General features: G+C 40.7%; 1 long non-coding RNA gene across 1 annotated transcript; it reads right to left on the reverse strand.

Moving 5' to 3' along the window:
• Positions 1-35,941: 35,941 nt before the first annotated feature.
• On the reverse strand, positions 35,942-51,573 carry LOC122218937. Its single transcript, XR_006202183.1, has 3 exons — positions 51,386-51,573; positions 40,564-40,741; positions 35,942-36,229 (listed from the first exon to the last, which is right to left on the reverse strand). It is a non-coding gene; the product is annotated as an uncharacterized LOC122218937 (long non-coding RNA).
• Between the last annotated feature and the right edge of the window lie 20,516 nt (positions 51,574-72,089).

A 72,089-nucleotide genomic window follows, 5' to 3' on the forward strand; every position in this document is an offset into this window, starting at 1 on the left:
ACCATGTAAATGTCAGTGACAATGAATTTTGAAACAACAAAAAATAGAGCTTTTATGATCCAGCAACTGTGTTCATTGGTATTTACCCAAATGAGTTGAAAACATGTCCAAACAAAAACCTACACATGGATATTTATAGTTGCTTTATTCACAATCTCCAAAACTTGGAAGCAACCAAGATGTCCTTTAGCAGATGAATGGATACATAAACTGTGGTATATCCAAACAATGGAATATTACTCAGCATTAAAAAGAAATGAGCTCCTGAGACATGGAAAGACATAGAGGAATCTTAAATGCATGTTAAGAAGCAAAAGAAGCCATACGCTGTATTATTCCAACTACATGACATTCTGGAAAAGGCAAAACTATGGATATAGTTCAGTAGTTTCCAGGAGTTATAGGGAGGGAGGAATGAATATGTGTCACACAGAGGGTTTTTAGGATGGTAAAATTCTTCTGCATGGAACTATAATGGCAGATACATGTCATTATACAAGTGTCAAAATCCATAGAATGTACAACCAGTGAACCTTAATGTAAACTGTGGAATTTGAGTGACAATAATATGTCAATGTAGGTTCACCAGTTGTAAAGAAAATTGGATTATTTGGGTGCAGGATATTGATAGTGGGGGAGGTTACACAGGCATGGTGGGAGGTAAATAGCAACTGTCTGTACTTTCTGCTCAATTTTGTTGTAAATCTAAAACTACTCAAAAATAAAGACTACTTAAAAGGGGTGGGGAGGCCCAGAACTTCCTGAAACAAATGTTAATATCTTCAGTGCAATCCAGAGATCATCAACATAAATGCTACCCTACGGTCCACCTGCGCATATTTTTATTTCTAAATTCATGAACCCCAATATTTTGTCAATAATAAGCTATATGATTATATAGTAAAAAGAAATTATAAACTGTTCTTAATTTAGAGAAAATGAAAAAAGCTTGTCACCCTTCTTCCTTTGAAACTCGATGAACATATCCCATATGTTTCAAACCTGAGACACTAAATACTACTAACAATCTGGATGGGATCCATATCACAGTTCCTTCCCCTTAGGGAATACAGGGGAGACAGATGCCCAAAGTTGGGATGTGCCAATGTAGGCCAGCTACTTGGAATGTATTACATCATTGTAATCTCTATAACAACTTTTAAACCCGTAGTGTTTTCCCCATTTTTTTAATAATTTGCACGAGTCAGGGTCAGGACTTAGTCTTAAAAAAAATTTTTTTTTGGACTACCTAATTCTCCAGGTACCCAAATCCCCCAATTGGAGAAAGGAGCACCAGTTTCCCCAGTGTATTTGCTTAGAATTATGAGAAAATTTAGCAACTGGGCCAGAGGCCTTGAAAAGGAGAAAACACTAGAACAATGGAGAAATGGTCCTATGAACCAGTAGGAACTACTATAGAGCAGACAGAACTGGACTTGAAGAAGAATCCTTAGGAAGGAGGGCATCATTACAGATCCAAGCTAGGGTAAGAAATACAGCCATTTTTCTTACCCTGGAAGGGAAGGTAGGAGGAGGATAAGAAAGGGATGTGGCTACAGATAATAAAATATATATATATGAAGGTAAAGATGGACCAGAAGTAGAGGCACCCACCAACAGCAGACCAGTGGCAGAGAGTGGGAGGCGGTGGTGATGGGAGCCATAAGTTGGAGGCTGGAAGGGATTTGACATACAACACTTTATTGACTTCAAGTGTTCAAGATAGTCATTCAGTGTTTGTTATATATTATGAAGCGATCACCACAATAGCTCTAGTTACCATCTGTCACCGTACAAAGTTATTACAATATTATTGACTATACTCTCTGTGTTGTACATTACATCCCCATGACTTACTTATTTTAGAAGTGGAAGTTTCTGGGGCGCCTGGGTGGCTCAGTCAGTCAAGGGTCTGACTCTTGATCCCAGCTCAGGTCTTGATCTCTTTGTGAAACTGAGTCCCACGTCAGGGGTAGGGGCTGCACTGACAGCATGGAACCTGCTTGGGATTCTGTCTGTCTGTCTGTCTGTCTGTCTCTCTCTCTCTCTGCCCCTCCCCTGCTCATGCTCTCACTCTCTCAGACTAAATAAACTGTTTGCTAAACAAAGAACTAGTTATACTTCTTTGGTCATCCCTCCACCCCCACTTCCTCTGAAAACCACCAACCTGTTCCATTTTCTGAGTCTGTTTCTGTGTTGTTTTGTTTGTTCGTTTTTTTTTTTTTTTTTTTTTTTTTTAGATTCCACATATACGCATTTATGCAGTATTTATCTTTTTCTGTCTGACTAACGTCACTTAACATAATACCCTCTAGTTTCACCTATGTTGTCATAAATGGCAAGATTTCATTCTTTTTCATGGTGGATTAGTATTCATTATTAATGGGAAAAATCATTTTCTATTTTTTACTTATTAATTTTTTAATGTTTATTTATTTTTGAGAGAGAGAGAGGCAGGGCATAAGCAGAGGAGAGGCAGAGAGAGAGGGAGACACAGAATCTGAAGCAGGCTCCAGGCTCTGAGCTGTCAGCACAGAGCTTGACATGGGGTTTGAACCTATGAACCGTGAGATCATGACATTAGCTGAAGTCGAACCCTTAACCGACTGAGCCACCCAGGCACCCCTTCAATTTTTTATTTTTAACCTCTGAATCCTAGCTCCAGCCAACTTGAGATTGACCTCACATTCATGGGAAATAGCATCATTAAAGCAGCAACTCTACTAAGCTTGCCTCTCAGTCTTTGAATCTGAGCTATTGGGATGGTCCTGTCATCAGAAACCAAGTCACTTGCTCAATGCCAAGGTCAGGATCTTTCCTTTATGCCACGTAAATGCCATAGAGTAGGAAGATTAAATAATAATTATTTCCAGTAATGGCTGGTGAGCTCAGACCCAATGAGTATCTGCCTTCTTTTGGCTCCCCTTCTCCCCTTCGTTCAGCTGATTATACATGTTTCCAGCATCCATGTCTGTCCTCTATTCTAGTGACGAGTGTGTCCCCAAGGCTGCAGTGTTGCTTAAGCCTAGCTGCCCATTTCGACTCATCCGAGCAGCTTTTAGAAACAAAAAGCCTCAGCTCCATCCTAGAAAAATGGAACCAATACCTCTGGGGCAAGGAGAACCCGGTAGGCTTCAAACAGTCTCCAGGGGATTCTCACATGCAGCCAGGCTTCGGAAATACTGAGATAGAGTATCTTTCTCTCTGAACCACTCATGAAATAAAACAAAAGATTGGATGTTATTTATCAAATTCTCAAGCAGCTTTCTGATTCTTACATGTGAGATAGGACCTTTGCTGTGAGATAATTTGTAGTCAATAAAACTACCTACAAAATGTTTTGAAGATTGGGACTTCCTGTTCTTAGCACAAAGAACAGCATATGCCAGTATCAGAGTACCAACAGGAATTTGGATTTAAACAGATCTGGCATTTTTCCTTTATATCTTTGTGTGTGTGTGTGTGTGTGTGTGTGTGTGCGTGTCAATTCATTATTATTTTCTCCAAGAGAAACAGCAAGACAGGAGGATCTTCTTCGGGTAAATCACTTGAATGTAAACATAATAGCTCTATTCTACCCAATCCAGATACACAACGAGAGTCTGCTGAACAGAGAAATAAAATATATCAAATTCCCAAGAATGGCTTTGGAATATGGAACCTTTAAAATAAGTCCATGTTATAGAAGATCACCGTTATATCTGAGGTGTGACTTAACAACAACAGAGGCCACGGGATCCTGAAAAGTGCTCCAGTGGTCGACTTTAACACAACAACAAACAAACAAACAGACAAAAATCTGCAAAGGATTTCTTGCTGCCAGAAACGTGAGATCTTGTTAAAAATTAAAAATTCTTAGTTTTTGGAAGGGAGATATTTCCCAGGATTCTCTGTCTTAGAATTATAGTATCTGTTAATTGAACAAGCGTAAAAGGAACATTAAATGTCGGTATTTGATGGCACAAGCCAGGATGTTTCCTTAGATATTGCCTATGTCTCTCTCCACTAGGCACCTGACCTTCAGTATTTTCCATCTGCACGCAGCTTGTAGACAGCCTTTGGTGTTGACTTTCCTCTGTCTAGTGTTTGCAAGAAATTTCCACCATTCTTAGGTCACTTGGTGGAGTTTTGCACAATCTGTATTTTCAATTTTTATTCACATAGACAATGTACCCACGATAGGAAAAAATCCTGAAATCTCACCTCCTTTAATGATTTAAAACATTAAGTTCTGCAGTTGATTCAACATGTTCCCAAGACTCCAGCGGTCATTCTCCACCAGGAGCTCTTTTATACCCTTGCCCCTGTCCTTCTTCTCTAAAAACTATATCCCCTTATTTGTTGAAAAAGGCAGGGCAACCAGACATGTCTATATCAAAGAAAGACTTTCAGACTTATGAATTACAGGCTCCATTATGGTTGGTTTCACAAAGACCCTGTGCCAGATCTAAAAATATTTGCAGAAACTTGGTCCTTGTGAAATGGTAGACAGAGGAATAGCAAACTCCAAGAGATATAAATATATTGGTGGATGACTGCATGCTAGAAAATGAAATCAAACTATTATAATAAGAATAAATGAATAAAATGAAAGAATAAATGCAAGAAATGTATTATATATGTACAGCAGACATTAAAAAACGTTTAATAAAGGATGAAGAAATCACAAACCCGCCATATGGATTTGGTAAACAAACAGACCTGGGTTCGAGTCTAGGTTCTATATTTCCTTGTTGCACAATATATCAGCAATTTGCAAAATATCTCCAAATCTTAGGCTCTCATATGTAGCATGGCCATAGTATTACCTACTTCACAGTTTGCTGGGAGGGCCTAGATGCACAAGGGAGGGTTAGATGTACCTAACGTGACATCTGCAATATATGAGAGAAGGGATATAATAAATGTTAATTGCCACCCCTTTCCTCTCAGTCCTTAGAAATATAAATGAAAAAGTCATATCACCACCCAGGACTTCAGAGTAGCTGAATTCTGAGGCTAGATCTTAATAGTTCATTTTATTATTCTCTTAGACCCTGAAAAAGTACAGGGAGAAGCCATTTCTTTGAGTCTGAAAAGTAAAGTAAGACCCCAGTAAGGAAAGCCTGGGTGTGTAATCTGGTGTTGCTGGATTGCTTTTATCTGGGATCATGATAACCTATTAAAGGTGTGCTTCAGCAGCCTTGAGAGTGGATAGCAGCAAAGTGCAATTCACTGTGCAAAAGCAGTATGAGACAATGCACCTTTCAAAAATGTTCTGAAATCCTGATCACGGCGGTGTCACGGAGATTAATGGTAAATTATAAAATAAGTACATGATAGCAGTGCATTTTTAAATGAAAGTGGGGGAGTGTGAAAACATAATAGGCATCTTCTTTCTGAATTTCTTATTGCTATGTCTTTAGTGAAAGAAGAGACATAATCAAAAGTAGATTAGGAGCACAGCCCAGAAGTTGCTCAGGATAATGTGCCTTTAAAGGGTGAAGGTCATGTCACCTTCTCCCTTTTCGCTTCTATTACACTCATGAAGACAAAGATAAGCATGTTTCTATTTAATAGAGTAGCCACAAAATCAATACAGAGAAATTGTTAATACATAGTGTAAATGCCACTTGAAGCAAATACCCTCCAGGAAAAGAGACTTTCAGAACAAGAATGTTCCGGGCTTCAGAAACAATGTTGTCTAACCGTATCATTTTACAGCTAAGGAGAAGGAAGCCCAGAGAAGTAAAGCAGACATGGTGGCTACTTTCAAAGCCTGGACTTGAACTTAGGACCTATGACAACATAGCGGTTCTCTTGACATCATGCATCCCATTGGATCTAAGAGTGTAAGCTGGAAACATTTAACTATAGCTACAATTTCCACTCTATAACAGGATCCATAAAAAGTCACAAAAAATAAATAAAAGGCAAATTTTACCAATGAAAATGCCTTTTTTCTAATTTAAACTTTTATAATCTATAATTCTGCTCATTGCAGAGAATAGAGAAAGAGACAGATCGGTTTTGCACTTGAGGTTTAAGTGGAAGTGTTTTGATGTAAACAAATTATTTTATTTTCTGATTAGGTTTCTAACATCTGGCAACCATATCCATTTCTCTAAAAGAATGGCCCCTGACTTCTACAACCTGGGGAGCAGGAACTATAATGCATCACAGTCTCCCTTCCTTCTTGCCCAACTCCCATTAAAATCTGTCTTCTTAAAACAAGAGCCCTGGCAAAGTCTTACCCAAACCTGAAAAAAAAAAAAAAAAAAAAAAACACCACAAAAAAACTTTATACTAACTTGTAGGGAAAAACAAGGCCAAATAACATAAACAGCAGAGATGAGAGCTCTTGTGCTTTTTCTGGCCGCTCAGTCAAGATCTTGATGCCTGGTGATGAATAGATTGCATGTGTGCAGCAAGAGATAAAAATGATCTCTGTTGGCCCTTTCCCAGCCACAGATGTCATGGCCTTGACCTTAAATATCTTATTCCAGCCCCAGTTTGCTGAAATGCTCCAAGACAAAACACCCTGTATCACTCTGCCTTGGTGTGGCGAGAGGCTCCCAGGGCCTGGGAACGTGCTCATATTCGGTGATGCCTTCCTGCGTCACTAAATTAATCAGATGGATCCAGCTTGAAAAGACAATAAAGGCTGGACAAAAGCCGAGAGGGCAAACAGATGGGTAATAATCTCCTCTTTTATCATTCGTGCCTATGGAGAATTATTCAGCAGAATTGAATTCTCTGATGAACAGAGCCCAGGACAGCTTGATGCAGTTAAAATTATGGGACTCTTCCTTTGTGTTTGTTTCAATGCTCTGGGAGAAATGGTAAGATGATATTCTTATTCGTGAGAGTAGAGAATGTTTGCAGAATAAAAAGGGATCCACTGGTGTTTGGTGGTGATCAACAGTGTGATCCCAGTGAGTGGGAGCTCCGTTCAGCCAGGCTCCCTTTATCATGGATCAAGATATATACAAGACATCTGTCAACACCCTCTATAAGTTCCCAGGGCCTCCGATCTGCAATGGACAGGACTCGAGAAACAGATGGGACATCTGCTATTCTAAATTGACACTGGAAATCAGAATCACCTAGAGAACTGGTGGATAATAACAACCACCCCCACCCCATTTCATAAGTTTTGAAATAAATCAGTAAACTATGATTGGGAAAGCCTCAACAATGGACTTTAAGAAAAGGAAGTGCCCCCATATTCCAGGATGTGGAGGCTAGAAAGTAGGGAGGCATTTGCTGAAATGGGAAATGCATTGGTGACTTCCACACTTTATGTGCCATCCCACACCTTTAATCCCAGCCACATGGCTCCCAGAGGGATGCCAGTGGACAGCTGGGGTGAGGCATAATCTTGTGGGCAGCTTGCCAATACAAGGATTCCCTAGTCAACTGCCTATGCCCTCTTGCTGGAGTGGGTCTTATAATCATACTTTCCCCTGGAAACATAGCAGGAGTAGTCTCCTGAGCTTAGGCTTAGAACTTGACCCAATATAGAAAGTCTTTCAGGTGAAATGAGTAACATATTTACCTGTGCTTTGGGTCTGCTGTTCAAGGGGGGCTTAAAAATAAGAATAATGGGGGAAATACACTATTTTATCATTTGCCTGAAAAAAGATATATATTTCACATCAAACATGTTTTGTTACAGAAAAAGAAAAACAATAATAACAGCTACTACTTACTGAGCTATTAAGTGTGTGTGTGTGTGTGTGTGTGTGTGTGTGTGTGTGTGTGTATCCACACATATATAACAGTATGTATGTGTATATACACAGTTAGAAGTTAAGTGACTTCGTTGAGATCATACAAGTAGTAAACTTTGGGCCCCAGGACTGTCTGATTCCAAATCTCAAACTCTTTATATAAAACCAAACTACCTTATCTCTAGCACTTGGTTGCAATTGATTCTACACTGTCTTATCCCCTTAACTCCCTTTTCACACTTGCTTAGCTACACTGTAAGCTCATTGAGAGCAGAAGCCCCCTTCTGTATTTCTTTGTCTCCCACAAAGTCAAATGGGAGTCTAGAGAGCATTCTTTATTCCACAACCAGACTTCCCTGTGATGAATATCTGCTGTACACATCTGGTGATTATTTCACCATTATAAGAGACCTCAAATCCCCATTTCACCTGAAAAACAAAGTGGAAATAGTTGTGATCAGATTCTTAAGGGCCTCGTATGCCATATGTGGCAGAGACAGACAGTCCACATGAGTCCCCACCTTTCCTAGCCTTCCCTCCACCCCCCAGCCCCCGCCCATCAACTGCACTTGGAACACTGGTCTAGACTTGAGGGATGCACTGTGAACATAAATGACATGTGCCATCTGGGCCATGGCAATTGAGAATCCATTTCAATGAGAATCTTCTTCATTCTTTTCTCCCATCATGGTGACACAAGATGGCAACATCAAGGATAAACATATCCTAAATCTCTGAGTCATCAAATGGATGAGAACTACTTTTTTCATCATACTTTTCTAGAGAAAGAAATATACTTGGGTATTTCTAAGCCACTGAGGTTTAGAAGTTTACATGTTACTGCTGCAAACCCCATCCTTGACTTCGTAATACACCAAACCATAGGATTTGGACTTTATATTAATGGCATTGGAACAATAAAAGCTTTAAACAGAGAACAACAGTTGGAAACATCTTACCTACCAAATTAGCTCCTTTGAAATCATTTCCTCATGGTTTCTCTCCTATCAGTATTTTCCAAGGTCATTTACTTTCATGCATTCATTCAACAGCTGATTGTTAATCATCTCATTTATCTACCAGTATGTGCTGGTGTGGGACATTCCGAGATGATGGCTTCGTCATTCATTAAATATAAAAATGAAGCATATTATGTGCCAGGCACTGTTCTGGTGCTTGTCAAACCTTTACTTACCTAACCCTCGCAGCAGTGCTAGAAAGCACCGTTATTATCCTCATTTTACATATTAAAGAAACTGGAACACAGAGAGATGAAGTAACTTGCCCAAGGTCACAGAGCGGGTAGTATGAAAAATGAGCCTTGAATCCAGGCAGTCCGGCTCCAGAACCTGGGCTTGCAACCAGAACCAGGTTGTATTGATGACAGTGTTGCAGTTTAATTAAAGCAGAAAATGGAGTCCCAACAGACCAGGACGGCCAACTTGGTACTTCGTGGACCTTACCGAAGCTAGTACTTCCTTTCTTCTAATTTATCACAAATACCACCTGGGGTTTAAGACCAGGAAGTTCTCAGGAAAACGCTAAGAGAACTAACAGGGAAGTGGCTCCATCTCACATTCCCTAAATATTTTCTTTACGTTCTTTTGAAGCCAACTGCTCATATCACATCTTTCTTTACTTAGCCATGCTCAAGCTTTATTCAGTTTGCTATACCTGTAGCACTTAACTCATGACATAAATATGCGGGGTAAATGTCTGACAGATGATATAAATGAAAGAATAAGTAAACTAATTAATATAACCTAAACCATAGCTATAGCTAACATTTTAGCATCTTTAAGTATTTCTGGTGAAATGGTGGGTAGAAAATCCAGCAGGTAATAAATTTTTTCTGCCTCGTTATAAATTTTGATTCTAGAACACTGGGGCAAGGGTCAAGACTTCATCTTATTGTTTCCACCTGTGGAGTGATCTCTTGCTGTTCTAGTTCTGAGAAAATAATAGTAAAATAAGGACATTTACTGAGCACTGACTATGAGCTAAGCAGTGGCTATGGGCTAAACGTTTGTATCATGTCCACCTCACCCCAAATTCATATGTAAAAGTCCTGATCCCCAAAGTGATGGGAGTTCGGAACTTTGGAAGGTAATTAGGTCACTAGAGTGAAGACCTTTCTAACAAGATTAGTGCCCTTATCCCTTAAAGAAGGAACACAAGAGAGATGATCTCTCTCTCCAATATGTGAGGACACAGCGAGAAGGCATTCACCTGCAAAGCAGGAAGAGGGCCCTCAGCAGGAACCAAATCAGGCAGCACCTTGATCTTGGACTTCCCAGCCTTCAGAACTGTGAGAAATCAATGTTTGTTGGTTAAGCCACCCAGTCTCTGATATTTGTTAGAGCAATCTGAACTAAGACCACAGTCTTACAAGGCCTTTACCTGTAATAACTTATTTGATCCTCATCATGGCTTAATGAGTCACATGCAGTCAATTCTCATTATTCGTGGTAGTTGTATTCTAGAACACTGAAGGGCCACCCCTAGGAGAAATAAAGGATGAGGTTCCTAGAAGACTCTGGTTCCAGTGTTTTCATCAACTGATCAATACATAACCTTGTTTTCTGTGTGTTTCTGTTAAAAGACATTTTATTTAATATGTAATTTTGATTCATTTATACTGAACTTATGGCCAGCACATAGACCAACTCATGCCTGAAAGAAGTTTATCTAATGCATATATTTTCTCTGTAAGGCACCTCACAGCCTTCTTGCACCAGAAAACACTAGATAGCATCTCACACTATGTTTAGGGGCAATTTTAAACAGTGCAATCATCAACGAGAGCACAAAATGTTAAACACATGTCACTAAATAGACTGTGAGCAGGATATTTTGTTTATAGTAGGAGAGCTGAAACAAGAAGGCAGAGCATTGCCCTGTTCAGTCTCAGCTGGGAACATGCCTGCTAGGCAACCCAAATGTTTTACCTTTCTTTCCATGTCAGCAATTAACCACAAGAGTGCCAGGAGTACGGATTCTGGAGTCGTAAATAAATGGTAGAATAGGCACATTCACAAATATGTAATCTTTGAACAATGAGTGTATGGACTGAGCATCTGTTTCCCCCACATTCATACGTCGAAGCTCTATCCCCCACAGCATGGCTGTGTTTGCGGATGGGGCCTCTAAGGAAGTAAATGAAGGTTAAATGAGGTCATAGGGGTAGGACCTTGATCTGATGGGATTAGTGCCCTTTTGAGTAGAGACACCGGAGACTGTGCCATGAGGAAAAGCCAAGGGGACAGGGTGAGAAGGCAGCCATCCACAAGCCAGGAGGAGGGCTCTTACCAGAAACTGAATCAACTAGAGCCTTGATCTTGGACTTCCGCCCTCTGGAACCATGAGAAAATAAGTTAAATTTCTGCTATGTAAGCCACACGGTCTATATTTTGTTACGGCCACCAGACTAGACTAAAACAACGAGGGCCAACTGTTAAAACTCTGCTATAAGGCCGAAGAACCTCAGGCACGAAGATGCTATAACATGAATGTTCTATCTATGACTTAACGGACCAGGTTTCAAACCCAACCAGTCTGACTCTAGGTTATTTGCTTTAAGCGCTGGAACATGATACTGGATTACCTCCTCTGATGAGAACGCATGATCAGGCTGCCCTTGCCTGTCTACTCAACGGGGCTGTGGCATCAGCAGGCTGAGCTCTGAAACCTGGCTCTTCCCTTCCTGACCACGTTGCATCTGGCAGACTCCCTAATGGCTCAAAACTTGGAAAAGAGAAGAAAAGAGACATGACATCTTCTTTCCGAGCTTCTCACTTGGGGTCATGGACCATTCTGATTAATCTAAGGAAAGTTACAGATAAATTTCTCCAGAAAAAGTCACATGCGAAATGACACAGATACATTTGCATGAATTTGGGAGGAGCCTTTCGCCTATTGACAGTCATCCCACTGACACAGGAGGGACAGAACCGCTCCAACCCCTCTCTGTATGAAGGTGACCACAGCAAACGGATAATCTAGATCGGAAGGACGCGCATGAACACGAGGTTGCATTTCCAGTCATTACAGAACTTCTTGTTATATTACACCCAGCTTATCTTCATGTCTAAATCCCACACCTCATCTTCAGCCCCACATCCTTGCTGTTTGCAAGCCCTTCTCACTAAGAATCCGGGGCAAAGCACAGCGTGTACTTGTAAGGAAAGAAATGCGCGGCCTCTCGTCAGAGGGGCTTTGGTTTCGGAACCTTGGGAAGTGGGTGATGTTACCGCAGAGCCAGGCAGAGTTTCCAATGGCAACTGAAAGCAGAATTGCAGGAAAGCAGCTCAACAGCTGACACCCAAATGCTTTTCCATATGTAAAGCCGTCTTAAACCCACAAGAGACACTGAGAATAAACTTTGTGCTTTCTTTTCTTTCTGCTCAATACCAAATGGGTCAGGGAGAAGCGCTGGACGCTTTGAAAAATGCACTTATAATATTGAAGCCAAGCTGTGCGAGTACCCATTGGAGACAACTGTTCTCTCATGGCCTGCCTTGAATGAACAATCGCAGCTCTGTGTGATATTACTTCTTAACCAGATTCTAGCATTGAACGGTTGGCTCGCCATGGTTACTTGCATTTTAAAGCAGTGTCTCTTTTTCCTTCCCCTTGGCTAAGATGCCTGCATACTTGGCAGGGGCTCCTTCTCATTTGAACTTTTGCCCTCTTTTAATGTCCACCAAATTTTAGCCTAAAAGAACCTTTCAGAGGCACCTTTTGTTGCTCTGAGTTTCTTTCTCGTGTGAGAACCAGCTTAGGGAGCTGGTTACTGGAAAACACTCAAGGGCCTGTCTTCCCGCTCTGTGAAGCCAGCAGTGACAGGCTGTTTTGTGTGTGTACTTTCCTTAAAAAAAAAAAAAAAAAGAAAAGAAAAATTAAGGAAGCACAAGATGCAAGCTGTTTGCTGAAAACAAAATGTTTGCTTTCAAAAGCAAGTGAACACACATGTATTTGCATACGTCCGTGCGGCTTCCCTCTTGTCCACTCCAGGCCCACTCCCCTCTCCTTCAGCTTATCACCCCGTTGAAACTTACTTCGGTTTGAAAGCCAGATCAATGAAGGGCTTTATTCCCTCCTGATTTCCCTTACCGGTTACAAGTCGGTGAGGTCTTTCAGGGTGCAAACGTCCACGGGACCTGTTTCCCTGTCAAAATAATAACCGCTATGCCAACCCCTACTCTCATTTTACAATTAGACAACCCGCTTCCCATGCAAACAGAGCCTACCACCTATTTCAGAGCCAAATGCTTCAGCCTGCCGACCACCTCGCTCGGGCCCACAGGCACCCAGTTCTGTTCCCCGCTCCCCCACTCGCCCTGCCATCCCTAACCCGAGCTATGCCCGTTCCTTTCCCTGGATCACACATACCCCTTCCCTGGACGTTCCTTTTTCTCAGCCTCACAACGCACACGTCTGTTCAGAACCACCAGCCCCACCCACAACCCGGGTGTCCAACTGCTGCTGGAATGTACCTTGCAGCCAGGTAACCTGGTTCTACAATGTCCCCCCTGCCCTTTGCTGAATCTTCCAGCCCTTTCTTTTCACACTGCCCCTCTCGGGTCTCTTTTTGCTCAGGGATCTACTGGACTCCGACGATAGTTTCCTGGTTGAAGCTACTACTTTTGCTCACGCCCACTCTTTCCCACACGCTGGTAAACATCCTGATGCCACCACCCAGTCTTGCCGGGGAAGTGAACGCGCTCCTGCCCAAGGCCAACCCCTCCATCTGTGTGGACTCTTGACAGAGTCCTTCCAGATGCAGAGACTGTGTTCTGTGTTCCCCTCACGGTCACAGCTATGTACTCTGGGCCAGCTCCCGCCCTTCCGTCTTCAGATACGCTTACCTTAGTAAAAACAACAATGAAAACTTCTAAACAAGCTTTCCTGTTCCACAAGACCTTCTTACCCTATACAATTTCTTTCCGTCCTTGTGACTCCACACCTGAACGGCCTGCGTCCACCACTGTCACTTCTGTATCTCTGCTCCCTTGCTCTCTTAGCCCTTGTCTCTTGCTTTCCACTTATAAAGGTCATGAATAAACACAAGGATGTTTCCCTCACCTTCAGCCTCCCTGTCTTCTCTGCTACAAATGGCCCACTTTCAAGATAAAACTCTTGTTTTCTGGTTATCACATTGACTTCCCTGTCTCTTGGGGATTTCCGCTCTGTTACTGGCTCCTCTCCCCTAAGCTTATTCTTCAACTCAGTTATGCTAATTTTATCCAACAGTTTTGGGGACGTCGCCTCCATTAGAGCTCAAATGTAATGATATAGGAAACAAAATTTTTTTTATTGTTTAGGGATGATAGCTCAAGCTGCAATCTCAAGAATAAGAGGCCACAGGAAAAGCTGACAACCACCTGCTTGCTGAGTTATAGAAATTACTTCCAAAAAGTTGATAAATAGACATTTCGCTCAGCTCTGCCACTCCACCACCCTGGCCTCTCCTCTGGAACCCCTTGGATTTCCTAATAATCTGGAAATAAAAGATTAAGTCCTGGATCATCAAGGCCTTTCCAGAATACTGGTTCAACATTATGGTCTCAGTCCACTCCCGTGGTCTACCATGATGGCTATCAAACACACCGAATATCGCTTCTGTCTACAAGTGCCTCTTTGTTCAAAAGAACAGCCAAACAGATACCCTGGAGTGTGTGCTAAGTGATCAGACTGGAGCTTCTTTCTCCCACTTATCTTCCCATCCATCCTATACAAGCAAAAAGCAGGGGTTCCTGGAGAGAAAGATTTAAGTTGTAGAAAGAGAGAACTATCTGCCTAGTAACAAGTGTGGTTACCAGGAGGAATACACACGAAGAAAGGGAAGGAGGGCTCTCTCTACCTAACCAAGTCAGAAAGACTCCAAGAGAGCTCTTCCTGGAGACTTTGAGTGTTTGCAAAATGAGAGAAAGCAGATCATCCTCTAATCGGACACTTGCAAGATGCAGAAAGTTTTAGTCTTACTCCACGCATTAAAGTTTGATGAGGAAGGCCTTGGGAGCACTTGACATTTAGGAGGAATTTATGCACGTCCCCTGAAGTTTGACAGTGTACATAAAAATAGATACTTGGAGCCTGCTGCCAAACTGGAAAAATCAGAAGATAAATGGCTGGCTGCAGCCGCCTTCCAGGGTAAGACAAGGAAGAGTGAGTGACATGGGGAACAGGCTATGCACAGTTTGGCACAAAAGCAAGGCATGAATTTTCTTTAGAACCAGTGCATTTGAGTTGTCTTGATGGGATCATACTTTTAAAAAACATGCCTGCTGGGGGTGAGGGAATCCCAACAGGATGCATCCCCAGGGAGAAAGGCTGAAAGGATGTCATTCTAGGTCAGCTGGCAAGTACACCTCCCATGTCATAAAGCAATGATCTGGAACAATCTCAGTGAAAAATGTTTGGGAATATTGGCCAAAGAACTCAGAAACAAAAGTTATATATGAGAAAGCTGCATTTAAAAGCTTGCTATAATGGAAATCCCACTGGCCATTTACTATTAGTCAAGAAAGAACTACACAAAAGAACAGCAAAATAAAGTCTTGAAAGAGGAAGGAGGAAATCTGAGGAAATCTGAAAGCTGAGACCATGGTCTGTTCCCTACTACAGGCTAGAGGCTTGGATCTGCCTTGAGCTGTGAAAAGAAAGAAACTCAAATCAAATTAGATGTAAGACTACAATTTTGATTTAACCTTGCTTAAATTTTTTTTTATTTCCTTAAAGTGAGTAACATGTACCCGAATATTCTTATGGTGTAAAATCACAAGGAAACTGTGGAATCATCTGAAAACATCACAGGAAGGAATGGAGATATGACGAGCCATGTTAGAAGACACAGTTCAGAGAAAAATGCAGATATTCTCTCTGTGAACACCTGCTCAGTATCTAGTTATCCATGTTTTATACCATTCAGATTCCTGACACATTTTTATCATTGTGATGTTGTGTTTTATAGTAAGAAATGGGTATTTGGTCTTTGTTCACTATTCCTGGCATATAGCTTCTCAAACCCTTGTAATTTTCTAAGTGAGAAGAGCCATAAAAGGTGTCTCCTGTTATGTTAAGGAGATGACTTTTGGACCCTATCTAAGGATAGCACCTGGGTGCCAGGAGAACCAATCATGTGATTAGAAAGTTGGAACTTTCATTCCTATCTCCCTGACCACTGGGGAGGGGGGGGAGGGGGAGGGGCTAGAGGTTGAATCAATCACCAATGATCGATGATTTAATCAGTTGTGGCTATCTAATGAAGCCTCTGTAAAAACCCAAAAGGACAGGTTTCAGAGAGCTTCCAGGTTGGTGAACACAGGAAGATTTGGGGAAAGTGGTGCTCTCAGAAAGCATGGAGCTCCAAGCTCCTTTCTCTATGCGTCTCTTCCGTTTGGCTCTTCCTGAGTTACATCCTTTTCTAATAAACTGGTAATTTAATAAGTAAAATGTTCTCTCTCTCTCTCTCTCTTTCTGAGTTCTTTGAGATACTCTAGCAAATTAGGAAGGAAGAGGTTGTTGGAACTTCTGATCTGCAGCTGGTCAGTCTAAAACACAATTGCCAACCTGGACTTTCAGCTGCCCTCTGAAGTGAGGCAGGGGAGCAATCTTATGGGACTGAGCCCTTAGCCTGTGGGGTCTGATGCTACCTCCAGGTAGACATTATCAGAAGAGAGTTGAATTGTAGGACACTCCACTGGCGTCCGAAAATTGCTTGGTGTGTGGGGACCCCCTGCCTTGGAATTGGTGGTCTGAATTGTAATTATCAACCTCTATTTTGTTCAAGACTTTTACAGTTGCAAGTGACAAGAGTCCTGACCCAAATAGACTAAGAAAAAGAGGAATAGAATGGTTCATGTAATGAAAATGTCTAGAGTTATTTTGGATTCAGGAATAATCCAGGACCTCAAGATAATGTTATCAAGGCACCAGCTTTCTCAGACAAATGAAATCCATTTGTCTCTGCTTGGCTTAACTCTGTATTCCTGTTCTTTCTCAGTTGTAGGCATAAGAGATCATACCATTCTAGCTTAATTAATCTTCCAAAAAAAGAAAACATGGAGCAGCACAGCACTAAATTTCCATTGAGTTCTCTAACTGGCCTATCCTGGATTATATGTTAACTCCAGAGCCTATGGTACCCTACTTGGTGAGATATTTGGTGAGATATAACTCATATGTCCATCCATGTGTTTGGGAAAAGTACATTAGCATCACGTGAACATGTGAAATGAGTTACCACAAAAAAGAGACTTTATTAAGAAGTGGGGATTTCAAACCAATAAAGATAACAGGGGTCCATTACAGCATCCTCATTTACAGCCCCTTCCAAGGTATCACTGTCTATTTTTCCTTTCAGTTCTATTAGTTTTTTTATATATTTGGGGGAATCTCTTATTAGGTGCATATGTTGATTCTTTTATTATTTAAAAGTCCTTCTTTGTTTCTTATTAAAAAATATCCTTTGTTGTCTCTAGTAACGTTTTTCATTTTAAAGTCTGTTTTGTCTAATGTTAGTATATCTGAAGTCCAAACTACAGAACCCAATGATGTATTAGATTTGGGGAATGTTAATGAAACATATTGGTACAATTTCAAGATTTGGAGTATGGTTGGCAGAGTAGGGTTATTCGTCAAGGCTAGGAAAAGGGAAGAAACAACAGATGTGGGATTTGAAGAGAATGAGTCTCATTTGGAATATTCTGAGTTTAAGGATGAGGAGAGAATCAAGACATCTTTGGTGGCTACTTTAGAATTACAATAAAATTATTTGGTATACGACTCCATTTTGAAATCTGTTCGCAATCCCATCACGCCTATCACATAGGTTAGCTCAGATTAGATGAAATACTTATAAAGTAACCCCCCCCACACACACACTTTATCCATGGTTTTGCTTTCTGTGATTTCAGTTACCCCCAGTCAACCAAGGTCTGGAAACAGATGATTTTCAGATGATACGTCAGAAGGTCAATAGTAGCCTAACACTAAGTCACAATGCCTATGTCATTCACCTCACTTTATTTTATCAGGTAGGCATTTTGTCATCTCACATCATCACAAGAAGAAAAGAGAGTACAATACAATAAGGTTATTTGGGGGGGGGGGGAGAGAAGGACCACGTACACATAACTTTTATTACAGTATATTTTTATAATTGGTCTATTTTATTATTAGCTATTGTTGTTAATCTCTTACTGTGCCTAATTCATAAATTAAACATTATCATAGATATGCTTGCAGGGGAAAAACATGGTATATATAGGTTTTAAAATCTGTGATTTTAGGCATCCCCTGGGGTCTTGAAACGCATTTCTCTCTAATAACAGAGGACTACTATGGACTGATGGGTTGACTGAGAAAACTTGACACTATCATGCATGTCCAGTCATTCTGGACTTGTACTTCCCTGAATACACCACGGTTTTTGTTTTCTTGCTTTGTTTTATTTTTCCTTTTGAATCCTAGGTCTTTGAACATTCTGCTTCCTTTCTTTGAAATACCCTTCTTCTTCTTCATCTTCCCTTATCATTCAGTTGGCTAATCCTACCCGTCCTTCAGATCTCAGGTTAGAAATCACCATCTATGGAAAACTCTTGTGAATAACTTGGGATGTTCTGTGCAATTCCTCTCATTTTCTCCAGTACAGTCCTTGCTGCGTGTCACTGTATAATGGCCTGTTCTATGAAGACAGATATTACTTGGGGTTTACTGCTATATCACTACTGTGTGACATAATATACGGGAATTCAACAATTAGCTTTTAAATAAATATACTGAGGCATAGGAAAGAATTGTCTGTCTCATTGCCCATTTTACATTTTACACCAGCATAATCAGGAATTAAATGGGTCGACTCTTGAACAAAACTAAGGAAGAAGATAGCTTCATCAGAAAAGGAATGGATTATCCCCAAATAGATGTCCAAAGAAAACGAAAGGAACAGTTTCTTTATGGAACACCCATCACTAAATTCTTTTCTGGAATCAAAATTCTGCCTCCCAAAGATGCCCAATAATGGAAACTAAGTCGGTTTTGGAATGATTGGCTGATGGATGATGATATTGGACGAGTTTGGTATGTTTGGGGTTCATGTCTCAATTGCACAGAATATTCTATCAAATCTAAGATGACATTAATTGCAACATGTACCATTATTTTATGTACCTTCAAAAGAGAGAAGTAAAACATGCTGATTATGCTGTGACACAATGATTAAGGAATATCTACTTAAGATAACTTCAATATCAAAGATATTAAAATGTGAAAAAGGTGTATGTCTTAAGCTCACTTAAATGTGTTAGAGAAAATTCAGAATTATTGACCGAGGAAGAACCCAAGACTTTATCCACTCTAACCTCATCAATTTATAAATTAACCAAGAACCCAAAGAGTTTAGTTGACACAGGTACACTGCAGTTGAGCACGTCAGTCAACCTGAAAGACCAGATGGGCTGGTTTATTCCAGTGTTAATATGTCCCAATTTTTGTGCGCTAATATTAAGAAAGAGACCCAGGGGAAATATAGGTCATCATGAAATGACGAATGTCTCTGTCTTATGCTAGGGATGTCTAATGTATCTTAAGAAATAAGTCACTTAAAAATGTTTACACTCAAATATCTGAATTCTAGCATCTATCCCCAGTGAATCCAGAGTTTGCCTAGAGACATCTGAATCCACTTTTTGGCAGTCAAGGAAATACCTAATGAGATGTATGCATATCTAATAGTATATTGGATTTTTTCCCCTCTGCTACTTGAAAAGCTTTCATTTAATCAAAGACCATTTTCCGTGGCATTAGGCTATGCACAATTCCACATGAAGAACAAATCAAATTTGCCATAATTATGGTAAATTTTAAATTCATTATTTCTAATGACAACTTTAAACTTGGTTCAGTAAATTTTAGCCTTCTTGCCACATAGTGCCGTAAGTTTTGTTTTAAGAAGACACTTATCCCCTGTCTCTTTCCTTCATTTTCTCCTTCCCTTAACACCACAATTGAAAAACTCCCCCTCAACTCCACCCCCTCTCAAATTCCCCTACCTACCTGGAACCTTGGCCCGCCTTTCATTACCTTGCTAATAACAAAAGCATCTTCATTTTCTCTGGAACTCATGCAGAAGAAACATTTTAAGCTCAACTAAATAATTATCCACCTACTTTCTATTTCTTCCCAAGGGGAAAAAAAATCCTGATTGACTGAAAAATCACCAGGTTGTTGTCACCAGAATCCTTAATGTGAAACCTTCCTTATAATCTTCCTTCTTCAACTTTGTTTTTGATGTGGGAAGTGGCAAAATTAAGGGAATTTGTGAGGTGTATTAGAAAATGCCACCAGATAAATGAAGGCACATTTAACTGAGCAAGTCATGGTGCATGCATTCGCTATATTACAGGCACGCCAAAGGGAACCGCATGCGTGAGAGATGTGTGGTTCTTCCAGCCTGTCACCGACTCACTGCAGCCCTGCGAGGTGCCAGGAGGAATGTGCTCAAAGCAGGTCTCACGGTGCAGGCAATGGCTAGGACGTTGCTCAGGGGTTACCAGCTAAAGAATGACTCACCAGAGCAAGTGAAAAACAAAGCTGCTTTTGGGAGACCCAAATTCCAGTTGCTTCCTCATCTTTGTTTTGCAGGAAAGAAACACTCTTTGCTTAGAAAGGATGAGAGAAATCTCAATTTTATTGAAGGTCTCTGATAAAACAACCTCAAGACTGCCAATTAATTCTTTTTTGTTCATTTTTTTTCATGATTATCTATTTATTTTGGGACAGAGAGACAGAGCATGAGCTGGGGAGGGTCAGAGAGAGAGAGAGAGAGAGAGAGGGAATCCCAAGCAGGCTCTACACTGTCAGTGCAGAGCCCAATGCAAAGGCTTGAACCCACGGACCGTGAGATCATGACCTGAGCTGAAATCAAGAGTCAGAGGCTTAACTGACTGAGCCACCCAGGCATTCCAAGACTGCCAATTAAGGCTTGCTGCTAATATACATACATGCACACAAAGGCAATTTTTTAATTGGTGAAAAGACCTTTCTGAAGCCAGAGTTCCTTCTTGATCAAGATCATGATTTAAAAAAGTTTCATCTACTGTCCTTTCCCTTTTATTAATGTTCCCTTTCTTCTTCCTGTCCCAACCCAAAGTGTCTCATTTCTGTTGTCCCTGATAGATTTCAACTCTTCTCAGGAGTAAATATTTTCAAAGCGCTGCTATGTCTGAGGCCTTTTCAGGAGTAGTGAGAGGGTCCTCAAAGGCTGAGAGCAATTCAACATGAAATGTGGACTTGGTCATTGGGAATATGAAAATAATCTCATTAACCCTTGGCTCTCTCAGCATGGTGCCCAAGAGGGATCTATTTTACACAACATTTTCTTCTACCAAAAGACATTATCCGTAGGTATTTTTAAAAATATAGGAGCTGGAAAAGATTCTAACCGTCACCTCAAACTATCTCCACATTTTATAGATTCGGAAACTGAGGCCCAGAAAGTCAAGATAGGTTATTGCTGCAGATAATCCCCACCCCCATCAGATTCCCAGGATAGTAGTTTCCTGAAATTCTGCCTTGGGAAAACTAGCACGCCTTAGAGGCTCTGAACTTATGGCACTTGGCAAGTTACATAACAGAACATATGTCGTTTGGGAAAACTGAAGGAATATGTCTAGCTTATGCACCCCTGCATTTGATGGAACATCTATATTCAGCTGATTTTTGTCTATGAATAGGTCAATTGTTGCTTAAGAGAAAGAAGTTTTTTAACTTAATCTTATGCAGCCACGAAGCCCCAGATAAAATGATATTGAACACCCATGTAGAGGAAAGAAGCTATCTGTTCTAACCCCCTACATGAGAAAATCTTGATAAAATCATCTGGCTCTCTGCTTCTAGCCTTATGGCTGACCAGATACTCCGAAGAATTTCTGCTGGCAGTGCAGCTTACATAGGACACAGTCTTCGAAACATTGTTGTTTGCATTTGAATCAGTGGATATTTTCAGATCCTCTCTCCTAGCCCCTGCCATGTAAATTTTTACAGTAGAGAACTTGAGACAGTTATCAGGGGTCAGGAGGAACAGGGGTGACCTAAGGATGTAACAGGATGGCCACATTACTGTTGGGGGCTGAGTCTTGGGCAAACATCAAAGTAGGGAAGCTAAGCCTAGGATTCTTGAGCTGACCCAAGGTTCTCCAGGTAAACAGAAGTGTCATCTATGGCACCCAAAGCCACTGGCACAAAGCACACGCATGCTCAAAGAAACGCTTCTCAATTTTTGACCTGAAGGATTCTTAATAGATGAATCAAGTAATGTGATCATAATAAAAGATCATTGGCAAACAAGAAGGTTAGCTGTTTTAGGTACCTACGGCTATATAACAAATTACCCAAAAATTTAGTAGCTCAAAATGACAATAAACATACATTATTTCTCCCAGTTTCTGAGAGTCAGGGATTTAAGGACTTGAAATTTGAGCACTGGCTCAGGGTCTCTCATAAAGTTGTAGCCATCTGAAGGCTTGACTGTGGCTGGAATATCCACTTCCAAAGCACTCAGACACTTGATTGGCATGTTGGTGTTCCTTGTTGGTTGGAAGCTTCAGATCATTTCCCTGTGAACCTCCCCTGAGGCCAGCCAAGTGTCCTCATGACACAGCATCTGGTTTTCCCCAGCATGAACAATTCAAGAGAGAGCAAGTCAGGTAGAAGCTATTCTATTTATGTGGTAAACTCAGATGAAAACATGGGAAAATTTCTTCGTAATCCTGGGGCAAAAAAGGTTAGCCATGAAAGAAAAGTAATAATAAATTCAATAGTATCAAAATTATAAATAACTAGAAAACCTGAACAGACTGATTACTAGTCAGTAAATTAAAACTGTAACCAAAACCTCCCAACAAAGTCCAGGGCCAGACAGCTTCACTGGTTAATTCTACAAAACAAAGAAGTAATACCAATCCTTCTCAAGCTCTTCCAGGAAAAAAAAGAGGAGAAATACTTCCAAACTCATTCAAACAAAGCTGGAGGCATCATGGTCCCTGATTTCAAACTATATCGCAAAGCTATAGCAATCAAAATAGTATGGCAATGGTGTAAATATAGACATACAGGTCCACAGAACAGAATAGAAAGCTCAGAAATAAACCTACACTTACATGGTCAATCAATTTATGACAAAGGAGCCAAGAATATAATGGAGGAAAAAACAGCCTCTTTAATAAATGATGCTGAGAACACTGGACCATCAACTCAAAATGGATTAAAGACTTGAATATAAGACCTGCAATCATAAAACTCCTAGAAGAACACATAGGCAGTAAGCTTCTTGACATAAGTCTTGGTGATAATTTTTTGAATCAAAAGCAAAGGCAACAGAACCAAAAATAAACAAGTGAAACTATATCAAACTAAAAAGTTTCTGACAACAAAATAACCTGTCAACAAAATGAAAAAGCAACCTACTGAATGGAAGAAAATATTTGCAAACCATATATCTGATCAGGGGTTAATGCCCAAAACATATAGAGAACACATACAACTCAACAGCTAAAAAACAATCCAATTAAAAAATGGGCAGAGGATCTTAATAGATTTTTTTCCAAAGGAGGCATACTCTTGGCCATAGACACATAAAAAGATGTTCAAAATCACTAACCATTAGGGAAATGCAAATCAAAATCACAATGAGATTACAGCTCACTCCTGTCAGAATCATCTATCTATCTATATAGATATAGACACAGATATAGAGATAGAGATAGAGATAGAGATAGAGATAGAGATATATAGGATGTATTAGTTGCATAATATAAACATTAATAGAATTTTTCCTGCATTTTTCTTTTCCTGTACAACAAAAAACAAGTGTTGGCAAGGATGTGGAGGAAAAGGAACCCGTATGTGCTGCTGGTAGAAATGTAAATTGGAACAGCCACTATGGAAAACAGCATGGGAGTTCCTCAAAAAATTACAAATAGAAATACCATATGATCCAGTAATTGCACTACCGGGTATTTACCCAAATAATACAAAAATACTAATTGGAAAGGATAGATGAACCCCGACATACACTGCAGCATTACTGGACAATTATTGGACAACCTAACTGTCCATTGATAATTAAATGGATACAAAGACTCAGTATACATGTACAATGGAATATTATTCAGCCATAAAAAGGATGATATCTTGCCATTTGAATATTATTCAGCCATAAAAAGGATGATATCTATACCATGAATAGACCTCAAGGGTATTATGCTAAGTGAAATAAGTCAAATGGAAATATGGAAATGCCATATAGTCTCTCTCAGAAGTAGAATCTAAAAAAAAAAAAAAATGGAGTGGATGCATATGAAGAACAGATTAGTGGTTGCCTGAAGAGAAAGGTAGGGGCTGACGGATGGGGGAAATCAGTAAAGGGGGTCAAAGGATACAAATTTCCAGTTATACAATGAATAAATCATGGGATATAATGTACAGCATGGGGACTATAGAAGAATACTGTATTGCATACTTGAAAGTAGTTAGGAAAGTGGATCTTGAAAATTCTCATCATGGCAAAAAACAATTTGTAGCTGTGCGATGATTGATGTTAACTGAATTTACCATGGTGATCATTTTACAACATATGCAAGTATCAATTCACTACATTGTACACCTGAAACTAATATAATGTTAGGTCAAATATATTTGAACAAAAACAAGAAGAAAGGAAAACAATTTATTCATCAAAAGGCATCATAGAATTAAAAAACAAATGGCAAAGTAGGAGAGAGATTTAAAACTCACTTAATAGACTAAGGATTAGTACCCTGAACACATAATAATTTCTATAAATAAATAAAACAGAAAACCCAGCAGAAAACTAGGCAAAGATCCAAACACAGGCATAAACACAGAAGAAGAAACAAGTTTGTCCCAAACACATGTCAAAAGGTTCTCAATCCAGTTAATAATCAAGGAAATACAAATTACTGCCAAAATGGGATAATTTTGGGAATGAGATTCCATTTTACACATATTTAGTTGTCTCAAATCTAAATATTTGATAATAAATACCAAGTACTGGAGAGGAAGTGAGTCAACAGGAAAGGCAGAGGACACTAAGTTGTTATTATTACTTTAGAAAACTATTTGGCATTCTCTTGTAAAGATGAATATTCACACACCTGATCTCCACCCAACAGCTGGGTGGAGTGATTCCTGGGTCAGTGATTTTGACCTCTAGAGAATATGTGGCAGCTGTCTTTAGACATTTTTGGTCGTCACACTACCGGCATCTAGTGGGTAGAGGCCTGGGATGCTCTTAGACATCCTACAATGCACAGGACAGACCTACACAACAAAGAATTATCTGGCCCCAAATGTGCCAATCAAGAAACTCTGCCCTAGGTACATACCCAGGAGAAATTGTTGCTCGTATGTACACGAGGAGATACAGAAGAATATATTCAAAACAGCATCAACAAAGTGGAGGTAATACTTCCCCTTTGACAAGGGAAGATGTTAATCAATGTGACACTGTCATTGAGGGAAAAATACATGATTGAACGGCAGTGACAGACAACATGAATGAATTTTGGTGAAACGAAAGAGTCACAGAAGAAGATATGCCATGTGCTATACTTAATGTAACGGTCAAAAACAAGAAACACTGGAAAATGTGTTATTTAGGCATAGATATAAACATATGATTAAACAATAAAAATAGGTTAGACAGTGAGAAGACAAAATTCAAGGTACTGATTAGCTTTTGTGTAAGGTAAGGGGAAGATTGAGGGGAACGGGGGAAAGATACACAGAGGGAAGTTTTGTGACATGTTCGATCACTTGGATTGGACAATTGGGTTCACAGTTGTCCGTTACATTATCACCCTTTATAACTTACACATGCAGAAAGATACATAACACATACATACATATATGTCACATATATTCTCTTGCATTGAGTACTATATTAAAATATAAATAAGTTGAATACAAAATCAGGGCAGAAGTCGTGAAGTGGGTTGTACAATATGACCACACAAGTAACTTCTCGAAGTTAGGACAACTCACTTTCACCCTTGGAGCTGCTGCTACTTCTGTGGTAGAGGCAGGCTCAAAATGAAGTGTAATTTGTCCATCATATTCCTTCCGGGCAGTCCACTAGGATAGCAACCCTACGCGAATACCATTGACCTAAGCACCCCTTACCTTTGAGCTCTGTTGGCAATACACATAAGGCAAATAAAACTTGGGATTTGTAAGGTCTTTTTTTTAAAACTTAAAAAAAAATGTTTTTAATGTTTATTTACCTTTGAGAGGGAGAGAGAGACAGAGACAGAGACAGAGCATGAGCAGGGAAGGGGCACAGAAAGAGGGAGACAAAGAATCCAAAGCAGGCTCCAGGCTCTGAGCTGTCAGCACAGAGCCCAACGCGGGGTTCCAACTCAAGAACCATAAGATCATGAGCCGAAGTCCAAGGCTTAACCAACTGAGCCACCCAGGAGCTCCCCTCTTTTTTTTCTTCTAGATACTGTAGTCATACGCTGGTAGGGGTAAATGTCACTTTGTAACAACAGCAAGAAAGTGGACGACTTATGGCTTTCTCTGTCCCTGTGGGATAAACCTTGATTCCTTTTAAAAGTCAAAATTTCAGGGGCGCCTGGGTGGTTGAGTTGGTTAAGCATCCTGCTTCAGCTCAGGTCATGATCTCACAGTCCGTTGAGTTCGTGCCCTGTATCGGGCTCGCTGCTGCCAGTGCAAAGCCCGCTTCAGGTCCTTTGCTCCCCGTCTCTCTGCCCCTCCCCCACTCTCTCACCCGAAAATAAACAAACATTTTTTAAAAAATCAAAATTTCAAAATAGTGTGCCTTTAAACCCTAGGTTGGCAAATTAAGGTAGTCCAAATCATCTGAAGTTCCATGACCACCTGCCACGTTTTGTTGTTTTTTTTTAAATTTTTTTAATGTTTATTTATTTTTGAGAAAGAGAGAGAGAGAGAGAGACAGATTGTGAGCAGGGGAGGGGCCAAGAGAGAGGGAGACACAGAATCTGACGTAGGCTCCAGGCTCTGAGCTGTCAGCACAGAGCCTGATGCGGGGCTCAAACTCATGATCATGAAGTGAGCCAAAATCGGACGTTTAACCAACTGAACCACCAGGTGCCCCCACCTGTCAGTTTTAAGCAAAATTGTAAAGATCTCCTTCCCTTCCCTTTCTCTTTATTTTTACTTTGTTTTATTCTAACCAGGTTTTCCAGGTGACAAACAGCTCCCTTATTCCTATTCTCAGTTGACTTCCAAATAATCCCTGCTAGAGTGTTAATTGAAAAGTAAGGTAATAACTATTACAGCTTACTATGATTCCTCCTGGGGTGGCTTTTATTTTCATAGAGGACTCAGAAAGGTTGGCGTGGGGAGCAGGGAAGGCAGGGTAAGAGATGACCTTCAGGAAGCTATACTAACTCCAATATCTGAAGAAGCAAATAAATAATATTTGTGATGCAGCCTCTGAAAGGTTGGCAAAACCTTGCTTCGGGCTCTGTTTAAACATCCAGGCTCTGTCTACTACTTTTGGAACTGAGCTGCAATAAAACCTCTTACTTTCCTGACCCGGGAGGAAATATTTTATAAATTATAGTGTAGAGAATTATTTGGTCAACATTTAGACCTGAAATGCCCTGAAGAGTGAGAAAGTTAAGGGGAAAAAATAGATTTGGAGAAAGGACAAAGGCCAAACTCCACCAAGAAAATGCATAATAGCGTAAAGAGAAGGAACTTTTCACGTGTCCAAGCATAAATGCCAAGAGTATTTCGACAAAGCCCAAAAGGTTTGAAGTTGAAGCCTGTGAAAGAAAGAAAGAAAGAAAGAAAGAAAGAAAGAAAGAAAGAAAGAAAGAGAGAAAGAAAGAAAAGAAAGAAAGAAAGAAAGAAAGAAAGAAAGAAAGAAAGAGAGAAAGAAAGAAAGAAAGAAAAAGAAAGGAAGAAAGAAAGGAAGGAAGGAGGAAGGAAGGAAGAAGGAAGGAAGAAGGAAGAAAGAAGGAAAGAAAGAGCAAGTCTGGGTGACTCAGTTAAGCATTCCAACTTCAGCTCAGGTCATGATCTCACAGTTCGTGGGTTCAAGCCCCATGTCAGGCTTTGTGCTGACAGCCCAGAGCCTGGCGCCTGCTTTGGATTCTGTGTCTCCCAAGCTCTCTACCCCTCTCCCACTCATGCTCTGTCTCTGTCTGTCTCTCTCTCTCTCTTTCTTTCTCTCTGAAAAGTAAATAAACATTAAAAATTTTTAAAAGAGAGAGATAGAGTGAGAGAGAAGGAGGGAGGGAGAGAAGATGGAAAGGGAAGATTCTTGAAGAGAAAACAAATATGGTTCTACCAGCTTCCTGTCTCACCGTACTTGATAATAGTAACTGCTTTGCCTAAAGAAAGTATCAGCCCCTCATCTGATCTGGCCTCTCATCTGATGAGTCTGGATGCTTCGGCCAACAGGTCACAGTGGAATCAAATCCGAATGCGCAGTCATGGTCCTGAAACTTCACTGTGAGTAGTCATCTAAGGATGTTGATGAGAAATGCAGGTTTCGGGTCCCCAGCTGAAGCCATGCGGCCTGGGCAGTTTTGTGTCCTAGCCCAGGAGTCTGCATTTCTGAGCACTCTGGGTGAGCTGGACACACGAAAGGGCCAGAGCAGTGAAGCCGGCTCAGGAAGCCAGACCTAGGGTTTGTGTCTCACGCTGTGGGGCCCCATCTCACATCTTCGCAAGAAGCCTTTTACTACAGCGTCTCCACAGAAACCAGCATTGCTCGGGTAAACCCTGAGAGCCCCTGTCCTTGGCGACACTGCCCAGATCGAGCTTTCTAGGCCCCATCTCTTCCAATGCTGCCGCTCTGAACACTTACAGGAACTTCTCTACTCGCACAGGCATGAAACTGGAAATGAGAGAAAGGTTCATACTCTGAAGGCGAGTCCTTGACCACTGGAGGCAGGAGGTAGTAAGTAAAGGTTCCCATTCTCCCATCCCTTGGGTGGGCCATTTTCTGAAGTTCATTTTGTGTGATTCCCCAGATGGTCCTGGCGGGAACAAACCCCAGGTGCCCCCAGGGATGGCCAGCTCTATCACGCACCCTTGTTTGGGCTTTGTTCTTCTCTCTTCTGTCCTTCCCAGTCTCCTAATCCTGTTCCTTTGGATCTTATGCAAAAGTAAACTACCTGCAGGTCAACTCTTGTTGCAGACTGCTTTCTGGGGAAAACCCAAACTGAAGAAGGGTTCTAGAAGGTTCTAAAAGCCTGAGGGATTGGGGCTGGGACTGGAGAAGATGAAGGTGAAACAGTACAGCCCTGGGTATATTCTCCCAACGCCGCGTCATTCAAGTGGCTACTCTTCGACCTGTTTGCTTATTAAACTTCCTCATCTTATTTCCTTTAAGAATAAGGCTCCGGAGAAAAAAAAAATTTGAAAATAACCAACCTAATAGAAAAGAAGCCAAGGGCCTGAATTTCACTACTGTTATGACCTGCAAAGAACTATATAATGTTCCACAATTGGAATTTTTTGTCTGCATCACAGAGTTGTTAAGAGACTAGCACATGATTATTATTAGATGTTAATATAATGTAAAATTGATAGCAATGAGCCTCGTGGCCACACTCAGTCACTCTATCCTTACAGTCATCATTAGCCACTTTGACCACACGAGTTTGCTCACGGTGATGGGAGGTGGGACATAAGTCCCAAACACTCTAGAGGTGACGGAAATCTTAGGATGTCATTGCAAAATCCGACTTCATTAGTTGATGCTGTATCAGTATGAGTCCCTATAATCACAGGGGAAAGGAAAAGAAAGAAGAAAGGCAAAGAATTTCTCAATAAGAAAGAAGTATGATCAGATGAGTTGTATGACCTCCCCATGATACAGGTACCCATTTAATTTACTCTCACTCTGTCTTTTCCTCCACAGTTTCTCTTTCTGATTACCTGGTAGTCAGCTGTCTGGGTACTTGCATTACTCTACAATACTAGGCATCTCCATAGATCCTTCCACAGGCTCTTCTGACATATAAAAGTTCAATATAAAAATAAAAGCCATATTTGTTATACCATAAGCTATAACACCATGTTGCCGGACTCACAGACTTCTCCACTGGCTCCCATTTGCTTTGTAGGGAAACACACAAAACAGAACCAAATCAAACCAAACCAAACAAAACCTAGGACTTATGCCTCAGGCACTACATTTATATTTTCACATAATTTTCTACTGAAGTACAATATCCATTTAAAAAGGTACACAAATCATAAATGTACAGCCTGAGGAACTTTCACAAAGTAAATTCTCCTATGTGACCAGCATCCAGGCCAAAGGAATACAAGATTACAAGCATCCAAACAGTCTCCCTTATGTCACTTCTGGGCTTTCAATCCACCTCAGAGAGAACCAGTATACTAACCTCTAATACCGTCACTTTTACTGTGCTGGCTTCTCAAGTTTACACAAATTGGGTCACAATTTGCATTGAAACGTGTCTGGTTTCATTCATTCCCTATTGCCAGATTTATCCATGTCATTATCTACAGTAGTGGTTCATTTTCATCGCTGTATATTTTCACTGCACTCACTTGAATCAATATAAAACAATTAATGTATTCATTCTACTGTGGTGGAAAACTGGGATTATTTCCAGATTTTTGTCGATGACAAAAATTGCTGCAATGAACATCCGTATATGTCTTTTGGTGCACCGTGTTTCCATTTCTTTGGGGGAGTGTACTTAAAGGGGAGCCCCTGGGTCCATGTGTCCAGCTATGCCAAAATGTCTTCCATGGGGCTGGGAATGAACAAGATAATTTAAAATTTATATGTAAAAACACAGAGCCAAATATAGCCAAGACATTCTAGAGGAAAGAATCCTCACCAAAGTGGAAAGACTTATAGTATCAAGTTTGATTTGTTATAAAACTGTAGTATAATGACAGTGTGATACTGTTATCATAGTCAAATAAATGATGGGATAGAATCTGGAGTCCAGAAACAGATGATAGGGATATGTATCAGTACCTATACCTGTGTCTACTTGATTTGGAACTAAGGTGGTGAGGTTGAACATTGTGGAGACGGTGGTCTTTTCAGCACGTGGTGCCCTGTCAATATTATATCCATAGTGAAAGAAATAAATGTTCATCCCTATCTCACACAATAGACAAAATCCATTTCTCAGAAAGAAACAAGGTCCTATTTCAAATCTAATCAAATGTACATGTCTTTCAAGAAATTTAATTTTCATTTGTACGAAGATTAGTACTTCAGATACACTTCTTTACAGAGATTAAGATGAAATCTCTATGTATATTTTGGAACATTTATTCTCCTCTCTCCCTTTTTCCCTCTGCTCTTCTCCCCTTCTTCCCTCTCTTCCTCCTTTACTTTCTGCTCTCCCAACATCTGCCCTTTCTTTTGGGTTGACCACATGCATCAGATAGCAAGGTAACAAATCAGCAACCCACATACCAAATTGGACCTACAGAACTGTTTTAAAAGAAATTGTGTTAAAAAAAAATCCTGTTGCCAACGCGACTGTGAGACTTTACACAAAATCCAATTATGGGACATCTTTTGAAAATTTGGCAGATGCGGCCACCCTAGGGCAGGAGCACTCTATGGCAACAGCCTCCTGGATATTGTGATTTTGTAAGGTTCTTGTCTGCTTTAGACAGGGAAACCCTCTTAGGTTCCCCTCAATCCTCCCGGGGCGGGCTTTCCTCGTGCCTATTACCTGCTTGACCCCTATAGGATCTGCATTTAAGAACGCTGTTACCATTAATGTTTGACGAGAAGAGCCACTTGTAAAAACATGTTTCTAAAAATTTATAGATGCACAAATGTCAATATTGTTTTCTATTTATACACAGTTTTCAGTGTTCTACATATGGTAGCTAAAAAGATTTTTCTTCTTCTTCTTTAGTTTTTGGGCATAAATCCCTTCTTGTTTGCACAGGAACATTAGCTCAAATTTGCAGATACTGTGTGCTACAGATAAAATTGTTGCGTTTAAAACCATATGTCACACTGAACTGTTCAAGAGGCACCAAGCCTTTCTTACCCGCAGATCTCTAAAGATATAATTTTATGCTCAGTTAAGATGGAAAAGAGCATTAGGCTTGAAGATAAACCTATTTACCGTGGATGCATTTCGCTAAATTATTTTACCAAATGACTAGGTAGAGAGACATTAGTATAGTATGTTAAAGGCAACTTTTTCAATTTACATGTCTCCCTGCATATTAATCAGCTGCTAGGGGTTACAATCCTAAAGGCAGCAGGATCAGTAAGGATATTCCTAAGGATCTGCCTCGTGCTCATTTACACATCCATATTTACTTCCTAAAAGTTGTAATAAGGATCTCAATTCATAAAGTGGCTTTGAGCCATTTAACATTTTATGGGAATTTTGTTCTATTTCAGGCCACCATTATATTATGGTTATAGAAAGACATAAAACTCTATTACTATTTTATAGATGTAAAAAAAATCAACTTGAGTTCTATAAAATGAGTAGTTCATGACTGTGAAAAGTCTTTCAGGAATAAGATACATTTCACTGTAAGTATTCTTCCTTCTCATACACACAACCTATAGGCTCTTTTAAGACACAGAAGCACATATGAGAATGTACATTTTGTTCTAAGCCAGTACGACCCCTAGGGCCCTGTCCTTTTCAGAAGGATGTTTCAATACAAAACACAATTTAAATGACAACAAAACCGAACTCATATCACAGTCTTGCAAAATTGACTTCACTCAGCTAACACACACCCATGCACGCGTGCACACGGCTTTTTTCTTCAAGTGATATTAAAAGACTGGTTGAAAATACAGAAAATTGAAAGTGACTGTGGAAGACATCATGCAAAATGTTTTAGCTGAGGCGTGACCAGAGCCCCAGCTTGACAGGGACCTCATTGGGGACCAGAGTCCAGCCCAGGGGTGACCAGAGCCCAGAACCACTTAACCAGTCTGTCTTGAAAACAGTGAGACTAAAATTGTAATAGTTTTTATAAAATATTGATGATGGGAGCAAATAAAAGAATTAAGAGTCAGTTTGGGATATATACATACATATCCAACGGGAGGCCACTTCTGACTTAGGAATAACTGGACCGGAAATTGCTCCCATGGCCATGAACACTGAATCACTTTGAGAACTGAGGCTTCATCTCCAGCTCTCACTCTGCCCGTGCTCTCCACTTCCACCCCTACCCCATTTTCTCTCCTCTCCACTGGCCCCAGTTGTCTGTTTTCAGCTCTAAAGTCAAAAAGAAAGTATGACAACTACTGTTCCCCCGACACAGACACTCCCATCTCTGCCTGCCCACCCTCCTAGTGTGCTAAAAAGTGAAAAAAGAAGGTGGCCCTTAAGATGTGGATCAGATAGAAAACTAGAGATAAGGGAGGAAGCCATTGGAAGCACCTGATGGTCCATGATCGGCCACAATTCCTTCCTTTCATAAAACTTAGTTCGAGCCAAGTCCTCAAAGCCCTAAGTCCTTTAGCATATTTACAGCCCTTTTCTCCAGCTAAATTTCCTTCTCTCTGGCCAGGGCAGCCATCTTGAAGGCTGCCCATCCATACTTGCAGCCTCGTGGCCTTCCCTAGCTAATTCTGTAGTCCCCTTTATCCACCGTTTTGCTTCTCGTAGGTTCAGTTGGCCACAGGTCGGAAGCAGATGAGTGTCCTTCTAACGAATCATCAGAAAGGCAGCCTATGCTGCGTCACAGTGTCTGCGTCATTCACCTCACTGCATCTCATACCTAGGCATTTTATTTTTAATTTTTTTTAACATTTATTCATTTCTGAGAGACAGAGAGACAGAATGTGAGTGGAGAAGCAGAGGAGAGGGAGATACAGAATCCAAAGCAGGCTCCAGGCTCTGAGCTGTCTGCACAGAGCCCGACATGGGGGCTTGAACTCACAAAGTGCAAGATCATGACCTGAGTCGAAGGTGGACATTTAACCAACTGAGCCACTCAGGTGCCCCAATACGTAGGCAGTTTATCATCTCACATCATCACACGTAGAAGGGTGAGTACAGTACAATAAGGTATTTTGAGAGAGATGCCATATTCACATAACTTTTGTTACAGTACGTGGTTATAATTGTTCTGTTATTATTGTTAATCTCTTACCGAGTCTAATTTATAAATCAAACACTATCATATGTATATACATAGAGGAAAAACATAGTGTATATAGGGTTTGCAACTACCTGAGGTTTCAGGCATCCACTGCGGGTTTTGAAACATATTCCCTGCAGATAAAGGGAACTAATACATTCCTTGCTTTTGACCTAGAGGTTTTTGCCAAGTCTTCTAAATTTGAAGCCTTGCTTTATGATTTTCAGAATCCCTATCAGTAAATATTTGAAAAGTTTCAAACACAAAAATGCCACATGAAAATTTCCTCTTCCATTGGCATTGGAGTGCATCCAAAATAAAATGCTGAACAAACCATTAGTCAAACATTGATTTTCTCTGCTCTTATTTCTGAATTATCAATATTTCTGTGGTATATGTATAATGTTATAGAGTGGGGACCCTATCAATCTATGACTTTCAACTTTGTAGAACACTTGAAGCTGTATAGTTAACCTTGACTTGACTTGGCTCAGTTTGCCTGTTCTCTCGGCTTTCCAGTTTTCTCAGGCCCTTCCTTAACTTTTTTGTTATCAAACTTCAAGTGTGTGTGTGTGTGTGTGTGTGTGTGTGTGTGTGTGTGTGTGTGTAGATAGTTGGCTTATAGATAGATAGATAGATAGATAGATAGATAGATGATAGATAGATATGAATCCAGTCAGATCTCTTTCTCTTCTGTGTTCCCCAAAGCTATGTGTCTCTACGTTCTTTTCAAAATCTCTTGGGTTGTGCTCTTTAACACATTTCTATCTCCATGGAGATGACACAAATCCAATTTTTCCTGTCCTATCATATACCTCATTCTCTTTGCTGGTGTCTATGCCTTGGGCTGATAGACATTGTTGTATGCTTAATAAATAAAATAAAATAAAATAAAATAAAATAAAATAAAATAAAATAAAAAGTTGGCCTTTGACTTGTTTTTCTGGCACAGAACTCCCAGAATCCTTGGAATTTCCTGATAGGAGTGTCTTTTGTTATTCGAACCAAGACCCTCTGGAACACACCAGAGCCTTTGCTGTTGAGGTGACTCAGGATGGGGCCCCCTAAATAGCCTCAGGATGGGGGCTGATCCCCAGTAAGACCAAATGGTCATTAGAGGGTGGGAATTCTCAAGTTCACCCCATCCCAACCTTTGGGGAGAAGAGCGGGACTAGAGACTGGGTTATAAAATCTCTTGAACGGTGAGATTTGAAGAGCTTCTGGATTGGTGAACATGTGGATGTGGACATGCTGGGAGGGTGGCATGCCCAAAGAGGGCATGGGAGCTCTACCCTCCCCCACCCCACCCCCATAACTTGCCCTATGCATCTCTTGCCTTTGACTATTCCTGAGTTGAATTCTTGGGAATAATTTGGCAAGTGTAAGTAGTGTTTTCCTGAGTTTTGTGAGGCATTCTAGTAAATTATCAAGCCTGAAGGGATGAAGAGGTCATGGGAACTCTGGAATTCATAGCCAACTTGGGCAGAAGTGTAGGTAGCTGGAGGCAGTCTTGTGGGACTGAGCCTTTAAACGTGTGGAGTCTGATGCCAACTCCAGGTTGTGTCAAAATAAAATCGAATTTTGAGCATCCAGTTGATGTAGAGAATCAGAGAAATATATTCTGCTATATTTAATTCCTAGCTAGGTCCCTTAAGTCTCTTGTCCCTTTCCTCCCCTCCTCTCCCCTCCCCTCTCTTCTCCTTTCCTCTCCTCTCCTCTCCTTTTCTTTTCTTTCCTTGTCTTCCCCTTAATCATGCAACTTCTTGAAAGACAACTCCCTAATAGATATTAACTCTTTCTTTTCTCTTTCCTCATCTCTGTTCTTTTCCCACCCCTCCCCTCCTCTCCTCTTTTCTTCCCCCAATCTCCCTTCCACATCTGTATCCCTAGCACCTATGACTTTCCTTAAAGCCCCAAGCTTGCATTACCATCTGCCTACTGGATATCTCAAACTGGAGATTTTTATAGGCACCTCAAACTCAATGTGTCTAAATCTAGTTGCATTCTCTCCTCTTTACTCAAATGTTTTCCTTCTCCCCTATTTCCAAACCCAGCTAAAAGCATCACTTAATTAATTATCCTTAGTTGTATTTCTTTATTCTTTGTGTTCACTATGGACAAAAAGAATTATAAAGCACTGGGTTAGTGCTTGCTTCTCCATGTAGCTGAGATATCTAGCTAACCACAAAGCTCCACGCATCTGACATTCAGGAATAACAAAAGTGTAAGTAGTCCATTTGTACGTGGGTGTTTCATACATGTCCCATCGAGAGAGGGAACTTGTGATGGCTGTGGATTTTCCCTCTGGTTGAAACTCATTTGTGCTCACGTTCCTATTTCAGAAAAGAGGAAGGCTGCATCAACTGTAATTAAAAATTTGAAGACATAAATTCACTTAGACATTAATTCCATAGAATGCTCTTCCTTAAAGACTTCTTTCCTAACGAATATACTGGGTATATGTAATATTCATCTAAATCAGCATTAGGAATGGGATGAGAAACTGACATCATTTTTGAAATCAATTTTGTTACGGTGTGATTCCCATGCAGCAAACCACACCTATTTTAAATACATAGTTCAATGGAATTTGACAAGTGTATACACCTGTGTAACTACCTCCACAATCAAGGTACAGAACATTCCCATAAAACCCCCAAATTTCCTTATGTCCCTTTGCATTAGGGCCCCTCATCCTTCCTTAATCTCAAGGAAAATATTTACCTGCATTCTGTAATTTTAATTTTCTGGGATTTCATCTGAACAGAAGCAAACCATATGAACTCTTTTAGGTCTGGTTTCTTTTGTGCAGCATGAAGCTTTTAAAATTAAACCAGCGTGTTGTATAGATCTTGCTCTTTATTCTGAGTAGCTTTCTATCATATGACTTCACCACAGATTGTTCATTCATTTGCCAGTTTGGGGCTATAGTTAATAAAACTTCTAAGAACATTCATGTACTCGTCTTTGGGTGGATATATGTCTCTCAGTGTCTCGGGAAAATGCCTACCAGTGGAATTGTAGGGTTATATATTAAGGGTATGTTTAACTTGATAAGAAAATCCCAAGTTGTTTTCCAAAGTGGTTGAAACATTTAATATTCCCATCAACAATGCTAATTCAGTGAAGCTGGTGATTGTATTTTATAAGATTTCTGTATTCTACTGATTTTATGATGATTCATGATATTAACTACTGAAAAAGGATGGCTGAAATATCCAGCCATAACAGAGAGTTTGTCTATTGCTGATTTCAGTTGGGTCAGATTTCTCTTCATGTATTTTTGAAGCTCTGGTATTAGGTACATGAACATTTAAGGTTTGTTATATTATCCTGATAAACCGACTCCTTGGTAAAATGTTCCCTTCTATTTTTGCTAATATTTCTTTATCAGATGTGTACTTTGGTTAGTGTTAATATAGCCATTATAGTTTTCTCTTGATCCGTAGTGGCACATTATATTGTTTCCCATCCTTTTACTTTTAAGTTATTTATGTCTTTATTTTTAAAGTCTTTTTCTTATAGGCAGCATACAGCTGTCTTACTTTATAATCTAGCCTGACAGACCATGCTTTTCAAGTAGAATGTTTAAATTGCTTACATTCAGTGTAGTTGTCTACAATTTGGGGATTATATCAACCATCTTGATAGCTTTTGTCTCTTTATTTCATTTTCATTTTGTCTCTGTTCCTTTTTACTTTTCCTGTTTTGTTTTGGATTAATTGGATATTTTTACTATCACACTTTATCTACACTAATGGCAGTTTATTTTTCCCATGACATTTTTAAAAACAATTTGCATTTTTAACTTACAAAAGCCTACCTTCAAGTAATAGACCCCTTCAGGAATAAAGCAAGAGTCATAAAACAGTATAGTTGTATTTCCTCCCTCTCCTTCCTGTTTCTAATTATACTCAATTACAGATCATTTGAGACTTTTTTATTTTTTATTATTTTAGTCTTCTTTATTCTTCATGTCAGTTTAGATAGTTTCTGGTGCTACATTTTCAAGTTCAATAATTTTTCTTCTGCAGTGTCTTATCTACTTTTAATACAGTTGAGTGATGTACCAAATGTATATATTTATTTTTCAAGTCTACGGTTCTTAGACTGTTTCATCACCTCCTATTTTGCTCATGTCGTTCTTGAAATACTTGAGCAGATTCATAGAGGCTGTTTTAAATTCTCTGTCTACTAATTCTATAATCTGTGTGATATGTGTGTCTCTATTTATTGGTTTTTCTCTTTGTTACAAGTCTTATTTTCCTGCTTTCTCACATGTGTGATAGTTTCCATTAGATGCTGGATATGGCATTTCACAAGATTTAATGCTAGATTTTGTTGTTTTCCCATAAAGAGCTTTGGACTTTGTTGTGGCAGGAAGTTAGGTAACTTGCAGGTCAGCTCGATACTTTCAAAACTTGTTTTTAAATGCAGTTACAACAGGTTCAGAATGACCTCAAGGTAACCCTCTTTATGTTAGGATGCCCTCTGTCTTATGGTCTAGAAAGCAACTTCAGGCAGAAACCTGGGATGATCATAGTGCTTGCCTTGTTTGCTTCCTTCTCTCAGGGTCACCACCCTGCCTTTGCTGCCTGCTTTATTTTTTGTCTAATGTCTGAAATCGTTGCTTTATATATTTTGCCCATTTTTTTTCTAGCTTTGTTCAGCTTTTATAGATTTTTATGGCATAAGGATAAATCTGTTCATACATCATGGCTGGAGGCAGAATTCTGACTTCCCTTTTCAGAGACATAGTGTGTGATTATTTCTCCAAAAATTTCTTTGTTCATAAGAGAGAAAGATTACCTTTACAGAAAGTACAGAAAGTACTGCTTACCCCCCAGTTTACTACATCTTTGTCTAATGGAAGATATTCAATAGACTGTACATTTTTTTCGGGCCCTCACCATTACTTTTGTGGTTAGAGAAGCAGAGGTTACCCTCTATCACCCATACCGTTTGCTCATGAAAAAAAAAAGTTGAATATTATATATGTTGCCTCAGTTAGTTATTGCTGTGTAACAATCCATCCCAGTATTTCAGTGGCTTAAAATAACAACCATTTTGGGGCGCCTGGGTGGCGCAGTCGGTTAAGCGTCCGACTTCAGCCAGGTCACGATCTCGCGGCCCGTGAGTTCGAGCCCCGCGTCAGGCTCTGGGCTGATGGCTCGGAGCCTGGAGCTTGTTTCCGATTCTGTGTCTCCCTCTCTCTCTGCCCCTCCCCCGTTCATGCTCTGTCTCTCTCTGTCCCAAAAATAAAAATAAAAAACGTTGAAAAAAAATAAAAAAAAAAAAAAAAAAAAAAAAAAAATAACAACCATTTTTTTTTTCATGAGTCTTTGGGTCGATTAATCAGTGCTACTGGTCTGACTGAGCTTGCTGTGGTTCTATCAGTGGCCTGTGTTCATCTGCTGGTCTGAGAGTCCTCTTTCTTGCTCTTGGTTGGATGCTCTCACATATCTTGGCCTTCATCTGAAACACCTGGACTGATTCAACTTTTTCCATGTGGTCTGTGTTTGATGTCATGGGGTGGCAGTTTTCCAAGAAAGCAAATGGAGTTCTTTAAGGCTTCTTGGACATGAACAGACTTCTGCCGCATTCTTTTGGTCAAAACAAGCCACAGCGTCAGCCTATACCAAGGATTGGAGAAATAGAGCCCATATCTTGATAGGAAGAGATGCAAGTCACATATATAGCAAAGGGATATAAAGATAAGTGGACGTTTAGAGCCATTTTTACAATCCATCTACTATATAAAATTTACCTTTGCAAAGTGATCTTAGTTTAGGAAACTGACTAGGCTCAGAAAGATTACAGTGATCTGAAATTTTCTCTCCTGATTGTCACTAATTATGATGACTCATTCCAACATATGGGCAATGAGAACACCAGGAAATCTCATTAATCAGCTGTCTGTTTCTGTCTACTCTAGCTTCTGCCTGTGACTATTTCCATATCTTTATTGGTATTTTTACCAAATCATGCAAATATGTCATAGCCTATAATCAAGCAAATACTATTAAATGAACATCTATTCTGAACGCCTTGGTGAGATATTACGATAGCTCCTTGTACCATGACCCTTATGACATTTATCATATTTTACCTTTCTTCTAGCTACTTTTTACATTGTGTAATCCTCAGATATACCATCTAGTTCTTGAGGTCCAAAATCATATCCTTTGAAATTTGTGCTCCCTTCAAGACTAATCCCCAGCCCTTAATAGTTGCACCACTGAATAAGCTGAATAAAAAAGAGGTTAAAGTAAATATACTGCAGCTGCTTTTCTAATGAGCAGTAAGGATGGTTTTCATTGTAATTTTGATCAATACTATAAATAACCACAGCTACCATTTACTGAGTATGTTCTATGTCCAAATACTGTTCTAAAATGCTAAGAAAAGCAGTGTTAAGAAGAGTAACTATTCATTGTTGCCTACCTGAATGTCAGTCTATATTATAAATGTTCAGCAAATGCATACTTTGCTGCCTAGTGTCTGGCAGAGGACAGAACAGGGCTTTCAAGACATAGAAATTAGATTCAAATCTCTCACTGCTGCTGCTCAAATATGTTGGCCAACCTGAGGCTTCTACCCTACAAAGCAGAGATTTTTCAATATTTGACTCATAAAAAATACAAGAACTTAGAAGAAATAAAATATATGGAGAGTCTAAGACATAGTAGGGACTTACTGCATGTTCATTTAATTCAATTCCTCCTCCTTCTCTCTCTCTCTGTCTGTCTCTGTCTCTGTCTCTCTCTCTGTCTCTCTCTCTCTCTCTGAATGCAGGTCTGCTTTATTGGCCATCACTGCAGAGCCGTAAGTAGGTCCTTGTAATTTTACAAATGCGGTTTGGGAAGAAGATTAACCTGGGGGAGAAAAGAGAGGTGTGGTTTCTGTTTACTCCGAATCTCCTTAGACTTCACTCTCATTTTGGAGGGATAAGTCTTGTCAAGTATCTGAAGCATTGAGGACCACCGTGGGATGATATCCCACCATTGCAAAGGAGAGTGGGCTACTCTCTCCATGCAGCCTCAAAATTAGGGGGCAGATCTATCCCCTGTCTTCAGAGGATAGATCAGGGAAGGTTTTTCTCCTGCTCCTTCCTTTCTGGGAGCCACGTGACCCATGTCTATTGCTCAGAAGCTCTTTGATCATCCCTTCCACTTTTCTCCTCTCCACTTGGTAGTTACAACTACAATTACAACTACTTGGTAGTTACAACAGAGTCTTTGGGACTCTGGGACTTTTCACTCTTCAAACTTTCCCACAGTTCCCAAAGTGTAGATCACTAAGAAGATACTTAGGAATTCATTTTACCAGTAATCCCACTCTTGGCTGCAGCAAACATCTAGTCTTCCTCATGGCATCACAGCAAATTTTAAAAGATTTGAAAAGAGAGGAGAGAGGGCACAGGATCGGGAGTGGGTGTGTTAGGCAAAATATTGCCCCCCGCACCACCCCCCAACACACACACACATACAACCACATCCTAATTCCTGGAACCTAAGGATATGTTACCCCTTTGTGGGTGTGATTAAGTTAAGGACCCTGAGATGCAGAGATTATTCTGAATTATTCAGACAGACCCAATGTAACCTCTACCCCTCCTGACTGTGGTCAGAGAGAAATGTAGCCATGGAAAGTGGGGCAGGGAGATGTAACGCTGCTGTCTGTGAAGATGGAGGAAAGAACAGCAGCCAAAGAATGACATTCTCTAGAAGCTGGAAAAAGCAAGGAAAGAGATTTTTACACTGAAGCCTCCAAAAAAGAATAAAGCCCTGGAAACACCTTGATTTTAGCCCAGTAAGCCCCATCTTGGACTTCTGACCCACAGACTGTAGGATAATAAATTTGTGTTATGGACACCACAGTTTGTTGATAGTTTGTTACAGCAGCAATAGGAAAGTAATGTGGTATGGATGGACAAGGATCAGCAGAAGAGACTTTGCCAGAATTGCATAGCTATTCTCAGGTGATCGCCTTTATCCTTTGCTCAAACTTAGAAAGACTTCCTTTAAAATCTCTGATATAAGCCCCATCAGAACAAAGATTTTTCTCCATGGTAACAGACTTCAACAAGAACAAGAACTTTTTCTTCCCCTCCATAATGTTGCATTTCTGTACATATGCATCTATCTATCTATATCTATATCTGAGATTAAAATAAAAAGTAGAATAGAGAAACAGAGGTGATGTAGGCAGGCAATGTTATAAACATTCAAATCTTCATCGTTCATTGCCATATACCTTTGCCATATGCCTGCTACATGGAAGGCATGTGACTGTGCACTAAGGAAATAGAAAATTAAACAAACAAATTAACTTTGGCTTCTGTCCTCGATGCAACACCACCCACTTATTTGATGCCTAGATCAACTTTTTATTTCTGAGCACTGCTTTTAGAAAGAACTAGTAAATGACCCCTAAACATTGACCTTTTTCTATTCTATAGTATTTTACAATGGCACCTGATTTTCCCAATGATGGTAATTCTCAGAAGGCATTAACTCACCAAAGCAGAAATCTGTCTTATTTCCCATCCTGTACCTACTAAGGCAGAGATTAGGAAGATTCAACAGAAACTAGAACAGTAAAATAATCAGTCCTAGCGGAAGTTCACAGTCCCTTGAGTCCTGGCTAACGAACACCATGTTGTGCATTAACAACCAATTGAACCAAAGTATAGAAGGCCATTACCAATTGTTGCCTATGTAGAGAGGGAGGAAATAAGAATTTTATTTCTCACTGAAAAAAAATTTTTTGGAGGTATTGATGAAAATTGGCCCTTCAAGCAGCAAGTGACCTGAGATAAGACCAGTACTTTGTGATACCTTGTAGCTCTGCTTTGAGAAAGTTCCTTAACTTCTAGGAGCATCTGTTTTATCATTTTTTAGACATGTATGATACATTATGGAATCATAGAAATGTCATCAGTATTATATCATAGGAGAAAAGATTGTAAAATCACCTAGTGGTGCGCCTGTGTGGCTCTGCTGGTTGAGAGTCTGACTCTTGATTTCAGCTCAGGTCACGATCCCAGGGTCATGGGATTGAGCCCCACATCGGGCTCTGCACTGAGTGTGTAGCCTTCTTGAGACTCTCTCTCTCTCTCTCTCTGCCCCTCTCCCTTGCTCACTCTCTCTCTCTCAAATTATATATATATATGTGTGTGTGTGTGTGTGTGTGTGTGTGTGTGTGTGTGTAACATATAATTTTTTTAAAGCACCTAGTGACATGTTTGGTACAAACAATATAAATGAAAGGTCTTTTATTCATTCTTTCATTGGTTCGAAACCTACCTGGCATTTGCAAATACAGTGACAGTCCTTGAACATAATAATTCCCCGCACCTAAGAATTGCTGACTTTCAAATTTTGAGATTTTCAAATGGAGTCACCAAACTGCCAAGATTTGCACAAAATGCTTCAACAGAGCAATTATAAGTTAACTCTCTCTTTTGTTTCAAGCTTCATTTTTAGATGTTTCATAACCAACTCCTTTGGAAAGGAAAGAACATCTAGCACATCAGCGTTTTTTAAGCACGTTAGGATTTGAACAGCTGAATGACAGTATCTCCTGGAAGAGAAATTTTCTACTCACAGAACCTGAGACAAGAATCATCTGTCCCAGTTTTATGAATTACAAAAAAAAAAAAAAAGCTCCAGTGGCTTTTCTGCCAATATTTTTGTGATATTGGAATTCTGATTGAAACATGCAAGTTCAATGTAATCCTTTCACTACTTCTTGAAGGCAAGACATGCCTTTTTCTTTTATATCCTCCATATTCCAACCCATGATAAAGATGTATTTTATACATATATCTTCATACATATATGTGTATACATGTATGTGATATTCATTAATTATTAGATTCCTGAAAAGCAAGAAAGGCTCTTTTTACAAGATAGAGCTTGCCATATAGCTTTGAAATTAGAAAGCTTCTAAAATGTGTTTAACCTGCCTTGTGAGGGAGCTAGCCTCAATCCTGGTTGCAAAATAGAATGATGTAGGCAAACTTTAAAAGATATCTATACCCGAAGTGCCCCCGCCTTCTGATTTCATGGGTCTGGAATGGGTTCTAGGCTACATTGGGATTTTTAAAAAGTTTCTCAGGTAATTTTAATGAGTAGCTAAAGTTGAGAAATAATGACCTAGGCCAAGGGTTTAGTGGTCTGAAACCCCTGCAGTCCATTAGAATATGCTGGGGAAGCTTTAAAGCAATGCTGGGGGACAAGGCACACTCCAGACCTTCAAATAAGAATATGGGGTGGAGGAGGGGTCTGTAATTTTTAAAGCTTCCCAGCATGTGCCACCGGGGTTGAGAACCACTGCATACACCATGCCAGTGAGTAATGATTATGATGTACATTAGGCATCAAATGATCCATTATGCAGCTTTATATTCCAACTGACTGCAGCTGGGACTCATATTAGACTCCTCATCTTTGTTTCACATATGGAATTAACAAATTAATTTCAAATTCTATCATACCTTTGCTAAGATGAATACTGTGTCAGTGATCAGAGAATTGCCTCCAGTGCCTCTGACATATTTGCTTTCACAATATTTTGAGAACTAAGAGTGTACTGTGAGCAAATATTAATATCATTCCACGTGAGCAAATTTTGTCCGGAATTGGCCTTAGGCAATTCATGATTTCATGAGCATTAGGGTCTCTCACCCTTACAGACATATTACGTTCTAGGAATTTTAAGCTATACAGTTGCTTTAGGTAAACTTCTAGCCTTCATGCTCACCACTCTTTAACGTCTGCCAGTCCCAGGGGGATCTTTTTAATATATAGGGAAGTATGCAGGCTACATTGCTAGGCTATCACCAAGCTCAATCATACCCAGAACATGAGAGGACTTTCAAGAAAGCTGCATCTTTTCTTGGCACCTTGATATCACCTGTCTGTAAAGAACTGTCATTGTTTTTCTCAGTATATTTCTTCAACTAGCAATGGAAGCATTGCTCTCGTGTCATGGAGTAATTTGACTTGATAATAATGAGTAGTCTTTAGTAGCAGGAATTTTTATGCATCTTCCTACATGGTCTTTGCCTGGAAAACATTTTATTGCATGGTCTTTGTTGGCCCTCTTGTAAATCTGCTTTGGAACAGAATCCTTAGGCATCTGGATTTGAAATGAGGCTTTGTTAGTTGTGAAATCAAATTCACAGTCCTTCTGTGGTTTTGGTGTGAGAGCTCCATCTGGAAATGGATCAGCCCTTACTGTCTCAGCATATGTCCCAGGGACTACATTCTCCCAATAATTTGAGCAACTCTGTGGTTCCAAATTCAGCAATTTTCTCCTTCTTTGCTGCTATATATCCATCTATGAGCAACCAAACTTCAGGAAGCTAAAAAGGACATAGAGAGATATTTACAATGAAGAAATAAAACAGCATCTCATCAAAAGTAAGTGAGGCTGACATATTCTTCTGTTTTGCATTCTACTCAGGGTTATGGAGGGGTTTTACTTTTTTCTGATTTTGTTTATGTGTAAGTCAGCTGAGCGCTCACCATTTTCCTACAGATCAGCATTTCAGCATCACAGACTGACCTCTGCCATTAACTCACTGGGCATGCCAAGGGGCCTTTCTAATTACAAAGCTCTGGGGCATAATAGAGTGGCTCACGTTGTTGAGGCAGAATGAGGGCAAGAAATGGGTTTTCTCATTCTAGGTTTGGAAAAAAATATATGAGACAAAGGTTTCTATACCTCAGTATGTCACAGAATTCAGATGGCCACTGTTCCCTGAATGGGAAGAACTACACTTAACTGCTTCCTCTTTCATATGGGCCACTGCAAATGGCCAGCCATGACCTTCAGAGACTGGTCTTCAACTTCGCTTGCAATAGAAATATAGCCATCAATGTCAATTTCTGGAACATTCCCATGACACCACAGGTGGAAACATAATGCTTAAAGCAGGATGAACAAGAAGGAAAGAGCCATCCACCCTTTGGCCCTAGGTTGATATCCAATATGGAGAATTTTCACAACAATAATAGAAACATACTTTCCTTCATGTCTCCCCTTATCCTGATCTCTTATACAGTCTTATATATGCTCTGTTTTCAATGGAAACTGCCTGCTGCTAAAGCTTTCAGACTGTTCTAATTCTGGAATCTTACCTTCAGATGACTTGAGATCCTCTCAGAGGGAATGGAAGTCAGGAAGAGATTCTAAAGCCATAATCCCCACTAGATAACATCTCTGCCCAAAGATGAGGCTGCCATTTGAAAGAATGACCAAAGGTGCACCTGAGTGGCTCAGTCGGTTAAGTGTACAACTCTTAATTTTGGCTCAGGTCATGATCTCATGGTTCGTGAGATCAAGCCCCAAGTCAGGCTCTGTGATGACTGTGCAGAGCCTGCTTGGGATTCTCTCTCACCCTCTCTCTCTGCCCCTGCCCCACTCATGCACATGTACATGCTCTCTCTCTCTCTCTCTCTCTCTCTCTCTCTCAAAATAGATAAATAAACATAAAAAAAAAAACAACCCAGAATATAAGCTCCTTAAGGGCAGGGACCATATTTCAGCTATGAAAGAAAGAAAGAAGGAAAGAAAGAAAGAAAGAAAGAAAGAAAGAAAGAAAGATGACCAAAAGGCCATTTCTGGGTCCATAAATCTCAAACATTAATGCCCATAAGTATCATCTTGGACACTTGTCAGAAATTCAAACTCTCAGTCCCCTTTTGTCTAATTCAGAAGGACTGGGTTCAGGCCCCGGTGAGGGAGCCTGATCTATCACTGCACATGACTCTGACAACATTGGTCTATGGAAAACACACCAAGTGTTGCTAACCTAAACTATAAGAGGCTTAGAAACACAGCAATAATTTTTTTAGATGTTTTTTCAAAGGTGGGATTTAAAGCGTATTTGTTGTCAGCACTCTTAGTTTATTTTGGATACCAGAGAACCCTGAGACTCTCTAAAACCTGAAGGGCATCTGGAGTTCTTTATTTTTGTGTGTCTTGGCACAGGAACTGACTAGGATTAGATATTGGGGCACATCATTCAGTCAGTAAGTAATACTTAAACTCTTGCTTAGCTGTGAGAATTGCACTAGGTACTGGTACAAAGACAAATGAAATGCAGTCCTTGCCTTTGATGAGTTCAGTTTAGCAGAGGAAACAGTGACATGAATGAATTTAATAGATGACGTGAAAAAGTGTCATCAATGCACTTCAGGCAACACAATTTACTTTGCCAGGGGAAATTTAACAGAGATAACAGAAGCTGAGTTTTGTTTCAAACTATTGCTAGAAAATTGCAAGACATGGAAGAAAAGAACATTTTGAGAAGTAGGAAAATTCACAAGTAAGATCAAGGAGTTAAGAAATAGCTTTTAGGGGTGCCTGGGTGGCTCAGTCAGTTAAGTGTCCAACTCTTGATCTCAGCTTAGGTCTTGATCTCAGTGTCACGGGTTCATACCCTGTGTGAAATTAATTGATAGTATAGAAGTCTTATAAGTAGTTACCTTAGGGTAGGGAGCATGACAGGGTCTTGGAGAATTCTAGAATGTTTTGTGTGTGTGTGGTGGTTACTCAAATGAGTTCGCTTTTTGAAAATTTACTGAATTTCACACTTAAAATGTTGCACACTTCTGTACTTATGCTATAATTTAATACAAATTTTTACTTTAAACATTTTCACAGGAAATTTCTCAAAATGGAGGACGCGTGCTATTTTCTCAGATGGGACGTAGCTTTTTCTGGCATTACATTGAAAGAAAACATTTTTCTCGCTCGACTTTGCTTCCTCTTGGACAGTGTTTTCAACAACAAATATCAAAGCAATTTTCCTTAAAAGAGAAATGAGAGATTATTGTGTAAATGTAGAGAATACAGGATGAGAATCTAAATTGTGTGGAAATATAGGCGTGAGGCGGAATAGAAGCAATGTTTCACAGATAGAAATCACAGAACGAAGTTCAATTATCTATAGGATGAGGGAAAAGGGAGATAAAAGTGACTCTAGAGTTTCTAGCTTGATATATTTGAATGATTATGCAGTTGAACATAATGAACCCTTTTGTTTTCATTTGGATATGTTTGGTTGGAGGTATTAGAGGATTATCTAGGTGGACATAGTTTTATGCAATTGAAAATACGGGTCTGAAACTTAGCAAAAAGGTCAGGATTGGAAATGTAATGGGTTTCTTCCAATGTATATTTTATGGTTCAAATTTCTGTTTTATGGATATAGCCCTGAGAATAGATGCAATGCTCCAACCCTTGGCAGATGTAAAGAGAAGGACAGATGATCAACAGAAGCTGGGAACGTGATTAACAAGGAGGTTTCAAGCAAGGAGCCCATTTGCCATTTTTTAAGTTTATTTATTTATTTTGAGAGAGAGCGTGAGCGGGCGAGTGGCAGAGAGAGAGGGAGGGAGAAAGAGAGAACCCCACGCAGGCTTTGAGCCGTCACCACAGACGTGCAGGGCTTGATCTCATGAACCCGTGAGATCATGACCTGAGCTGAAATCAAGAGTCAGATGCTTAACCGACTGAACCACCCAGGCGCTTCCATTTGCCATTTATTTTAACTGCTTTTAAGTGTCCCTAAGTATCTGAACACGCAGCAGACCTAAGTAATTCTTTTTTTATTAATTTTTTTTAACATTTATTTACTTTTTGAGAGACAGAGACAGAGTGTAAGCAGGGGAAGGGCAGAGAGAGAGGGAGACACAGAATCCGAAGCAGGATCCAGGCTCTGAGCTGTCAGCACAGAGCCCGACGCGGGGCTCGAATTCACAAACTGTGAGATCATGACCAGAGCCAAAGTCAGACACTTAACTGACTGAGCCACCCAGGTACCCCAGACCTAAGTAATTCTTGTATTCTTCACTCGTAATTCTTTTTTTTTTTTTTTTTTTTATGGAGGGAAGGGCAGAGAGAGAGAAACTTAAGCAGGGTCCACACCCCATGCAGAGCTCAATGTGGAGCTTGAGCCCACACTGACAGTGATTCAGACTGACAGTGATTTGGACACTTAACTGACTAACCAGCCAGGTGCCCCCATTCGTAATTCCTATATTGTTTATTCTCCTTTAATATTCATTTTCTAAGTGTAAGAAGTATTTTAGCTGCATCAAAAATAGTAGCTGCTGTTCCACAAAACATTGGTTACTCATGTCTGAAGCACAGTAATACCAGAAAACAGTATTAGATTGGACCTGTTATAACGATACTTATTTCAGAAATACCTTACAACTTAAATAAAATTGATGTTGACATATCACGTCTATAGTCTCACAAGTGAATTTCAGACATCTGAATCAGATATCCATAAAAACCTCCTATAAAATGACTTTTGAGAAGAACTGCATTTTTAATTTTTTTAATGTTTATTTTTGAAGGAGAGAGAGACAGACTGTGAACAGAGGAGGGGCAGAGAGAGAGGGAAACACAGAATCAGAAACGGGCTCCAGGCTCTGAGCTGTCAGCACAGAGCCCAATGCAGGGCTCAAACTCATGAACCACAAGACCATGACCTAAGCCAAAGTTGGATGCGTAATTGACTGAGCCACCCAGGTGCCCAGAGAAGAACTGGATTTTTAAATCAACGTGGAACATGAAATATTCCCAGGTTTGGGTAAGATCAACAAATACTTATAAAACTATCTTAGTTGTTTAAAATATTATAGTTTTCTTCTGAAGTCTCTTCATCCATTACAGTTTACTGGAGCTCGCAACTATCTGAGTACATACTAACCATACCCACTAGGGCAAGAAACACACTCTATTTCCCTGTCTGTGAATTCAGTGTTCTGGCGACCTGTTGGTACGTGACAAATTACCTGCAAAAATTAGTGGCTTAAAATAATCCCCCTTTATTAGATCCCACAGTTTGGGGGGTCAGGAATGCTGGCGGTGCTGAACTGACAACTCTTCTCCATTGATGGAAGTGACTGATGGTATTCAGCTGGTGGATGGGCCGGGTAGAAGACTGAAGGGGAGACTTCACTCACATGTTTGGTGTCTTGATAGGGATGGCTGGAAGGCTAGGCTCAACTGTGACTGTCCTGTGGAGTACCTGTAAGTGACCTCTCTAACGTGGCAGATCTATGGTAGTTAGTAGATCAGTGGTTCAGGGTCCCTGGAGACAGTCCCTGGAGACCTGAAAAAGGGAGCGAGATTCCTTCTGCTATCATCACTTTGTCAAGCAGTCACAGAGGCTACTCAGGTTCAAGGAGAGGGGACAGAACCTCTATCTCTTGAGGGGAAGAGCTTAAAACAATCTGAAGTTCTCCTTAATCCCTGTAATAGCCCATGTGATAATAATAATAAATCATTTATAACGCTGAATATTAAATATTTGTGTATACCAACTTAGACTCCAAAAATAAAAGCAAACCTGAAAATAAGTTAAAATATCATGAAATGTATTTATCTAATTTTTTTTTAAAAAGATAGATGATTGTTTCTTGACCTGGACCTAATCATAACTGGAATTAAAATTTTGAGAAAATGAAATAGAAGTTTCTAGATACTTACAGATGGTATAAAATATGCATATGGTAAGAGCAGAGAAAGACTAGAAATTAACTGAATTATTTTTTATGCCGTGATGTACTGTTAACAAATTTGGACTCTTCCACTTAGAAAAACACACATGATTCTTGGTTTTTCTCTACCAATCACTGAAAAATACGTATTCTCAATTTTTCACATGTGTAAATCTCTGTGTGTTTGGCTTTGATGCTTAAGTGTTCTGAACAGGAAACTCACTGTGATTTCATTCCTCCTATCTGCCTGGCCTTGTGGTAAGCATAATACTTATATAATTAATTCATCTTTAGAACCAATATTTGATTTGAGCATCATAATCCTCATTTTATAGATGAGGACTTGAGATTCAAAAAAGGTATGCATGTATATATGCATATATATATGCATATTATATATATATGCATATTATATATATAATACCTGTGTATAATATGCAATAATATGTAAATACAATTATTTTAAAACAATTTTAAAATTAGTTACCCTCCTTCTGTTTCTTAGAATAGAAATGATCACTGTGTTGTCTCTCAGGTGTCTCCTCCACTCTGTTTAGTGTAGCATGCCAAAATAGCTTTTAAATTATGAGGTGTATTTTCACTTACATTATAGGCAAAATGTCTGGCCGTGTCTGTTCTTCAGGCATGACTAAAACTAAATGAGCATTAATCACTACCAGCAGCTTTTGACGTAGATAAAACACGGTGTAATTCCAATCTGGGATTTCACAGTTTGAGTTGCAATACTTCTTTTTCTTCAGGTGATCAGCTCTGCTGAGCTAACAGCTGAGAGAAGCAGTGAAGACCACCATGATGTGATTGGCCAAGGCAAGATTAGTGTTGGCCCGATGCACAGTCCAGTTTTCAATCATCTTAATAGCACCCTACAGAGCCCTCGCACAAAGAACCTGATTGGTATTTGTCTGATACTGATTAGAGACGTTTGTGTAAGACCTTCATTGACATTGTTTCCAAGGAGAAGTGACCTACCTACAAGGAGCGGGTTAGGATTTCCAAGTTCAGACATGCTTCGGTATATTGGGCAAGGATGTCGTGCTGTATCTTACTTAAAGCATTTCCACCGGTGCCACGATGCCCTGAGGGTTAAGTCCCAATTTCCTTCTTGGTACCCAAGCACTTGGTCTGGCACCTCCACTTCAGCCCCATCCTTCACCTGTGTCCACACCCTTCCTCCGTGGCACCATGCACCCTAACTGACCTGAACTTTCCAAGTGATGTCACAGTGAGACACTTACACTTGCTTCTCATTATAGGTATTCCCATCTGGTTGAGGAGTGTGGGGGATTCCTGGGAAGCTCAAAATAGCAAGTAGGTGGAGAGATGCCCCAAGACAGTGTTGAATTGCATATAGTGTGCACGTAAGATCAGCTCCAGACTCCAAGGTGATGAGTAGAAATAATTACTATCCACAATGGACCTGGTGAGGGAGACTCCAGCCCGTAGGAGTCTGGCCAGGAGAAACTGGCTAGTTTCATATCTGAGACTGGCCAGGAAAGGCAGCAAACAGCAAAGCAAACAGGGTCCAGGGGACACTACTGAAACTTTTGGGAGAAGGGAGCTGGGCATGAAGTAGGCATTTGATTAGGTGGTGCCATAGCACCCGAATTAATCGTATCTTTCCTTATCTCTGAGTGTATGACAACCTTGCTGGAGCCTGCAGAACGCCTCTTAGAATTCTCAGATCAGGAGGGATATTTGGGGGAAGAAGGTGTGTGTGTGTGTGTGCTTTTCTGGGGAAGATGTAGTGATAACTCATCATAAAAACATGAGATTCACCCCATAACACTGCTTGCATATGGTAGGCTAGATGCTGCCTGCCTTGTATGAGGGTCTAAACCAAATTTTTTAAATGAAACCTCAAATCAAGACAATTTAATCAAAACTGGGATATCAGAGATGTTGGCCATACCTTAAGAGGAACAAGGAAAAGGCAAATGATTTTCAACTCTAGAATTCAAGGGAGGGGAAAAAGAAGGTTACCAATCGTAGAAACCTCATTCCGATATGTAATTAGATTGTCCTGTCCCTGAGAAAAACTGTTGATCTCTGTGAGCTGTTTTTATAAGTAACTACATTGTAAAAGTGGAGTCTGCCACTTGGAGAGACTAAATACTGAGTTGAAATGTACGGGCTCACCTGATCTGCACACATTGAGCTTGTGGGGGTCTGAGATGACCAAATAGAAGGAAACACTGATAAAAAGTCAGCCCAGACCTGAGCTTTGCTAGACTCTTCCAGAGCCACAAAAAAAAAAAAAAAGCTACAGGGATTAGACCTCTTCTAGAACAGGAGAGGTAGGGGTTCTCAGGGAGAGTGCTAAGGTTATATCAGACTGAAAGATTTGGCAGAGATTTGCCTGTGGACAGTGGAATATCAGAAGAAAGAGAGGAAACATATCAGCAGACAAAGCATCTATGAAGAAAATCCTGTGTATAAAGGCTTTAATTGGTAAGAGCTTTTCTCTCTCAGACCCAGAAAATTCATATTAGCCAGACCTTCAAACTTCAGAGCTTCTGGAGAGAAGTGGACAGAAAGTTGTTGGCTGCTTTGGCTAGATTTTTACATAGGACTACTTTGGGTTATTGGCAGAGAGAAAAGTACCCACTATCCAGGAAGCAATGCAGAAGACCCCATGCATAAAAAATGGTTAGACTGAACTTGTTAATTCTACAATGCAGGTTAGGAAAAGTCACTCCTTGAGAGCAAAGGTTTCAGTTTTTGGTGAAGAAAGGGGACTTACTTTCAGTACCACACTCAGTCTCCATCGGGGAAATCACGTGTGTTTTCTAAATTTAGATTCATTTAAATGGATGCAGCAAATCAAAACTTAATATTGTCTACATCTATAGCACTGTGCAGAATTATCAATTGAGAGGTCCTAGTTTTTTCTTCGTGCTATCGTTTTTATTTACTTATTTTTAATCTAAGAAATGAAGGAACTGACAGATGATATTTAAGGGTGTCTGCAATTCAAAACCCTAGATAGCTGTATCATCCCCCTCCCCGAAAAAGAAACCTACAAATATAAGTGAGCTTCAATACATATGTTTTGTGAAAATTGGATCAGTGAGCACAGTGTGGAGATGTGAATTGCTTTGATAAAGATAATGGCCATCACCTCCAGCAGAAGAAATGGGCATCATATGGAAGAGGAAGAAAAAGAGAAGCAATGAACAAGTTCTCTGGGGAATTACGAGGTTTGCTTCTCCCATCACTGTAGAAATGTTCCAAGGACTGTAAAAAACCAAAGATAAGAATAAAATTTTGCATTCTTAGTCGTTTTGATTGGATAGAAGCCAAGTTTGAATTGAGAAACAAAATATTTCCATGTACAGAGAGCAGCCTCCTGAGAGAAAAGAAAGGATGGGCTTGGATGCCAGCATCTCGATTTTGGATTCCTACTTACTCTAAAACAATCTTTTGCATACAGAGAAGTTGTCAGCTGGGTTTCCCCAAAAGCAGACCCTAAGACAATGGCTCGGGGCCTTAGTGGGTTGTGGGTTGCAAGTTAAGGCTCTTGAAATGAGATCATCCTGGATGAGGCTGGGCCCAAAATCCAACAAGCATCCCTAAAAGGGGGAGATGGGGGAGACAGAACATTTCCTCCAGAAGAGAAGGTAATGTGATGATGGAGGCAAAGATGAGAAGTGTTCTGCCATGAACCACATAATACCTGGAGGCCCCGGGACATCTGGGTGGCTTAGTGGGTTAAGCGCCCAGCTCTTGATTTTGGCTCAGGTCATGGTCTCATGGTTCATAAGATTGAGCCCTGCGTCAGGCTCCAGGCTGACAAAACAGAGCCTGCTTGGGATTCTCTCTCCTCCCCCTCCTCCTCCTCCTCCCCCTCCTCCTCCTCCTCCTCCTCCTCCTCCTCCTCCTCCTCCTCCTCTTCCTCCTCCTCCATCTTCTCTCTCTCTCTCTAAATAAACAAACAAACTTAAAAAAATACCCAGAGGCCCCAGACACTGAAGAGGTAAGCAAGGCTCCCCTGAACTGAAGCCCCCCATAAAACCATCAGAGGCAGCGTGGCCCTATCAACAACTTCATTTCACGTTTCTGGCCTCCAGAACTATGGGAGAATAAATTTCTCTTGGGGTCATCTTTATGGCAGCTGCAGAAAACAAGGGTGAGGTCCAAGTAGTTTACTTGGGAGGCAAAAGAAAATAGGGATAGGAAACTGGGAGACAGAAAAGAGAGAAGTTATCCAAAAAAAAAAAAGGCTATTTTTTTAAAGCTTGTTTATTTATTTTTGAGAGAGACAACACAAGAGCATGAGCAGGGGAGGGGCACAGAGAGAGGGAGAGAGAGAGAATCCCAAGCAGGCTCCACGCCAGCAGCATGGAGTCCGACATGGGGCTCAGACTCACAAACTGTGAGATCATGACCTGAGCCGAAATCAAGAGTCCGGCACTTAACCGACTGAGCAACCAAGTCACCCCCCTCCCCGCCCCCACTGGCTATTTAGGTAGCAATGTGAACAGCTGGAGCTTAATATTGTCAGGAAAGCCCGAGAGCCCACATGAAACAAGCCTCAGGGCTCGTGGATCTGGGGAGAAGGGGGTAGGGTCATTGCACGTCTATTCGGGTCAGCCATTGACTGAAGCGCTGATGCTATCAGCTGGAATCTGGCCGCTGCGGTCAGATCCTAACTAGACTAGCCTGGGTGAGGTCCGGTGAGACCAGGCACAGATCAAGAATGGAAAATGAGAAAGTGTCCTGACATTTTTATTACGCTCACACCTCCCTGGAGAGAACACAGCGAGCCATTCGGGGCCACTCAGGGGAAGCAGCCAGGCAGCTTCCGAGGCAGAAGGAGCGAGCGGACAGCCACCTTTATTGTGGTTTCCAAGGGAGGCGATGGACGAGGCAGGGTGACGAGTTCAGGACTGGCTGTCTCTAGCTGTCTGCTCCCCTGACGTGATGAAGGCAGGCGGATAGTGGCACAGAGCGTGAGAGCCCGACAGAAGAGGTGGTCGGGAGTGTGGGCTTAATCGGCTGGTCCAGAAAGAGAACTGACTGACTTTCAACCAGGGCCGCCAAAGTGGGTTACGATAACATTAAAAAAAACAAAAACAAAAAACAAAAAACAATATTACACATAAGGACTAAGAAGTATGGATAAGACCACTAGAAGAGAATCCCATTTTAACATACTGTGGTGAAAATAAGATCCAAATTTCCATGATAACTTACAAAGCCCCAGAAAGCACTTGTAGTCATTCATTAAAAGTCCCCTTAAGTGGGAATTTGAGAAATTACTAAATATCATTCCTCTTTTTCTTTTGTCCCTTATCAAATTTTGAAAGACATCTTTATTCATGGATTCATTTCTTCAGTCCACAAATGTTTATTTTTTTAATGCTTATTTATTTTTGAGAGAGGGGGAGAGACGGAGAGAGAGTGGGGGAGGGATAGAGAGAGAGGGAGACACAGAATCCAAAGCAGGGTCCAGGCTCCAAGCTGTCAGCACAGAGCCCGACACAGGGCTCGAGCTCACAGAGGGCGAGATCATGACCTGAGCCGAAATCAGACTCTTAACTGACTGAGCCACCCACGCACCCCAAGCCCGATGTGCGGCTCGAACTCACAAACCACAAGATCATGTCCCGAGCTGAAGTCGGATGCTTAACTGACTGAGCCCCCCAGGCGCCCCCCAGTCTACAAATGTTTAACGAGTGCTTACTCTGTGCCAGGGCCCGGATGCCAAGGAGGCCGTGAACACAACAGACAGAACGTGGTTTCCTCAGAGCACTTGCAGACTTCACAATTCGGGTGAGTGAGACACGACAACAGGCAAATAAGGAACCATAGACAGTGCGGCAGACGATAATTCTTTGGTGATTTAAAGCTCTTCCCATCTGGTGTAACAATAACCGCACATTAAACGATATGAAAAAGCCTATTTCAACACCAAATCGCAACGTCAGAACCTCTACGACGTTTTCTGTCACTCGAGGTTGTGTAAGCCCCACCTGACACCTGTCTGCAGCACAAGGCTGCATTCCACTTGCTTCTACGAACACCGTGTCTTAGAAAAGGACATGTAGCTTTAAACCCAGAGAGTAGAGGTAACAGATCCTCTTTGAAATGGTTGCTAAGGGACCATTCTATATAAATTAATTAGTAAACATCAACTCTGGTTTCAAAGGGCAAAGAAGGTCTCTCACTGGAGAAGGGAAAATTACTCCCCGGTGATTGGAAAAAGGCCATCATACGGTTTTTCCATGCACACCCCTACCATTACACTACTGCATCATTTCTTTTCATTCTTTTTGTTTAGAGCCTCTCTCCTCCCCCTCATCCTTTACTGTTTGCCATAGTTTTATTTATTCCTTCTGAGGCTTTTGCTTTGTTTTTGTTTTGCCGAGGAGAGCAAGGGGAATATCTAGGTAATACAGAAGGGTGAGCAAGTCTTTCTACATTCTGAGCAGAAGACAGACGTGCCTCTCCTGCCAGAGGACCAACAGGGCTGAAGAGACACCGTGTGTAAGGGTCTCTGACACTGGCTTCAAAGTGCCTGAAAATGTTACTGGAGTGACAAACCAGCCCAGGACGTTTTCATCAGACGCACAAAGATTAAGGATGATTTCTGCAAAAACCACTGTGGAAAATAAGGGTTAGTTTAGGGAGCTGAGAATATCAGTTTATGTATTTTTTAAGTATTGATAAAAATTGTTTCGACTTTATAAAGAGTTTAAAATGATGCTTCGATATCTTCGTAGTTTTTTTTTCATAAAAAACATAATTTAGAAGAAAATCAGAGGAAACTTCGACCCAGATAACTCATAGGAAGTCTAGTTGTTGGGGGCAGAAAGACCAGGATAACATAATTGTTCATCTGATGACAGGTTAATTGAATTTCATGAATAATTATGAGAAAGAAAAAAAAAAGCGTCTAGTATTCCAGCCTTGTAAACACTGCAGGCATTAAAATAAGAGCTAGGGAAAGGTAGGAAAAAAAAAAAAAAACGTAAAGCTAATTTGTGTTCCCTTCAGAATGTATTTTCTAATGCCGCCACACTTCTGAATGATAAGAAATGATTGTATTTCTAAAAGTTAATACTGGCAAGGCATTTTTACTCTACGTGTATTTTTGACATAAACTAACTCAAAAATAAAATATGGCTAGCAGGAGCAGTCCTTTGCTAATTAAACATCAGGAAGATGTGGGGTTTTTTTCCCCCTTCGTTAAAGCTAATTCTCAATGAGAAGAAAGAGAGAGGGAAGATTTCCTAATATGTCAAGTGAAATTCAAGCTATTCAGTTTTTTCAGAAGGCAAGACTCACAAACTCCAAATTCAAGTCAGCTGTGAACTTAAGATCTTTATTTTATTTATTTATTTATTTATTTATTTATTTATTTATTTATTACAAAGGATGGGCACACATCATCTTCCTGTCCTCTTTCCTGCTGTCTACAGAATTCGCCCTCACTTTGCTTACGTAGTCCTTGGTAATTTGGTAAAGAGGTAGTCCGATGGGATTCCAAAGGCAATGCAATGGAGGCAAATGAATGGTTTCATGTCCTCTGTCAAGGAAGGGGAGAAGCTAGCGCTTAAGAGAGATTTTTTTTAAAAAGAGCAAATAATGCCCACTCACTGCTATTTGAAATGTATCTAATTACAAAATCAGGTTATGTGTATTTATCATAGGTTCAAGGGCCAGACCTTCAGTCTGTTAAAATAGGACATTGACATGCACAGTGAAACTTCTGAAACCAAAGAATAATATGGGATATTTTCCTAGAACAAACTGACGTTAGATGTTGGGAAAAATTATATCTGAGTAGTGTTGTCAGATTTAAAAAAACCCACACATTTATGTGATATTCATATTATACCTGGTCCTTCTTACTGGCTTTTGTGAAACTGAATGTTTGCAAAGATGAATACCAGACTCTTGGCTTGTGTTTTCAAGTTTGTTTACCTTAATTCTATGCAGGGAGTGATATCTCTGAAATCATTGACTATTGTCCTGGCCTATACCGGAAATGTCTTTGGTACTTAAGAAGAATAAAGTAATGTCTGAAAAATAAAACCAGAAAGGTAGGAGGAGACCAGAGTGGTAAGATTCTTCCCATCATGAAACTTTGCCATGAACTTGGCTTGGTACCAGGTACATTTCTTGGTTTCTTCCTTTCCAAGCTTTTTAGTCAATGGGGACCATTGTAAACAGTTGGCAAGTCAGCAGAGGAGTTCACGTGTAGGAAGGGTAGGTACTTTCCTATTCCAACCCTCGGGCCTTCCCTTCTGACTTAATTTAAGCTGCATCCCCACAGGTGTGGGGAGAGCTTGCTCCCGAACTGATGTAAGTAGGTCTAAACGTGTAACGGTAGAGCCAGGGAAATGTGGGGCCAGATCCTACCACTTGAAGGGAGACACATTTTCCTTTACTAAGTTACCTCCCATGTACACAGAAGGTCATGTTTAGCTTTTACTTCTCAAAATGGAAACTCTTGGTTCTTGTCTGCCTCCTTTCTGGAATGTGCACGTTGCTTCCACGAGACAACTTTGAAGGTAGGCACGTGTGCATGCAGAATGTCATATGCCTTAGAGTCTCACAATGTATAAAATGATTACACATCCATTTCGACTAACAAATAGCTCGGTTTTGTTTTTTTTTTTTTTTTTTTTTTTCAAAAATCCAACTAGGGGCGCCTGGGTGGCTCAGTCGGTTAAGCGGCCGACTTCAGCTCAGGTCATGATCTCGCGGTCCATGCGTTTGAGCCCCGCGTCGGGCTCTGTGCTGACAGCTCAGAGCCTGGAGCCTGTTTTGGATTCTGTGTCTCCCTCTCTCTGACCCTCCCCCATTCATGCTCTGTCTCTCTCTGTCTCAAAAATAAATAAACGTTAAAAAAAATTTTTTTTTAAAAATCCAACTAAAAGTGAACAAGCATTTTTCATTGCAAAACCACATTTTTGCAGACCGATTATGATGATCAGATAGGAGTTCGCGACTTGACATGATCTAAAGAGATGAGTTTACAGACAACGACTCTCCGTCAGCTTCAGGCTTTGGAGCCTAAAGCAAGTCCCCAATCACCCGTGAGCGGTCAGCTCGGCCTCGGCGCAGGAGGCCTGCAATACCAATTTATTAAATGCATACCTGCCTCAAAACAATCTTTTCCCAGCAGATGCTCTGATTGTGCTCTGTGAGGGAGCCAGCCTGCCATCCCCAAGACAAGCAGTTTGAACACTGGCGTCCTTGGAGGCTGATAGATGATGGGCTCCCCCTAGGGGCGGCCGAACCTTCCAGAGGGAAAGCCTGCTGGCAGGTTGCCAGGAAACCAAGTCCCCTGTGGCTGCCGACAGCCAAACACAGGAGCCAGGGTCTCCTTCCTGCACAGGGTTTGGTAGGCGGTTTCGTCTCTCTCACACACACACCAGGTGAGTGTAGATCTTTCTTTAACGCTCCGAAGCCGACAGGTTTATCTCCACAAATCTCAGTGGAGAAACTTCACTGTATCACTTCCTCCTTGTGGGGAGCAGGTCCCGTGCTTTCCTTACACTCCGCATATTTGTCTGTGACTGTTGCCCTTGTAAACACAAGACAAAGCTGGAGGAGTGCTTTTGGAAAAAGACGCGGCTGAATGGCTGAGCTCCAGTAGTCGGCAAAGCAATGTCCCTAAACGAGGGTATTTTATTCTTACGGCTTCATACCTACAGAGCTCTTTGCCTTCTGAAAGCTCAAAGAACAATTCTGGCCTTGGTTTTGCCTCAGCAAGATGCCATAAGGTTTAAGAAAATACAACCTCAAAAGACGGCTCGAAAGAAAACCACAGACCATTTTTTGAGATTACTATATTTATGCAGTATTAGAAGATATTTAGTTGGCGGTGTTTCGGGGCCAGATCTTTTATTATTCCGATTATCCTCTGAATGGTGTTCTTGCACTTTAGACAGGATTTGACAATTATTTTCTTTATCGCCTCAGGTCTTTGCTCCCGTGTCCCCTTCTTGGTGAGCACTCCCCCGATTATATTATTTGAAATTGTAGTTCACGCCTTACCCACCCACACTCTCTCTGCCCCTACCGCGCTGCATTTTGCCAAGGCGTTTCCATCCCTCGTGGTTCAGGCAGGGAAGCAGTGCCACTGAGAGTCGGATGGACGTGAATGTATCAGAGAACTAAGACCTCACACAACTGTGAGACAAGCGGAAAAGGAATGGGGTGCGAACAGAACTGGGAGATCAGAGAAGAGTCCTAACCCAACCCTTCTGAAAACACAGCTGCCCATGAACGAGTGGGAGCTGGGCAGAGAACATGAGCAGAGCAGCGCACGAGAGCTGGTGCAGAAGCCAACAGAAGGCTCTTGCCTCTGCTCTGTTGGTCCACCTGAGGCTGCTGGAGTCAGTGGAGCAGACGGTCAACTAGAGCGGATGGACACAGAGCAGAGGGAGGGAAGAGCCAGGCAGAATCCCCTGGCACGTCTCACAGCATCTAACCCTGATGATCTTCAGGTAGTACGGCTGCCGCTTCACTTCGGGCTTCCCAACCTTCTATAAATTTCATTTCCGGCCAACTTTAACTGAGAACCATACAAGGGAAAGGATTCTGAGAAACATGGTTCCACCGTAACCAACTGGACAAGGTACAAAACTACCACAGTCTTCTACTTCCTCTTACATACTTTATACTTTAGTTACAGACCTGTATTTCTCTTTTATGTGTATATGCATGCACGCACACACATGCACAGTCCTATTTTTATGGGATTTAAACACCTTCGTCTAGAATAATGCCTGGCATATAGTAAATATTCAGTGAATACTGGTTGAATTTTTTATATCTAGCCGTTGATCTACATCTGAGGTCAGAGCCTGAGTCAGGATCATTAAGTGATCACTTCCAAGAAATGAAACAAGTCACCGAATCATCATTGGAGACCTCACTGTTTGCCCACGTCTAAGACGTCCAGCTAGCATGTCATTGTCCTTTAAGAAGCTGACTCAGTCTACCGTCAACAGTGACCTTATTTCTGCCTGTAAGCCCAGGGAAGCTTACAGGTGGTTCAGGGTATTAACGAAAGAGGGGCTAATGTGGAGGGACCTAGTTTGTCAGATTTTTACCCATGGAAACTCAGGAATTAAGCTGTAGGAATATGCGTTTTTAGTACCAGGTGTCAAGCAAGGTCTTGGGAACTCATTTTATTAAATGTTTTGAAAAGGCCCCAGCTCCTACAGCCTACATGGGACATACTTTCTCATCTTCTATATTTCCAGAGCTGGATTTTATTGACAGCTGGCTGACCCTTAATAGACATGAGTCCTACCCCAAATATGTCCACTAGGAGATTATCTGATAGCCTTATATCCGGTAGCATTAGAAATTCCCTAGGATCCTGCAGGCAGATCTGCTTTCAAGAGTCTCCTTACTGGTGGAAAGGGTCATGCTTTGAAGCTTCCTATTTAATCATTTACAGAGCATTTAAAAATCTAGCTAATTAAAAGACCTAAAAGAGCCATGATTTGGGACACACATCCTGATACTGGAGGCAACGGAGCAGAATAGTGAAATGCAAACTGAATTTATTGTTCAGGAACTCCGAGACTATAAGTCAGATACACAATAATCTGGACACTAAGACCCTACCCTAGAACCTTTGGGTTGGGACTGAGCCTTGATTCACTTGTGTAGCCCGTGTATGAAACGGAATGGGTCCCACTGAAAATAGAAGCAAACAACACAATGTGGCTTAAGCAGTCTAGAAGGTTTATTAGTGCACGTAACTGAAAGGCTCAGCTTTAAGGCATGGGTTGACCGCAGCTCCAAATGCACGTTTCCTGTTTTCTTGTTCGCCTCCTCTGTCTTTGGTCCTCTGACTGCCTTCCCAAGATGGCTGTCCACAGCTACTAAAGCTGCGTGTTTCGCTCCGTCACGTGCAGCAGGAGCAAAAGGTCCCGTTTCAACACCATCAGACAAATTTCTAAGCATTATGCTTATGTGAGCACTCGTGAACCAGTCCTTGTGTCCGGGAAAACATCATGAGACCGACTGGCTGAGGTGAGCGTTATCTGAAACTTTGTTGTGCTGTGGTCATGGGGTGGCCTGCCCTGACACTCCAGTACAGGGATCAGTGGATGCTGCACGAGTTTGCTATGGCTGCCGTAACAAAATACGAGAGACTGGGTGGCTTGAGCTACTGAAACTGATTTTCTTACGGTTTTGGAGGCTGGAGGTCCAAGACTCAGGTCTCCTAAGACCTCTGTCTCTGGCAGATGTCCATCTCCTCACTGTGTCCTTCACTTGGCTTTTCCTCTGTGCACATGTGTGTTCTTGGCATCACTTTGAATGTTCAAATTTCCTCTTCTTATAAGGACACCAATTGTATTAGGGCCTCCCCCATATGATCTCATTCAACCTTAATTACCTTAGTGAAGGCCTATTTCTCAATACAATCCTATTAAGGGTTAGGGTGTCAATATGAATTTGAAGACAGCCACAAGGTAGTTGAACACAGGTGCTAAAAGTGGGGACAGTCCCTCTCAAAGAGTATGATGACAGTCGTGGAGGGAGGGGGAGAAAGAGATGTTGGCACGTTAGCCGAAATATCCATTACAATCTGGAAAACCCTCTAACGTCAATTTACCCATGATTTCAAAACCAAACAAAACAAAACACCGCTCACGGAGTGTTGAGCCTCCCTAGGGCAGGCTACAGCTAGATGTGGGTCTCTTGGGCCTTATTGTTTTGTCTAAGCAAATATTTCCAAAAGTGTAGTCCAAGGAATACTTGTCTCATGACATGCTCCACAAAGAAAAAAAAAAAGTATCTCTTGGTTAAATAAATAGTGGGAAGTCCTGCATAATATATTTATAAGGATTTCGAGTCACAAATTAGCATGTTTAAATGCCCTGACCCAAACCCCAGAGTTTAAAAAAATATGTTGATTTTTCTATAACACAGGACTTCTCACACTCCTTGTCTACACAGGATTTTCCCAAATATTCCTTATGAAAAACTCGCATGGGATACCTTGTAGGAAATGCAGTTCTGAGGCCACGTTTCTTTTTGTTGAAAGTCGGAAGGAAGAAAGAGGAGGAGAGCAAACATAGCAGGTGCAGTGATGTCACAGGCACTGACATTAGGCTAATTTAATTTTGCTTTGCTCTTTTTTTTTTCAGAGAGGATTAAAGTCTCCTGCTCTGGGAGAGGAAGCTAAAAAACGTCTGTGCTATACTTCGGTGGTAACAGAGGATGCTTCTGGTGCTCGATCCGCAGAAGTTGCTCTAGCTGAACACCTGAAGCATGTGGTCATTGCCTGTTTGCACTCGTTGCTACCACAGGCTGGGAGAGACAGAAACAGGAACAAGGGACATTCAGGTTCCGGAATAATGGAGTGTCTGTGCCAGAAACCTCGTACAATAAGAACTCGGCAAAGCAGGAAAATGAGGATCCAGTGGCCAGAGAAAATAATCAGTGACAGCAGCACAGAGACGAGAGAGGCCAGAGCCGTAATTTGCAAGGACGGCAGGGGCTCGTGTGCCAAGAGCTCAACTCCACCTCCTTGCTCCCGGGGACCCTCTTTCCAATTTTAAACACTTGGACACCATAAGGACTGGATACTTCCACATATAACCCAAGACATCTGTTCGAGCAAAGTTAAGACTGAAAAACCTGAAGGTAATTTGGAGCCTTCCAAACACCTGTGAGTCAGATAACACACACTCCTCCCCTTCTTTAAAAGCACAGATGAGTTTGAACCTTCTGGGCATTTTAGCAGTTTACCATCTGTACCGATAACCTTTTTCTGCAGTACAGAGAGTCTTCGAGGAGGATGTAAAACCCAGGAACCAAGATAAGGAAACATGTTTACACCTGCTACATCTGTTCAGTCATTTGCAGGCCTCTGCCTCACACTGGACTTTCTGAGCAGACACTTTTGAAATCATTCTTGTCTGGTTAAGTTCCACATTTGCTCCCTAAAAGCGGAAAAGAAAAATAGAAAAACCAGACTTAAAAGCTCCGGGGTCTGGGGTTGTGTTTCCAGGGAATACTATCTCCATTTTCCTCTTATCTTAAACAGTCATGGAATCGAAGTCATCATTAATAAGGTTAAGTACTTCTCTAGAGGTAGACGATGTACTCACAAAAGATGGGGCGGGGGGGGGGGGTGCATGTTAAATCAGTTCTGCTGGAAAGGAAAGCCTATAGACAAGCTAACTGCAGTAAAGAGGTTCATAAAATAACAGGTGAAGAAAAAGAACAATAACAGCCAAACCACCCAGACAAAGAACGCAGTCATCTGTCTCTCCTGAAGGAAGAATAGAACTCCAACTGGCTATTTTCCTTGCTGTCAGCAGAGCCAGACATACTGGAATGTGTGGTAAAAAGACACAATCAAGCCCAGAGAAAGAAACAGTGCGACCTGGACAAACTACTGTATAACAGGGATTCCTTTCCTGTGCTCAATGGCTGAGGAAAGAACAGCGCAGGTGAGTGGCCGTAAAGGACGCGAGGGGTTTCATAGAAGACCTGAAGCGAAGAAAGGAAGGTATATGGCACCGTCTGATTGGAAAACCTTTGCAAGTGGGTTGGATGGCAGAGGCCAAATAAGATCCAATTTTATAACACTCATTACCTCTGACCTGTTCGGAGTACTTAGACCGTGGCATTCAAAGACATTTACTGATACTTATACTATGGGGATCTATTTTATAGTATATAATAAGAGCACTAGTGGTATTCATATTGAGAAATTTTGGAGGTCCAGGGTCAACCAATGACATGTAATGGGTCCATTTTAAGAGCATGTAAAGACATGTAATGGGTCCGTTGATAATGGGTCCCCTTTTAAGAGCAACCATATGGGGCGCCTGGGTGGCGCAGTCGGTTAAGCGTCCGACTTCAGCTCAGGTCACGATCTCGCGGTCCGTGAGTTCGAGCCCTGCGTCAGGCTCTGGGCTAATGGCTCAGAGCCTGGAGCCTGCTTCCGATTCTGTGTCTCCTTCTCTCTCTGCCCCTCCCCCCTTCATGCTCTGTCTCTCTCTGTCTCAAAAAATAAATAAACGTCAAAAAAAAAATTTAAGAGCAACCATAATTCTATTAAAGGTTCTTTTTGGGATCTATTTCTTTGCCCATCCAAACATGGAACTGACTCTAAAGTACAAAGTGTCAAAACTAGATCACCTAGCCCAGTGTTCACCCCTGCCCCCCATTTTAAAATGGAACAATGAAGGCCAAAAAGACTGGTCCAGGGTGTCAAAGACCATGGCAGAGTCTGAGTAAGAACCTAGTTTTCTGCCTTTAAGCCCCATGCTTATTCAGAGATTCCCTCTGGTTCCGGTCCTCAATGAACCTAGTCTTCCCCACCCACACAAGTAATGGGTCTTTTCTCTGGAAGACTTTCAGTTCCTAAAATTAACGATTCCAAAGTTTCATATTTTCTGTACATCCACTAAGGGCTTGTACACAGCTCAGGATGGTTGGTGTTATTTTGCCTACTACAACTAAGGGCTTGTGTTTCCCTCCTTCTGTGAAAGGGAGGTCATCTGCCTAACTACAAAAGGAAGAGTCAGCTTCTCCCAAGTCAGCCATCACCATATTTGTACAACAGCACGCTGCAGCACGCTTTCTGGGACCCTAGAGAAAATTTATGGAGAACTGATGTCTAATGGCAATTCTTTGTATCTATAGGTCTGCAAAAGTACTGGGATTTCAAATCTGTTACCAACCTATAATGCAAACGCATGATAGCACAGAATGTTGTTATATAAACCCAAGAGTAGACTTGAATTCGCTTCTCCAAAATGGCAGCACTAATAGATCTAATGCTTTAGGTCAATTAAACTCAGGCAGCTCTGAACGCCACTACCAATGCCACAGAGACCCCGTGATGGGTCCCTGACAGAGGCAGGGTGAGAGCCTAGATTACCCCCCCTTGAAGCTGCTACTTATTTTACAACATCTGGCTGTAAATCAGCACATTCTTCTAGTGGGCCAACAGAGCAGCATTATTTGGTACTGACTGCTGATCAGAGACCAGACTTGTTCATCTTCATATTATCTTTAAACCAGTTTATAAGAGTGAGAGCGATTTCAGCCTTGGGGGACCTGCAGAGCAGAAAGGCAAAGAATAGGAGCTCTGGAGCAACAGCTTTGAACAGACAGCTCTTCTTGTGACGTGTTCGCTGCTTCCACTACCCATGGCAGCGATCCCAACATGTCACCCCACATCGTCACACATCCTACCTCTGCTGTAGTGGGCCACCACTCTAGGATTCCATTTAAGAAAATTTATAGTACGTCGTACCTACTTACAGATAGACCTTCCCTTCCAAGACAGGACGTTAAGGGTACCAAAAAGCCCAAACATTGAAGACTATCCCCCCCGCCCCCATATTATGATCCTGGTTTTGGGACGACACGCTGTCTCCTAAGAAGCCACTGTTAAAACACAGATATTTAACCTGGGTGGAGTAAAGCAAAGCGACGTGTTGTCATCTTTCTAAAACTTTCTTTTAAACGTGAAAAATTAAAAGTGGCTTCAGCTCCTCCTGCGGCCCGCCCCTAACCTGACTCCACTCACTGCAGCTGAAGGTCAGATTCAAGGCTCCTGTGGCTTTCAGATTCTAACTTGCATCTGTAACACCTCTGATGAGGATTTTTCTACTCCAGGTCAACAGCGTCTCTCTGTCCCTCCACAAACACTCATTCTTCTGAATGCCCCCATCTACGCACATGATGTTCTTCCTTCCTATCCAATCTACTCCCATCATTTCTACCCCTAAGGTTTAGCTTGACCTTTTCCTGACCCCTCAGCTCTTGATAATTTCTGCTATTTCTGTATCACAAGTTGGAGAATATAACCACAATTTGTTTCAATTGCTCTTTAAAATTTTGTTCCCAAGTAGGCTTTCTTTGTAGTTCCTTTCCACTTTTTTCTCCCTAACATAGAGCAATAGGCCTGAGTGTCGATAGGGCAATGGCCATGACTATTGTGAGGGGGAGGGGAAAGAAACAGTTATTTCTTCAACATCATTCACTAAGCACCTTCTGTGAATGGAACATCTATTATGTGCAAAATGTTGTAGACAGAGTAGGCTACCCATGGGCCTTACCCCCCAAGGAACTTCCTGACCAGTAAAGGAGGCAGAAGCCAGGGTTCAAGGGCTGGAAAGGTGGACCCCCAGCCCTTTCTATGGGCTTTGCTTCCTTGTGCAGCCACTGTAGCCTTCACATGCATTGGATTTTAGTCACTGAAATTTCTTCTTTTTTAAAAATTTTTTCTTAATGTTTGTTTCTGAGAGAGAGAGACAAAAACAGAGACAGAGGCATAGTGCAAGTCGGGGAGCAGCAGAGAGAGAGGGGGAGACACAGAATCCAAAGCAGGCTCCAGGCTCCCAGCCATCAGCACAGAGCTCCACACAGGGCTCGAACTCACGAACCGTGAGATCATGACCTGAGCTGAAGTTGGATGTTCAACTGACTGAGCCACCCAGGTGCCCCACTGAAATTTGTAACATCAGTGGTAATGTTACCATCCTCAGACACTTGCTGATGACAACTTCAGAACTCATTTGGCATAATTTGGTGATAATGTGACTCGATGCCTGCTATGTGCCAGGCATGGTGCTAATGCCTTGTGATAGATTCATTTGTTAAACCAAAAGAGTGATTTACTATTAACTGACTCTAAGAGTTTAGAATCATACGAATAAAACAACCCAATCAAAGCTAATTTTTTTCTTCTCTATCCATACCCAAACCTCAAAGTCATATAATGTTTTATCTTAAAAGGAGAAGTTATGAAGAAATTTCCATTTTTCCCTTTCTTGTCTTAACTCTTGATATTCAGATCATTTAGCCCTTTTATTATGAGATGGACACCAGCTACTCTTAATTTATTCCGATTGTATCTTCATAGTGGGAGAGGCTTCAAGACATCCTAGGGGCACCTGGGTGGCTCAGTTGGTTAAGCACCTGACTTTGCTCAGGTCACGATCTCATGGTTCATGGGTTCAATCCCCACGTCAGGCTCTGTGCTGACAGCTCAGAGCCTGGACCTTGCTTCAGATTCTGTGTCTCCCTCTCTCTGCCCCTACCCTGCCTGCTTTCTCTTTCTTTCTCTCTCTCTCTCTCTCTCTCTCTCTCTCTCAAAAATAACTAAAACATTAAAAAAAAAAAAAAGATCCTGGAAAGAACCTGGTTTTTGCCCCCAACATTCATGGATTCAAATCTTAATCCCATAATTCAGTGAGGCAGGTAACCTCTGAAAAAATTAGAGAAAGACACCCTCTTTCTCTGGGATTACATAACCCTTAATTATGATGCATCACTGGGCAGCAGAACATAAAATGTGTATCAGTCTCAATTTGCTCCTTCCTTCTACCAGATGCTGTTGTATGGTACACAAACTGTACAATCATACCTGGCAGCCCTGAGAAATCTCTTTGGTCATCACTTAAACCTATTGAGATTTAGTTTCCTAATCTGTAAAAGAGGGGTAATAAATAGTTCCCTTCAAGACTGTGAGGCATAAGGGGATAATTTCCTGAAAATGATACTTGGTCGGCATACAACAAATATTCATCAAACTTTTTTCCTTCATTTAACTGTATCTAGCTCATGTCTAAGCCTGATTTTCTGAGGTTGTTTACTTTGTCTCTGATCCTCAGAATAAAGAATTTTTTAAACTCATTTTTTTAATCTATGGAGTGAGATTTTTTTTCCTTTCAAAATATTTTGAGTCTTACTTTTGAATGCCACAGATAGATAAAGCATACACACACAGAGAAACACTTCTGTCTACACACATCTATATAATTATACATACCCTTTAAATCAATCAAGCTGATATTAGCTAATATTAATTGTCTCATTAAGATTCCTGTTAGCCAGAGCTAAAGTCAGGGATCCTTGAGAAATCTAATTGACTCAAGTTAATTGTAATTTCTCCTAGGGGCTTTATTATGATAACTCCTAAGTTGATTGTAAAATTATACATTTTGCACAATACTGAGATTCTGGAAATGAATTATAGGTGGATGAAAGTCTTGATACTAAAGACAAAGCCCGTTGTAGTTCATTTGGATGTCTGTCCATGATCCACCCCAATCTCCTCCCATTGCCAATGTTAACTTCACCTCTTTTCACTTTGTCTTTCTTTAGTTTTCTGTGGTTTTTGCTTTGAATGTATTTCTTATACTATCTATTTGCTAACCAGATCTGTGTTATAAGATTCTTGTCCTCTTGAAATGTCTTGGTGAGAGGTAGGGAAGCCAGGTAGAAAGGATGTGTGTTCTAGAATCCAAAAAACCTAAGTACAAACTCTGGGTCTTTTACTTACTATACAATCTTGGGAAAGATATCCCTTATGTAAATATCTGTTTTCTCAGCTGTAGCCATACCATAATCCTGGTGTAATACTGAACATATACATGAAAGTAATTAATATAACAGGTGTAAATATGACCGTTTAACATGCAGTAGGTTTTTTCAGTATATGTGTATTTGTACAGCATGTAGTATATGGGTGGCTTTAAAAAAAGATCCTATGTAAGTAATTGTGACTTTTAATTTAATTTTGGAGAAATCCATCTTGTTACTTTTTCTTACTCTTTTAATGGCAAACATGGACTTGAAAGAGTGCTCTTCAAGGAAGATTGTGCAAGCCCTGTCTCTTTCATCTCTCAGCCAAGTGATGTTACACAAACCATGTAATGTCCTGAATATTGCTTCCTCACTCGTGAGATCAGAGTCAGAAAAGATCATCTCCACAGTGTTCCTGCTCTGAAAACTCTAATTGTAACTTTTCTTTACTGGGATAAAATACTAATTGTTCCTAACAATAAGGTGTCCAAATCGAGCTATACTACGTACAGCTTGTCGATTTCATAACAATTCCTTACTCTAATTACACTGTGAAGAATCTTTCATTGTTACTGACTTGGGGTTGGTTAATACTAATATTTATTATTTTCTACCCAGGCTATCATGTATGCAGTATATGTCTCATTTCAAGGGCTGTCAACTGGATAACTGCCCAATGGACTTGTAATTTCCACAGCCAGAGCCCAGAGAAAATCCTCAGTGATAGATATTCCACAAAAACTGTGAGGAATGCACGTATTTTAATTTTTCCCTTTCTTTCTTTCTTTCTTTCTTTCTGGCCAGACTCTAAACTCTGTCCTCCTGCTTGGTGCCTTGTCTAATTTAGAACCAACCAGAAAGAAGCAGAGATAGAGGGGAATTTGTAACTACATTCTTGCCTCAATTATCAAAATTCACTTCACAAAATGGGCTTATATTCCTCCATACCTATCGTTCCCAAGCTTCTCCAAAGGCCTTGATATCTGAAATTATTTTATATCCCACATTCCATTTGGATAATTGTTGGATGGTAATGACGTGTCATATGCTTAGTGTGTTTTCCAGATTGAAAGTCATTTAAATATGTATATCTTAGGGCCAACAATTTCCAAAGGTGGTCACCCTAGTTTAATTTGTGACATTTTACTTGAATCTATTGCAGACAGAAGGAAAAACTGGTTTGCAAAATTGGTAATGAAGAGCATAAGCACCATTTTACATGCGCTATTCCTAATTTTCTAACTGAAAATGCATGTGGGTGTATAGATACATATGACATGCATGCTGCACATGGTCAATATGGAAAAAAGCTACTATTTATTTATTTATTTATTTATTTATTTTTAAGTAGGCTCCATGCCTAATGTGAAGCTTGAACTCAAGAGCTTGAGATCCAGTTGCATGCTCATGACTGAGCCAGCCAGGTATCCCCAAAAGCTACATTTTACTAACATCCATGAAGATGCTGGGCCTCATGAAAATTGAGCAATTAGTTGGAAAATTAGTATGGTTATCAGCACATTGAAAGACTGTCTGACTTTTCCATAGGTGACATGATGTAGCAGAAAAGTATGGGTGGGTGGGCAGAGAGATGTCAGCGTGAATCTCAATTTCTAATTTGGTAAATTTTTGGAAAATGATTTCACCGGTTTAACTGTTCATATGCAAAGTGCAAAAATACAATGTCTCTAAGACAACTGTTTGCTGTGATTAAATGTAAATGGATTCAGCAAAGTGAGTAATATATGGTAGGTGTTCAGTACAGGAAATGAGTTCGTTTTGCCCCATATAATTATTTCTACTTTCCACTTGCCCATGTAAATGCAGCCTTAGATAAATGAGCTTGAGTACAAACATCACATAAAATCTCCCTGTGTTAATGTTATTATGTCTTCTATATTTAAGATCAGAATTTTTTAAAAAAAGGCTGTTAACAACCCTGCCATTTTGATGTTTGCTGCATGAAAAATAATGTCATAATGATTGGTGTGGATTAATTTACAATCTGATATTTGTTCACGCTTTTTTCCACCACCGTGAAATCATGTTTGGGAAAACTAGTCATAAGTTGTTTTCTAATCATGGGAAAGGGGAAGTAAAATGTTTTAATAATATAAAGTTGCCGCAAATAAGTTACTTCAGTTCAGTGTCTGTCACCTGACTTGTCATGTACATTCACATTCCATTGGCCCAAACGAGCGATAAATGCACACCTAATTCCAAGTGGACACAGAATAATTATTCTACCAAGTACCTGAAATACCAGAATCGAAATATCTGCAAACAATCCAATTAGATACAGTGATTCTGGGAGCAGAGAAACTTATTTAAAAGGCAGCTACGTGGTTGGATTCCACAGCTA

The sequence above is a fragment of the Panthera leo genome, chromosome B2 (genome assembly GCF_018350215.1).
Source record: "Panthera leo isolate Ple1 chromosome B2, P.leo_Ple1_pat1.1, whole genome shotgun sequence".
Taxonomy (NCBI): Eukaryota; Metazoa; Chordata; class Mammalia; order Carnivora; family Felidae; genus Panthera; species Panthera leo.